Below are 72,089 nucleotides of genomic sequence, written 5' to 3' on the forward strand. Positions count from 1 at the left end.
AGAGGCAAATATATTAGCAAGTGTAATAGAACATTAAGATGAAGTTTTACCTGAATCATATTGCAAAGTGGGGTGTTAGGCAAAATGCAAAGTTTTCAAAATAGGTTAACAGGAAACAGCTTGAAAGAACTTTTCATCTCTCACCTTTTTGGGGACATATAACTAACAGTCCATGATGCTACTCATAATCAAACTCTTTACACATTTTATAATGTATAATGCTTATTTTATTCAATTATTCAATAGACTGCAGTATAATACATGGAAAATTATTATAAAATTAAATTAACATTGAGACATACTATAACAGTGCAAATCTTTTAAAAGAACAAATGTAAACAAACAAGAGATAAGGGAGATCAATAAAACCTAATTGAAAGTTATAAAAAAACAGACTCTAGGACAATTAAGAGTTAGTTTATGGTAAATATGGCATTTTTAACCCTGTGCAAATGGAGAATTAAGGAATAATTGTTTAGATTTGTAAAAAAAAAAAAAGCGATATCTTTACACTATATAAGAAAATACATTTCCAATCAACTAAAAATAAATCAAAAACCAGAAAATAGCTAGGAAAATAGTGAATTATTTATATTTTTCCTTGTCATGAGTCATGACATAGTGTTTAATATTGGTGAAATACTACTGAATAGAATGTTAGATTCAAGAAGACGGGCCTTTTCTATATGTGTCTTTTATTGTCTTCTCCATATCTAGAACAGTTTCTGGCAGGAAATAGAGATTTAGTATATGTTTTCCAAATGCTGGGAAAATACTGAAGAACTCACAAAAGATTGAGAAGTTGAACATTACAATTAAACGCTACACTATGTAACAGAACAAATTAAAAGTCAAATGAGAAAACAAGAAGATAATTTTACATGATGATTAATATAATAAAAATCACTGAAAAATAATTATCATCACATTACAAAAATAGAGGATAGACTTTGAACAAATCATTAAAAACACAAATTACAGTGAATAAACAATTAAAAAGAGGTACTTACATACTATTGATTTTTAATGGTACAACTGTGAGAAACAAATTTTTACTTCTTATATAGCCAAAGATACAAAAATTATTTTCTTAGTACTAATGATGGTATGTAGGAAAAATATATACTTTCAACATTTTTAGGTGAAAGTATAAAATGGTGCAACATTTTGTAGGGGCAACTTGGCAAGGTGTATCAAGCATCTTAAAATTTGTCGTGATTATGTACTATAATTTTTTAGAATTTAAAGAAACAATTCTTATACAAATATTTGGCCATAGAGACTTCTTATTTTGGCATTAGTTAAAACTGTGAAGTGTCAAGGGCAGATTAAGAACCCAAAATAAATAATTGGTTAAATAAATTATATCAACGTGAAGAAAAACTGCAGTAAATGCATGTTGGTGTAAACAGTTACTTGATTACACACACCCACACACAACAACCCTTTCAGATATTTATACATAGAATCAAATTCAATTTTTACCTACATAACCCATGTTTTCAAAGAATCCCATAAAGCTAATATATCTATAGTTAATATATCTATGTATCTATGTATCTATGTATCTATGTATCTATATAGGATGTACTGTTGTCTAATCCTGAGTTTTTCTTCTGTTATCTTGGTTAAAGGTAAACAGAGGAATGCAAAAATGACACAATAACAATAAAATATTTTAATAATTACTCTTTCAATATTTAATAGACAAACCAGACAAAGAGAAATAAGGCTACAGAATACTTACATAATGCCACTAATAATGCTGATTAACACTGATTGAATAGTGCATTTTAACATTTGGCTAACAGACATACAAAACCTAACACCAAAAGATTAGGCAGTGCACATTATTTTCATGCTTTCTATTTTATCAACTTCTGCTCTTTTCTTCATTATCTCCTTTTGCTACTTTCTCAAGGTTATGATGACATATATTCTCTAAATTCTTTTTTTAATTATTGTCCTCTAAATTCTTGAATTGGATGTTTCCTTAATTATTTTTGATAATTTTTTTTTGTTAAAAACTAGAACTTACATATCAATGATAGAATTATAAACTGATATAACCACTTCGGCAAAAAAAATTTGCAATATCAAATAACATTTTAGCTGCACATGTAACAGGACTCAGAACTTCAAATTAATTCTTAGAATTAAGAGAAGCTCACACATGTACACAGGACATTATATATAAGGATGTTTATTACAATTTTATTTTTAATAGGGAAAGATGAAAAAAACTCAAATGCACATCAAATGGAAAATGACTAAATATATTGTAATATTAATAATCTATTAGAATACCACATAGCAGTAGAAAGTATTGAGCTAGATCTTTATGTATAGTTATAGACATGGATAGGGATTAAACAAAACATTAAGTGGGAAAAGCAAGTTGTAGAAAAGATATATAGAGTGATAGGATGTTATGCAGTTTATAAATATATATACACAATTATACATATAATATGCATATAAATATATGTATACTATGTATCATACACTGTGTGTGTGCATATGCATGCATGCATTTGTGTATACATACCTATAAAGTAAAACTATAAAAACATGCTTTGGGATAATGCACACAAAATTAAGGATAGTTGTCACTCCTCTCTCTTTTCTTTATTATTTTATTTATTTATTTTAGAGAGAGAGAGAGAGTGGGTGCACCCAAGAGGGGAGAGGGAGAGGGACAAACAGATTCCCTGCCCAGTGCTGAGCTGGATGCTAGGCTTGATCTCAGGACTCTGAGATCATGACCTGAGTCTAACACTTAACTGACTAAGCCATCTGGGTGCCCCTAGTTGTCACTTCTAAGTAAGGAAAAGTGATTGGTGACACTAGAAGAATGGATTTAATGTGGATCTGTAATACTATATTCTTATTTTGAATGATCTAAATTTAAGAGACAAGAAGTTAAGAATTAACAAAATTGAAAGGAAAAAACATAGGTTTTTGTTCTATTATTCTCTCTGCATGTATTTAGACCCCAAATATTTAACACGTTTTTAAAAAACAAACAAGGGACCACTGAATCCTCTCATATTCTCCTGTGTTCTAACAACCCTCTTGTGTATCCTTGTTATCACCACCATGGCTCATCATTATTGCGTGTTGTCTTCCAAGTTAGACTAAAAACCCCCTGAGTTCAGGAGAAATGTTGAATAAGTTTTGTGTCCTAAAGGAGGCAAAAAATTTCTGGAGAAATGTAAAATAAAAATACTGCTTTCTTAGCAGTTATAATTTGTGTTGTTCAATTACTGAACCATATAGCTCCTTGCACACCAAATGAAAATAACTAATAAAAAGCCACCATAATCATAAAAGGACTGAGACACATGAAAATATTTATTATGGAGCCAAGCACATTTTGCATACAATTTTCACACAGAATTTTTAAACAAAGTCCTCCCTGGTTTTTTTTGTTTGTTTGTTTATTTGTTTTGTTTTGTAAAATTCAGTCTCTCTTGCAGACTTTTCTGTATATTTTAGTAAGGTGCAGACATAAAAACATCTATAAATATAACATCCATTTAGAAATAAAAAACTAGATTTTTCTCTGTGGGGCCTTGGGAGGCCTTTGTAAGTGAGTCTCAAAATGAAAATAAGGAAAAATGCAAGCTGAAGCCATTATGAGAACTGCCCTAACACTTTCCTAGCAATAGGAGACATTTTGGAAAATGTGAAGCATATGGAATAAAAATGTGGTGTCAAAGATTATGAATCAGTTTCTCTTTGTCTCCATTCTTCAATAGTGCCTCCTTACTCAGCCAGGGAACTTAAGGGGTAAACTGTTTAAAGAGAAAAATTCTACTGATTCAAACTAGTCAGTATTCCTCTGGGTATTACTTTTTACTTCTTTCTTCTGATGGATTTTTGGTTTGCCTCTAAAAGAATTTTAATACTTTCTGACAATACCTTTTGTTATTTTTTTTTTAAATTATTAAGCAAAACTCTTTTTTCCCCTTCTTCCTCTTTAATCACTTTTCTCTCTCTCTGAGTTATGTGCTTGATCACTTGATATTTCCTGCTTGGGACTTCCAGAGTTTTAATCTAAATCAAAAGATAGTAGTTATTCAGAAACACAACTTTAAATGAGCTTTGAGTCTTAAGGGAATTTTTTTTTTTTTTAATTCTGTTTTATGAACAATAAAAGGAAATGGTTTTGCAATTTTATGCCTGGAAATATGTCTAATTGAGATTTGCAAACTTTTAAAACATATCTCACCAATGCGAAAACACTTTGATATATATTTTCATATCAATGCTTTCTTATCAGTGCTTATGAGGTGGGTTTATTTTTGAATTTTGAAAATTCACAAAAAATACTCTAGAACCTATGTTTTTCTTTAAACAACTTAAAATATTCATTTTAGGGAATCTTTTTTGCTAAATATGAATGTAAGTTCTGATATATTTATTTTATGTAGTTGAATGTTTTTGAAACAGTTATCATATTTGAGAAATATCAGAAGTCTTAAAAATGTTCCTATCATCTCAGAAAAAAATTTTATGACATCTGTGAGAGTTGTGTAATTCAATAGATTATAATTTTTTTTTAAGTTTTTATTTAAATTCCAGTTAGCTAACATACTGTGTAATAGCTTCAGGTGTACAACTTAGTGATTCAACACTTCCATACAACACAAGGTGCTCATTACAACAAGTGCCCTCCTTAATTCCCATCACCCATTTCACCCAACCCCCACATGCACCTCCCCTCTGGTAACCATCAGTTTGTTCTCTATAGTTACGAGTCTGTTCCTTGGTTTGCTTCTTTCTCTCTTCCCCCCCCCCGCCTTTGCCCATTTGTTCTGTTTCTTAAATTCCATATACGAGTGAAATTATATGATATTTGTCTTTTTGTGACTATTTCTCTTAGCATAATACTCTCTAGCTCCATCCATGTTGCTGCAAATGACACGATTTCATTCTTTTTTTTTTTTTTTGCTGAGTAATATTCCATTATATATATATACCATTTCTTTATCCACTTGGGCTATTTCCATAAGTTGGCTATTGTAGATAATGTTGCTATAAACATCGGGGTGCATGTATCCTTTTGGATTAGTATTTTTGTATTCTTTGGGTAAATTCCTAGCAGTTCAATTGCTGGATTATAGGGTAGTTTTATTTATTTTTTATTTTTTATTTTTTTTTTTTTTAAAGATTTTATTTATCCATCCGACAGAGAGAGACACAGCGAGAGAGGAAACACAAGCAGGGGGAGTGGGAGAGGGAGAAGCAGGCCTCCTGCGGAGCAGGGAGCCCGATGCGGGGCTCGATCCCAGGACCCTGAGATCACGACCCGAGCCGAAGGCAGACGCTTAACGACTGAGCCACCCAGGCGCCCCAGGGTAGTTTTATTTTTGACTTCTTGAGAAACCTCCATACTGTTTTCCAGAGTGGCTGAACCAGTTTTCATTCCTACCAACAGTGCAAGAGGGTTCCCCTTTCTCCACATCCTCACCAGCATTACTCTGATACCAAAACCAGATAAAGATACCACTAAAAAGAGAACTACCACTAAAAAAGAGAACTACTGGCCAATATTCCTATGAACACAGATGCAAAAATTCTCAATAAAATACTAGCAAACCAAATCCAACAATACATTAAAAAAGTCATTCACCACCATCAAGTGGAATTTATTCCTGGGTTGCAAATGTAGTTCAGTATTCACAAATGAATCAACATGATACATCACATTAATAAAAGAAAGGATAAGAACCATATGATCATTGCTGTAGATGCAGAAAAAGCATTTGACATAATACAACATCCATTCATGATAAAAAAACCCTCAACAAAGTAGGTTTAGAGGGAACATACTTCAATATAATAAAGGCCACATATGAAAAACCCACAGCTAATATCATCTTCAATGGGGAAAAACGGAGCTTTTCCTCTATGGTCAGAGAACAAGACAGGGATGTCCACTTTCACCACTGTTATTTAACATAGTACTGGAAGTCCTAGCCTCATCAATTAGACAACAAAAAGAAATAAAAGGCATCCAAATCAGCAAGGAAGAAGTCAAACTTTGACTATTCACAGAGGACCTGATACTCTATGTAGAAAACCTGAAAGACTCCACCTAAAAATTGCTAGAACTGATACACAAATTCAGTATAACCTCAGGATACAAAACCAATGTACAGAAATCTGTTGCATTTCTATATACCAAGAATGAGCAGCCAAAAGAGAAATCAAGGAATCAATTCCACTTACAATTGCACCAAAACCAGTAAGATACCTAGGAATGAACCAAACCAAAGAGGTGAAAGACCTTACTCTGAAAACTATAGAACACTTATGAAATAAATTGAAGATGACACAAAGAAATGGAAAGACATTCCATGCTCATTGTTTGGAAGAACAAATATTATTAAAATGGCCATACTGCCCAAAGCAATCTACACATTTAATGCAATCTCTATCAAAATACCACCAGCATTTTTCACATAGCTAGAACAAACAATCCTAAATTTTGTATGGAACCACAAAAAACCCCAAATAGTCAAAGCAACCTTGAAAAAAAAAAGCAAAGCTGGTGACATCACAATTCTGGACTTCAAGTTATATAATGATTTTCAAATAGGAAATAAGATAATTTCATATTTGAGAATTAAATTTGTTAAAATGTAAATTAGCTTTATTCAAACAATAGCCTTTCAGAAATAATGCAAATTAATTGTATTAGGATGAGACTAATGCAAACTAGTTTAAACACTATTTTCTTGATCATTTATAAATCCAAACATAGGGTAAGCTCCAAGGATAGTATCTACATCAACCAGCATTAACTTTACCTTGGCCAGTTTCTCCAGGATTCTAAAAAAACTATTTTTTCATGTTGCCGTGAAGAAGGTAGAGAAATGTGTCTCCAATACATGTAAAACAATACTTCTCCTCACTCTGATTGCAGGCTAGAGAGTGGGGTGCCTGCCTGAACCTGGGCCAAATACAATCACCAGAGACAGAGGTGGATTTAATGTTAAGATAATGAAGCATTAGGCCCATTAATTGTATGAGCTTTTCCTAAGCCCCAGAGAGAGGCTCTAATATATACATTTATATGTTCATATTTTCTTTTTTTGTAAAATTTACAAAATAAACTATTTTAGTCTCAGTTAAAACTCCTGTGTCTTTGAACTTTGACCTATTCTCCCTTACACTACCCTTTATTTCAGATGATGTTCAAGTTTTAAATATTTGGGGGATTCTGCTAGTGAGGTTTTGAGTTGGTAGTTTACATTGTTTTGGATTAATAGTATATATTTATGTGGTCTGCAGTCATCTTCACTTTTAGTTGTAGCCTTCTAGCTTACTACACATTGTGCTCAGGTTGAATCATAATATGGACATATCTTAAAGTGTCTGGAGCTGGCAGGGTGTGGATAGTGGTAGAAAATAAAAAGATTTGAAATGTAGAAAGTAAGAAACAGCCTACGGATTATCCTTCTAATATCAGAAGAGTAAAATTGTTAGCTGAGGATTCAATTCTCCTCTATAGCTTTTTTAAAATGGAAGATTATTCTTATCTGGAACACATTTCATACTGTAAAATATACAAGTATCAATAAATCATACATTTTTTGTCCTTTTGATGGAATTACATGAAACAGAATTCATCAGAATTTCTCTACTTGTAGGGTACATGCCAGGAGCAAAACTAAAAACAGCAAGTGATTATCAATAATAAAAACAAAGTGTGATTTTAATTTTGCTGGATCAAAGACTAAGCATATTTTTATTCTCTCTATAGAAAATTATACTATAAAATTATTTTCAAGAAGTGGTGATCAAGGACTATGCATTTTGAAAATGAAGGAAAATGTAGAGTCAAGCAGTTCATTAAAATTATATTATTTTTTAGATTTTGCTATGCTTAGAGTATTTTCAGTCAGCCTTAAATTTTTAAATTTGTTAATTTTCTCATTTTTAATAAATATTTAATCATTCATATTTTATATTCATAATTCATATTATTTTTCTTAAAGACAACCCCCAAATTTTATGCTTTCAGAGCCCTCAAAATCTTGATCCACCTGACCAAGGGAATCCTATGCATAGCTTGGCTACACAGGCCAATCAGAATTCCACTTTGGAGTGAAAAATAGGGTAGATTACTAAATACAAGTTGGGTTCTTCTAGGACAAGGGAGATACAGGTTGGGTGGGCCACCAAGAGGTTCCAAGTCAGAAAAAATGATGTAATAGATTAATATAGATTAATATAAAACTTAATTTCAAGTTTTAAAAATATTAGTAAAATATTGAGAAGAATAATCTGTGTGTACGCAATAGCAGAGCAGACCCTGGATTTACTCACTAAATATATGATTCTTTTTTCCTCCAGATAAAAATACTGTGTCGGAATTTATAATTTTATAAAATAATAAATAAAGAGAAGCATTAAATTAGTCATGTATATATTTTGCTTTAAAGAATATTGGGTGCCTGAGTGGCTCAGTCGTTAAGCAGCTGCCTTTGGCTCAGGTCATAATCCCAGGGTCCTGGGATCAAGTCCCACATCGGGCTCCCTGCTCAGCGGGAAGCCTGCTTCTCCCTCTCCTACTCCCCCTGCTTCTGTTCCCTCTCTCGCTGTCTCTCTCTCTGTCAAATAAATAAAAAAAAAAAATCTTAAAAAAAATATATATATCAAAGATGTTTGACAGAGATACCCATTTTCTGTATCAATTTCAAGTCAACAGAAAATATATGGAACACTGAAAATAGAATAATTCACGTGTGTTTAATGACATTAAAATGGTGGGTATAGGAGGATCATAGGCTACTACAAGAATCTGGCTTCAGCAGCAGCTGAGCTGGTACCCTCTTTAGGCCTATGGTGATCAAGAGAGGTTCCTGGAACCCAGAGAGAGAGAGAGTAGAGTGCCATTTGCTGCTGCTAGAGTCTTTTGGGTGACTTTTGGTTCAGGGATTAGCCAGTTTGAGGTCACTTTAAAAGGGAGGGAGTAGCCAGGAAAATAAACACCCTGACCTCACTCTCTTCTTTCCATTTAAACTCCTGCTAGATTTCTCTACTGCCTGAATTCAACTGGAAGTCAGATGAATAAGAAATCATGGAAAAAATCTTTCTCAAAGAAACAAAAATAATATTGCCATTCTGTTTATTAATTATCACTGGATTACTTTTGCATACAGAGTTTTCTTCACCATTATTTCAGATGGGTTAAATTGTTTTAAGGATATTTTTGTCTTCAGGCTTGAAAAAAGTCTAGCAAACAAAGTAAGCCAGTATGAGATGTTTCTGTTCCTAGCTTTGCCATGAAAAAGGATGTAAAAGTTAAATTCAAGTTGGTATAAGGAAAAATGTTTGAATTGCCCTCATGGACTAACCTAACGTCCCTCGCTTTGTGCCACAGCTGAGTCTAGGACCACATAGCACCTTGTTTTTGAAATTTCTGGCAGCTCTGCCATTGTTGAAATGCCTCCATTTCTATTTTCCCTTCCTCCCTTCTCTCTCTACTTTTCTTTCACAAATATTTGAACACTGACCCAGGGATAGTTCTGGGGATATGACTGTAAACAAGACATGAATAATATTTGGTTTCAAAGAGTTTCTATGCAGTGATGATATGAACAAGCAAAGAGGCAGCGTTATAAAATGTGACAAATAGTGTGATATAGGACGTTCAGGTGCTCTACATCACAAATGATGGTGGGCTCCTAACCTAGCTTTGTCTTCCTGGAAGAAGTAATATGCAAGCTGAAGTTTGAGTGATCAGCAATAATAAATGATGATCATCCAGAAAGAAAGCTTAAAAGGTCAGGAAAGCAGTTCCAGGCAAGAATCAGTATGAGCAAAAAGCAGAGGAGTAGGGGAGGAAAGAGAACATGAGCTAATGGAATGATACTTTTAATTTCCTCATTTTATTTTACAGTATCAGAGATAGCTTATTTGATGCTTCTGTTCCTGGAAACAGGTGTGCTGCATCCCTTGAAATCTGTTCCAGGATCTTTTGCACATTTCATTTTCAATAGAAAGAGTATGCCCTTATAAATCTTCAGTCTATAATAAACCAATTCTTGATCTTTGAGGTGACTGATTATGATTTTCCATTTTATAATGCTCAACACTATTAAAAAAGTCAGGGTAAAAGCATCTACTATTAACTTACTTTTCATCTGAACGTGGACACCACTGTTGTTCTATGTCTTTGCTTTAAGCAGGGATGGGGCAACATCTTCAAGTGCTAGCATCTTCCAAGGCTCATGTCTCTAGCAAGTGGTTTTCCTCCTAAGCAGAACTTTATGAGCACTAGCCCACATGGACTGTTATAAAGCAGCTGGATTTAAGGGAAAAGTTTTCCTCAAGGAAAAGACATGTGCAAATGGTATGTACTATTCCTCCAGCTTAGAGGTTATGTAGACAATCTGAAGTTGGAGAGCAGAAAACATGTATACACATAGAGAAACACATTTTTACAGTGACATCTAAGGTGTTTCCTGTGAGATATTCTATGCTCATGCTAACAATGTTTACCTAAAAATCAGTTCTCCAAATTTATTATTTATTTATTATTACCATTATTTTTATTATAACATCAATAGCTTATACTTATTTAGCACTTTCTCTATGTCAGGCATTGTGTCTTCTCATCTAATTTTAAAAAAAACAACAACAGAGACTTCCAGTGAAGATGGTGGAGTAAGAGGATCCTAGCTCACCTCATCCCATGGATACACCTAGATAACACCCTATCAGAGTAAATAACCCAGAAAATGACCTGAAGACTGGCAGAATAGACTCTCCACAGCCAAATGTAGAGAAGAGTCCACATTAAAAGAGGGTAAGAAGGGCAGATATGTGGTCAGGGGCCAAACTGACCTGCAGGACTGTCCACAGGAGGGAGGGATGCAGGGAGCATGGAAAGGGGAGAGGAGGATACCCCACACCAGGCACCCCAGGCATGAGGGAACTGCATTGGGAAGACAAATTCCCATAACATTTGGTTTTGAAAATGAGAGGAGCTTGAATTCGCAAGTTTTTAAAATCAGTGGGACTTAGCACCTGGAACTTTAAAAATCAATGGCTGGGCTCTGGGAGAGCCTGGGAGTGATAGGAAACTGAGTCCTCACCCTTAAAGAGACAGTATAACAAATGGTCCCATTGAGATACAACATAAAAGCAGCAGTTTGAAAAACACCTGGGGAATATGGGGTGGGGAGATTTGTTTACAAATCTCAGATCATGTGCTGGAGGGGCAAGGATCTTTGGGAGACTTCTCCAGGAACAAAAGAGCTGGCAGGCATGATTTCCCTCCCCAGCCTCCCAGTCTAGATATATGGACACCTATGGGAACCAGTACAGCCTGTGAACCTAGCTTGCTAACAGCATGCCCCACCCCAGCATTCTTCTGCAGACATTCCCCCCAGCCTGCCCTCAGCAGCTCTCCAAAGCCCTCCAGGACCCCTCCCACAGCAGACCCGCATAAACTTTGCTAACACTGTGCACCCTGCCCTTAACACTTCCTCAGCAGGAGTTCACCCAAAGTAGTGTCACAAGTGGCAGTGTGCAAGCAGCCTTGACAGGGGTCAGCACCACCCCAAAGTGACTCCTGACTGAGGGAGAGGGGAAGAAAACCAGACATAGCAGTTTGACTGTGGCCCTGACAGTGGGCTGGGGGCAGACATTGGGTCTGTCTATAAGCCCTGCCCACTAATGAAAGCATCTCAGGGGATAACACAGAAGGAGCACCCTGAAGTTTGGTGCAACTGCAGCTCTGGCAAATGCCTGGCCTGACCCAATTCAGGACCAAGGTGGCCCCATTCTGGCCCACTAACAACATAGGGACCAAACTATACACACAACAGGCAAAGAGAACCATTGAAAAAGACTGAACTAAAGGCAAACATGGCTCAGCCACAACAGTAGGGCACATGCAACACACATGAGACACCGTTGAAGCACCAGGTTCTGGTGAATAGGGGACAGTGCACTGCAGGGCACTATAGGACCTTTTCTTTATAAGGCCACTATTTTCAAAAGCAAGAGACATAGCTGACTTTCCTAACACATAGAAACAGACAGAGAATTAATCAAAATGAGGGTGCAGCGGAATATGTTTCAAATGAAAGAACAGGACAAAATCACAGCAAGAGAGTTAAATGAAACAGAGATAACTAATATGCCTGATAGCAAATTTAAAGTAATGGTCATAAAGATATTCAATGGACTTGAGAAAAGGGTGGAGGATATTAGTGAGAACTTCAACAAAGAGATAGAAACTATAAAAAAGAACTCATCAGTGATGAAGAACTCAATAACAAGTTAAAAATACACTAGAGGGAATAAATAGCAGACTAGAGGAAGAAGACAGGGTTAGTGACCTGGAGAAGAGAGTAGTGGAAAGCAATCAAGCTGGACAGGAGAGAGAAAAAAGACTTATAAAAAATGAGAATAGATTAAGAGAACTCAGCAACACCATCAAGCATAAAAACATTCACATTATAGGGATCCTAGAGGGAGAAAAGAGAGAACAGGGAGGCAGAAAATGCATTTGAAGAAATAAAAGCTGAACACTTCCTGAATCTGGGGAAGGAAACAGAAATCCTGATGCAGGAGGTATAGAGAGCCCCTAACAAAATCAACCAAGGAGGTCCACACCAAGACCCATAGTAATGAGAATGGCAAAAAGTCGTGATAAAGAGAGAATTTTAAAAGCAGCAAGAAAAAGAAAACAATAACAAAGGAAACCCTATAAGGCCATCAGCTGCTTTTATAGCAGAAATTTTGTAGGACAGAAGGGAGTGGAATAATATATTCAAAGTGCTGAAGGAAAAACAAAAACAAAAACAAAAACACTACAGTCAAGAACACTGTATCTGGCAAGGCTACCATTCAGAATAACAGAGATAGAGTTTACCAGACAAACAAAAGTTAAAGGAATTCATGATGACTAAACCAGCCCTACAAGAAATGTTAAAGGAGACTCTCTGAGTGGAACAGAAAGACCATGAGGAAGAGCAAGGAAAGTAGGAAACACAAAAGCAGTAAATTAATTCTATAAATCTGATCTATAAAAATCAGTCAAGAGATTCACAAAATAAAAGGGTAAATTATGACACCACATACATAAAAGAGGGGAGGGAGTAAAAATTTAGTGCTTTTAGAATAGGTTAAATCATAAGTGACCATCAACTTAATTAGGCAGCTATATGTATAAGATATTGTATATAAACCTAGTGGTAACCACAAATCAAAAACTGGTAATAGATATGCAAAAAAATAAAGAAAAAGGAATCCAAGTATAACACTGAAGAAAGCCAGCAAACCATGAGAGAAGAGAACAAGAAAGGAACAGAGAAGAAATACAAACACAACCATAAAATAAGAAACAAAATGGCAATACGTATGTACCTAGCAATAATTAATTTGAATGTAAATGGACTAAATGCTCTAATCAAAAGACACACTGTGATGAAATGGATAACAAAGCAAAACTCATCTATATACTGCCTATAAGAGACTCATTTCAGATGTAAAGACAAATGCAGATTGAAAGTGAAGGGACAGAAAAGCATTTATCATGCAAATGGAAGTGAAAAGAAAGTGGAATAGCAATACTCTGATATAAGACAAAATAGACTTTAAGACAAAGGCTGTAACAAGAGAAAGAAGGATACTATATAACCATAAAGGGAATAATCCAATAAGGATATATCAATTGTAAATATTTGTGGACCCAACGTGGAAGCACCCTAATCCATAACACAGCTAATAACAAACATAAATGAAGTAGTCGATAGTAAAACAGTAAAGTAGGGGACTTTAACACCCCACTTAACGCCAATGGATAGATCATTCGAACAGAAAATCAACAAGGAAATATTGGCTTTGAATGACATATTGGGCCAGATGGATCTAACAGATATATTCAGAACATTCCATTCAAAAACAGTGAAATACACATTCTTTTCAAGTGCACATGGAATATTCCCCAGAATAGATCACATAGTAGGCCACAAAACAAGTCTCAACAAATTCAAAAAGATTGATGTCATACCATGCATCTTTTCCAACCACAATGCCATGAAACTAGTAATCAACAAGACAAAATCTGGAAAGAACATAAAAACAGAGGTTAAATAACACATTACTAAACAATAAATGGGTTAATCAAGAAATCAAAGAAGAAATTAAAAAAAAAAACACACAGAGACAAATGAAAATGAAAACACAATGGTCCAAAATCTTTGGGATATAGGGAAAGCTGTTCTAAGAAGGGAAGTTTATGGCAATATAGACCTACCTCAAGAAGTAACAAAAAATCGAAAAACAACAAAACAAAACAAAACAAAAAACTAACATAACCTTATAGCTAAAGGAGCTAGAAAAAGAAGAACAAACAAAACCCCAAAACAATAGAAGGAAGTAAATAATAAAAATTAGAGAAGAAATAAACAAAATAGGAAACTAAAAAAAAAACAAAAAAAACCCCAATGATACCAGGAACTGGTTCTTTGAAAAGATCAACCAAATTGATAAATTTTTAGCCACACTCATCCAAAAAAAAGAAATAGGGCTCAAATAAACAAAATCAGAAATGAAAGAGGAAAAATAACAACTGACACCAGAAAAATACAGAAGATTTTAAGAGAATATTACAAAAAATTATACACCAACAAATAGAACAACCTTGAAGAAATAAATGAATTTCTAGAAACAATTAACCTTGCAAAACTGAAACAGGTAGAAATAGAAAATTTGAACAGACCTTTTGCCAGTAATCAAAAAATTCTCAACAAAAATCTAAGACTAGATGGTTTCACAGGTGAATTCTACCAAACATTTAAAGAAAGGTTAACACCTACTCTTCTCAAAGTATTCAAAAAAATAGAAGAGGAGGAAAAGCTTCCAAATACCTTCTAAGAGGCCAGCCTTACGCTCATACCAAAAACAAAGACACCACTAAAAAAGAGAACTGTAGGCCAATATCTATGATAAATATGAATGCAAAAATCCTTAACAAAATATTAGCAAATTGAATCCAACAATACACTAAAAAAATAATTTACCAGAATCAAGTAGTATTTATTCCTGGGATGCAAGGATGGTCCAATATTCACAAATCATTGTGATACATCACATTAACAGAAGAAAGGATAAAAACCATATGATCATTTCAATAAATGCTGAAAAAGCATTTGATGAAGTGCAACATCCATTCATGATTAAAACCCTCAACCAAGTAGGTTGAGAGTCAACATACCTCAACATAATATATGCCTTATATGAAAAACCCACAGTTAACATTATACTCAATGGGGAAAATGAGAGATTTCCCCCTAAGATCGGGAACAAGACAAGAATGTCCATTCTCACCACTTTTATTCAACATAATACTGGAAGTACTAGCCAGCAATCAGACAAGAAAAAGGAATAAAAGGCATCCAAATTGGTAAGGAAGAAGCAAAACTCTCACTATTTGCAGATGATATGATACTATGTATAGAAAATCCTGAAGACGCCACCAAAAAATCTACTAGAACTGATTAATGAATTCAGTAATGCCACAGCATATAAAATCAATATACAGACATCTGTTGCATTTCTATAAACTGAAAATGTAGTAGCAGAAAGATAATTTAAGAAAACAATCCCATTTACAATTACACCAAAAATAATAAGATACCTAGGAATAAACTTAACCAAAGAGGTGAAAGACCTATACTCTGAAGACCATAAAACACTGATGGAAGAAATTAAACAAAGAAATGGAAAGATATCCCTCCTCATGGATTGGGAGAACAAATATTGTTAGAATGTTCATACTACCCAAAGCAATCTACATATTTAATGAAATCCCTATCAAAATACCAACAGCATTTTTCACAGAACTAGAACAAATAATCCTAAAATTTGTATGGAGCCACAAAAGACCCAGAATAGCCAAAGCAATTTTTAAAAAGAAGAACAAAATAATAAGTATAACAATCCCAGATTTCAAGATATACTACAAAATGTAGTAATCAAAACAGTATGGTATTGGCACAAAAACAGACATATAGATCAATGGAACAGAATAGAGTCCAGAAATAAATCTACACTTTTATGGTCAATTAAACTTTTACAAAGGAGGCAAGAATATCCAATGGGAAAAAGACAGTCTCCTCAACAAATGGTGTGGGGAAAACTGGACAGCTACATGCAAAAGAATGAAATTGGACCACTTTGCTACACCATACACAAAAATAAACTCAAAATGAATTAAAGACTGACATATGAGACCTGACCCCATAAAATTCCTAGAAGAGAGCACAGGCAGTAATGTTTTTAATATCAGCCACAGATATGTCCGCTGAGGCAGGGGAAACAAAAGCAAAAATAAAGATCAAAATAAAAAGCTTCTGCACAGGAAAGGAAACTATCAGTAAAACTAAAAGACAGCTTATTAAGTAGGAGAAGATATTTGCAAATGATATATCTGCTAAGGGGTCAGTATCCAAAATTTATAAAGAACTTACACAACTCAATACTCAATTCAAATAATCCAATTAAAAATGGGCAGTTGACATGAACAGACATTTCTCTGAGGAAGACATACGGATGGCCAACAGACACATGAGAAGATGCTCAACAGCACTGATCATCAGGGAAATGCAAACAAAACTACAATGAGATATCATCTTACACCTGTCGGAATTGCTATAATGGAACACACAATAAACAATAATTATTGGTGAGGATGTGGAGAAATAGGAATCCTTGTGCACTGTTGATGGGAATGCAAACTGGTGCAGCCACTGTGGGAAACAGTATGGAGGTTCCTCAAAAAATAAAATTACCATATGATCCAGTAATCCACTACTGGGTATTTATCCAAAGAATAGAAAAACACTAATTTGAAAAGATACATGCACCACTATGTTTATTGCAGCATTATTTACAATAGCCAAATTATGGAAGCAGCCCAAGTGTCCATTGGTAGATAAATCAATAAAAAAGGTGTGATATATATTTACAATGGAATATTAGTCATTTGAAAAGAATGAAATCTTGCCATTTGCAACAACATGGATGTATGGAGAAAGTATAATGCTAAGAGAAATAAGTCAGTCTGAGAAACACAAATACCCTATGATTTTACTCATAAATGGTATTTAAGAAACAAAACAAATGAACAAAGAAAATAAAAGACAAACCAAGAAACTCTTAACTATAGAGAACAAACTGATGATTACCAGAGTGGAGGTGGGTGGGGGGATGGGTGAACTAGGTGAAGGGGATTGAGTGCACTTATCACGATGAGCACTGAGTAATGTACAGAATTGTTGAATCACTGCATTGTACACCCAAAACTAATATAACACTCTATGATAATTATACTGGAATTAAAAATTTTTAAAAATCACATAAAATTGTAATTTTAATTTTACAGATGTTAAACCTGAGACCCAAGAAGTTAAGTACCATGTCTAAAGTCACAAATCTGGGCTATCAATGAGGCAGCCTGACTTTAGGATCTGTACTCTAACCATGTGCTATATTGCCTCTCAAAGAGGAAACAGCATGAAGTAAGTGAATCTGATGACAATCAAAATTGCAATCATGATGTAGATGAAGAATTTTTAGACTATAATGGCTGGGAGTGGCTTATACGAAATTAAGCATGATGAATAATTAAAATATTAATTTGCGAATACTTTTTTAAAAAGCATTTAAATAAAATATTTAGGCAATGTCAAAAAAAACACAATAATTTGCCTTCTGTGTATATCATTGTAAACTGTCTTTGTGTTTTCTTAATTTGTATCTTCTGTTACATGAAGCACTTAAGTCCTCTGAATATGTGGGGTTTTTGTCCTTCTTATTATCAGTAGTTTTGGGCATTGGTGACTCCACCTTTAGAGTATTCAGGAAGCTTGTGTGGCATCTTAAATATAACCATGTGGTAAATGATTTTTCTGGAATCCACTCATAGGATCAATTTAGAGCTGTGCACACTATAATTTTGAAGTGTTTTCATTCCTGGAAAATGATAATTTTATTTTGGATATTTATGTATGAAATACTTTATGATTGTATGATTCCATTAGTAAATGTACTGCTTCCATCTTGCCAACATTTATCATAAACAAAGATGCCTATCTTTTTGGCATTTTTTACTACTCAATATTTATTATGATTATTGCTATTGATTTTATTAATGCAGTAGCATTCTATTTTTATATAATTTTTGAAACATCCAGAAAATTTAAATTGAAAATATAAGTGAGTAAAATGTACAAATCCTTTTAAGTGTTTCATTTACTAGAGCAATATACATTTACTGAGACCTTTTTATGGGGGGGCAGTAATGCATTTGATGCTTTGTACATAATTAGAATACAGAAAATTAGTTCAGGCGAATGTAGAACTGTGACTTTTATTATTCTTACAGCTTGTTTTCCAAGGCTTTCAGAAATTGCCCTGTCTAAAGCAAATCATTGATCTCTTGTTGATTTTTTGGCACCTAGCTCTGCATCTAAAAGGTTGACTCTCCTCATGTTTAAGAGGATTCCACCTCTTCTGCTCCATATTAAAGCTTAGCTCTTTTCTCCTAATCTCAACCAATTAGTTTTCATATAAGAAAATTCCACATAATACAAGTAGTTAGTGTTTTAATGAATTATCTGCTCCTATACCTTCTATGGTAGCTCTTTATTTTAACACATTCTCTTGGAAATGAGAATACTTTTATCTATAAGAACAAATATATAAATGAGCTATAATAACTAACATCTGAGTGTGGCATAAAAGCTTTGGCTATATGTGTTTCTATAGTATCCTTTTTTATATTAGTATTCATAATTCTATGATTATCACTATCCCTTAATGAAAATATCATATAATCAAGAGCTTTGAGGACCTTGTCAAGCAGGGTTGGAACAAGATTAAAGCATGTGAGGTACTTGCTTGGGCACAAAATTTAAAGGGACACCAAAATATTCAGTAATGAAGATACAAAAATACTCAATGCAGTATTTTTTAAAGTCAATATTAATGCAAGAACATCCATGATGAACAGAATATCAAACTTTTAAATAAGACAGGATCAATATTACTGAATTTTTGTTTTGCCTCAGGCTCCACATGGCACTGGTGTCAAACACTCACTACATGGACTTAATATTCCTAAAATGTAAATATTTAATATTTAAGTATTCATTATCAATTAAAAACCCCAAACTGAACACTAAAAATGACTTAACCTTTCTTCTTGAGCTATTGTATAATTTAAAAAACCCAAAATATCAAAACAGCTGATTGAGCATAGGCATTCACCTTGTAGGGCTGTTAGGGACATTGAAATGGAGAAGATGAATTGTAATGGAAGAGTCTAAGAGGGTTTCAGAGGACAGTGCTTTTTTGAAAGGAGGATGATGGAAATGTATGACAAGTGTTGAAACAGGTGGAGGAAGAAGGTATGCAGGAGCTCTAGGGAATCCCAGAAACTAGAAATTGATTCAGAGTAGCCTGGAGTGAGAACAGGGGCCCAAATCAGGTATCTATGGAACACCTTTGGCTGTTTCCCAACTCTACCATTCTGACCCCAAACATGTGCATAGCAAAACACCATCAGACATTTATTCTAAGACCTAAAAACTCAGGGCACTTCTCCAAGAAAGTGATTCTAGTTTACATGATTATGCTTCTAAATTCTGGCATGCAGGGGGGAGCTCAAAGTCTGATGGACTCTTGCTCAGTAAGAGGAAGCTATTCTTCAACGAACTCTGCATAGAGACGTTCCAGTAGTTAGGGGCCTGGAATCTGGAACCAGGATGCCTGGGGTTCAGTAGGTCTTATGAGAGAGAGTAAAAGGTTTCTCAATGATAAGTGCTCAATTAAATTAATTGTTGTTATTGTTATAAATTCCAACTCAGGGAAGATGTTTAGAGGGAAATAGCCCTAACTGCACAACCATATAGAAAGCACACTACTTTTCTAGAACAAGGTTCAGCAAACCTTTTTTTGTACAAGGTCAGATAGATAGTATTACTGGCTTTGTGTGCCATAATGTCTCTGTTGTAATTACTCAACTCTGTCTATGGCATAAAAGTAGCCATAGGCAAAACATAAATGCGAATGGTTCTGTTTGATTATATTTTTATTACAAAAGTACAACGGGTCAGATTTGGCCATTGGGTAATAGTCTGATGAATCCCCTTGCAAAAAAATGACTGCCTTTTAAATATAAGAGTAAAACAATGGACCACGCGACACCTAGGATGTAGAAGACATTGTGAAGAATCTCCCAGGCATTCCTCCCTCAATGAAGAACTTGTGGTGTCAGATTCTGGGAGCATCGTGGGCAGATGGACTTTAGCTGCCAGTCTCTTCAGTAGTTGCCTCAGCTGCAGAGGGCCTCAGCCCAGTCACAACCTTTCCTGGCGAGACCTACATCCAAGAACTGATTGGTGTGAGAGTTTATGTCTGACCATCTCAGTTCATCTGAGGATATTCTAAAGAATCATTCTGGATTGAGAGTTGTCCATGAGGTCATTGGAGGCCGACATTGAGCCTGCACTGCAAATCAGTTTCTTTCACTGCTCAGCTCTGCTTTCTTCCCCTGTCTTCTTCTGCTGTTGATCCCAAAGGGCACTCCCTAATAAATACTTTGCATGCTAAACTCTATCTCATAATCTGCTTACCCAGGAACCCAACCAATGATTGGAGGAAAACAGGAATTCTGAAAGAGAAAGACCAAGATGAATCCACAGAAAATTGGACCATGCCAGAAAAATAGAGAATTGAGAGAATAGAAGGTAAGAAAAATAAAATAAATAATTAATAAAGCAATGTGCTCAGATTTTAGAAGATATTACAGCCATGAAATTATAAGAGATCTGTTAAAAAGAAAACCGCAGGCCCAAAATGGTTTAGGTTAAGCCTCCAGCCAGTAAACTAAGACTTAATATCGAACCTAACTGCAGTTTCAACTCCTCAGGAATGTAACCTTCAACTAGTCAACATGCAATTTGCTGGTCAATTCTAGGAAATTTACTGATTCACCTTTTCTGTTCCCTTTAGGAGGAAAGCCTTATCTAAACAATGCGTTCCTTGCTAATAAATTTCTTTCTTCCCAATCTTTTTTTTTTTTTAAATGCCCTCTCTGTCTTTAAAAACCTTTTTTGGTTTAGCTCATGGAGCTCCCCTCTACTTTGTGGGGTGGTGCCTGACTCCTGAGTCATTTAATAAAAACAATTAGATCTTCAGATATGCTCAGTTCAGTTTTGTTTTTTAACAGATCTAAAAATAAATAAACTTCGAAGAATAAAGAACATAAAAGAACAGAATATAATAAAATATCTGAGGATATAGGAAAAGTCGGAGAGGACCCATGCAGCAAGATGATGTTTTTTTTCAAGAGGAGTTTTGAAAAAGAAAAGAGAAAATGGAGGGCACTAAGATATTAAAGAAATATTATCATGTATATAACCCAAACCAGCAAACTAAACAGTGGACAGTATTTAATTTTCAGAAACAATTTAAATTTCCTTTTAAGCTTCACTTTGTGGAAAACTTTAATTGGCTATGAGATGGAAAATTCTTGTGGTTTCAATTAGCATTTCCTGATTTCTAATGAGATTGAGAACTTTATCACTGGCCATTTAGAAATCTCTTGTGAATTGTCAGCTCAAGTTGCCTGCCCATTTTTCTTTTACATTACCTGTCTTCTCTTTATTGATATTTATATCTTGGATATAAATTCTTTGTTGGTTATGTGTATTGCAAATAACTTATGTCACTCTGTGGTTTACCCTTTCATTTTTTAGTAGTTTATTTTGATGAAGAATCCAATTTAAAAATCTTTTTCTTCATAGTTCGTGCTTTTTTTGCATGTTATATTCAAGTAATTTGCCTACTCCAAGTCTTGAAAATATTCTTACATTTTCTTCTAGAAGCTTTTTTGTTTTGCTTTTTATATTCTCATCTGGATTTGATGTTGTGTATGGTATGAATTAGAGATTATATGTGTATGTAAATGATCCAGAGCCATTTATTTATTTGTAAGGCTGTTTATTCTCCCTTTGTGCTGCAGTACTAGTTTTGTCATAAATCAAGTGATCGAACACATGTGAGTCTCTTTCTGGACTTTGTATTATGTGCAGTTGAAATATTTACCTATCATTGTGTCTATACCATACTACTTATGTCCTCTGAACTTTCTTTTTCTCAAGATTATCTTGGTTATTTTTAATCCTTGCAATAGGCTTGCAAATTTGCACATATACACACATATACACAAAACTGTAGGAATTTTGATTGATATTCCTTGAAACAATAGGTCAATTTGGAAAGATTTGGCATCTTTACAATTCTGAGACTTTGATCTATAACTATGGTACATCCCTCCATTTATTTAATTTCTCTCAGTAATAATTTACATCTATTCTTTTTCTGCAGGGATACAGCATATCTTTTGTATATTTAATTCTAGGAATTTTATGTTACTTGATCCTATTACAAGTGATACCTTTTTAAAAAATTCATTTTCTAATTTTAATTGCTAATATATTGAACTACATTTTATTTTTCACATTAAACATATATAAAATGACCTTGTTAAATCCACAGTTGTATTAAGATTCTATACATTCTTTTTTTTTTTTTTTAAAGATTTTATTTATTTATTTGACAGAGAGAGACACAGCGAGAGAGGGAACACAAGCAGGGGGAGTGGGAGAGGGAGAAGCAGGCTTCCCGCGGAGCAGGGAGCCCGATGAAGGGCTCGATCCCAGGACTCTGGGATCATGACCCGAGCCGAAGGCAGATGCTAAACGACTGAGCCACCCAGGCACCCCTTCTATACATTCTTCTGTATGTCTGTATACAAAATGATTACTTCTATGACTAATTTTAGTTTTTGTTTTCTTCCTTTATAGTCCTTATACCTTTCTCCACCTTGTCATACTATGCTCAAGTGCTCTTCAGAACAATGCTGAATAGAAGGGGTGGTAAAGATCACCTTTATCTCATTCTCATTCCAGGGGAAAGTTGTTCAGTATTTTACTATTTTGCCATCTGTCATGATGTTAACTGATTTTTGTTTTGTTTTTGTTTTTTTTTTTTGTTTGTTTGGTTGGTTGGTTTTGGTTTGTTTATTTTGTTTTTAGACACTATCAGATTAAGGAAGTTTCTTTATTTCCTAATCTATTATCAAATGACTTCCCTGCATCTGCTGAGATCATATTTTTCTCTATTATTCTTTTCCTATGTTGAATTACGTTGAGTTTTAAATAATAGATGCCCTTGAATATTTAAATGAAATGTTATTTGTTTGTCATATATTATCTTTTGTATACAGTGGTGATTTCATTTGCTTTTCTTTTTTTAATTTAGAATTTTCATGCTATGTACGGGAGAGGAGTATGGTATTTTCATTTCACCTCATTTTCTCTTAGGATTCTATAATAGTTAGGTTGATCTTTGATTTCTATCCTGCTGTTATCAATATTTGTTTTCCTAATATTTGGTCCATTTTTATCCCTTTGCATGCCTAGTGATTTTTGTTTGATTCCAGAGATTGTGAAAATTTTTAGAAAAAACCTGAAGTACTAGATTATATAATATTCTTCCAGGAGAGAAATGCACTTTATAGCAGCAAGAACTGGTTTAATTGTCTTATTCTTACTTTGGTCACATAGCCCTTTTCTAAGCCTAGTCTGTTTACCAGAAACTCTCCTTATCATTGGGCTTTGATCTTTGATTTCTGTCCTGTTGCTCCCATAAAATTGCTAAAATCTTGATAATGCTTTTGCTCAAATTCATATCCTCTCAGCTACAACATCAGGATCATAGACTCCTCGTAGTGCCAAATATATGCTCACTTCTATGAATTTCACATCTCTCTGGGGTCTTGGCCCCTCAAATCTTCACAGACTTGGTAGCTTTCTTACACCTTCAAATTAATATTTTAAATATTTTCCATTTTCTTTAGTTTTTTTCTGTATGTGGCTTGTTTTGAAACAAGCTAGTCCTCCATTTTTGAAAATAAAAATTCAATTGTTATATTCATTGTAGTAAAATTCATAAATGGTTTCCTTAGTACTTTGGTGCTAATTTCAGTTTATTTAAAGGTTAAGAATAATAGTCTCATTTATTTTTGGCTAAAGTCTTAAACATTGACTTTCCATATTGAAGTGTCAACCTATTTGTAATTAATTTTTGTGATTACTGTGAAGTAGAGATCCAAATTTATTTTCTTCCTAAATAAAAACTGATAGTCCCAGTACCACACTATGCTAGTCCATCCCTTCAACATTAATCCAAAGTATTATCTCTGTTCCATATCAAATTAGCATATAAATAACTGTTTTCACAAATTGCTTTGTATTCTCTTGCTCTATTTTTCTATCTTTGAGCCTGTACAACATCCTCTTAATTATATAAGATGAGATATTTGCAGCATACTTGTATCATTATGGGAATCATTCAAAGAAATGAAAATTTAATGATTCAGGAGAGCAGGAAAGTACTTCAAGAGCAATGCCTTTGAATAGAGGCAGCCCCCATTTTGATAGAATGACAGGCTGAATATGTGGGTAAAGGTACAGGTTGCTTGGTAGATTTGGTGGTGAATATATGCTAGGTTGTATTTTCTTAGTAAAATTAAAAGGAAGATCACCAGACATTAGGATGATCAAAGAGGTATGAATATTTGAGAAGACAGAACAAGATATGATATAAAACATTGTGAATAGTGGGAGAGGGTGGGCTTAAGGCAATGCAAGAGGCCTGTTGATTTCTCAAAGCTCATTTAAAATTAGTAATCATGACTTTGGAGGGTGACCAGGCAGCATAGTTGTGAGTTTTCTCTAGCCACTGTCAGATTCTCAGTTGCAGCATAGTGTAGATGGAGGGTTGGATTTAACCAGGGAGGTGGTGGTAGAAATGACAGAAAAGAGAGAAAGCCAGGAATTGGAAACAGGAAGAAAGAATAACCCGAGAGGGCAGCTTTCGGTTTATAGATGTTACAAAATAGTCTGATTGTAAAGGCAGATAAAGGTAAGAATATGATAAACACACGCTAAACTTTTACCCATAGACACACAGCATATGCACAAAATAATTAGAACCTCCAAGAAAAATCAAATCCAACGTAAAACCAAAAAGCAGAAGTTCTAGTTAAGAAAACCATGTTCTACAAATGTAGTAAATTAAGGTTTGTTTCATCACTGTAAACATCAATGGAATGCTACCAATGGGAGTTGCAGTGATCTTTATGCTAAGAGTATACCCCTTATAGTATTGCAGTGTTATGGTACTAGAATACTAACACAACATCTGGCTTTGCAAGAAACAATACCTATATGGTTTTACTCATATACTGTTGTTAATGAGTTTTCAACTTTAAGAATCAAGAGGAAACACAGAAGACTTCATTGTGATTTCTTATTTAAATACACATACTATCTTTATATAAAAGTGATCATTAAATAAGATTCAAGGCAGAAGGCAGGATGAAAGTGTTGAGTGAAGATACAGAAAGCAGAGCCTTCATCAATAAATAGAAACATATTATTTAGTGTTAAAAAAGTAACCATTAGTGTAAGTGGATGTTGTCTAACAATATGCTGGGGCTTTCCTGTCCTGAATTGCTAGAGCTAATTATTAAATTTTGGGGAATTTTTCAACTCCGTTCTCTGGTAGCTTGAAACTAGCCACAGAAGTTAGCGAATGCTACAAATTGGGGTCTGTCTTCACTTCAGTGAATCCATTGTTAAAATATTCTATCACTGATATAACCATGGGACAACTGTAAAGTAGAAGGTGTGGCTTAGATTTAAGTAAATTAAATCTCCCACTTTGAACCCTTATGAGGGAATAATTTGACAGTTTTGAAATTGATAAATCAAGAAGTACAGCCTTAAGCTGTTAGAAAACAGGAAAAGAAATAAAAACAGAAATGTTTAAAAGAAAGTAATTAAGTATTTACAACTAGGATTAAGAAGATTGGAGTGAGAGATTAATATTTTGTTAGGACATTTTCTTTTCTAGAGCCTGTTCTCGGAAGTGCTGCTATTTGTATCATGTGTTAAGGCTTCAAGATTACCTTGTGGAGTTGGAGTGCTGGCTGAGCAGACCCTCAGGGCCAGTGGTCCCAATGAGGTGTGCTCCATGGCATCTGGAGGTGGTGTTCCTACTGACGATGAGCAGGTGACTGGGCTGGAGGGGGAGGTCATGATGGTTGCATGGAAGGGACTGGACTCATACAATATGCTAGCCTCAAAAGTAGTTTCAGGCACCAAGGAAGACCCTAATTTAGTCCCATCTATCACCAACAAGTGAATAGTAGGCTGCATCTGTGAGGAGGATAATAGTGCTGTCATCTGGTTCTGGCTGCACAAAGGCGAGACCCAGCCATGCTCTAGCTGTGGAACCCATTACAAGCTGGTGCCCCACAAGTTGGCCCACTAAGTCTTTGCACTAATTTACTTAAACTGTTACTGTAAAGTTTCTTCTTTTCAATAAGGACTAGCCATTGCATTGGTTCCTTCTCAAAAAAACAAAACAAAACAAAAAACAAAAAAAACCACCCAAAACAAAAAAAGGCATTTTCTGTTCTGTATGCTTATTAACACCACACTGGAATTTCTTTAATAAGTTTAAATATATTTATTGTGTAATTATAGATTTATAAATTAAATTTAAAGCCATTTTCCTAGATCTATGAAGCATTCCATGCATCTGACGTTACATTCTCATTATTACTGCCAGTCATAATTTAGACATCAGAATTGAGAAATGTACATAAATATGAAATATAATTGCAAATGGTGTCTACCTTCACAGTTACCTAAATCATTTCAATGGGTTAAGTGCTTTTAGTTCACTCTATAGCCACTTATCAGGCATAAGCATGTTCCCAACATTCTCTGGGGGATTCTAATCTTCTCTGCTTCCTGTGGAAGTTCCCATTTGTCTTCCTATATGGAAGGTAAGCTTTTGTTTAAGTACTGCTGTCTTGAGGCCAGCAGAACAAAACACAGGCAATGAAGAAATCACAACTTTTGTACAAGTATGTTTCTGTAGGGGGAGAAGCAGATCTTGAAGTTCTAGCTAAAATTTAGTTTAGAATGGTATGAAAACTTTACTGTATCTCCCTTGTGTTCAATCTGGATAATTATTTTACTGCTTCCTTCACAAATTACCTGTCTTCTTCTATTTTTATTTTTATTAATATGAGATTGTAGAACGTGTTTCTTACAGGGCTCTTTCCAGGAAGAAATGCATTTGCATGTTTTTCTCATTTGCAGGTTAATTCCTATGCAACTTTCAGTGTGAACTAGAGGACACAGCAGAGTTTTAAAGAGGGACTCCTGCTGGGGAAACAAAAAAGTTGGTTCAGATAGGAGTCTTGATGTGTCAAAATCATATGAAAAGGGGAAAACATTTTTGTTGTATCTTTTAGAGTTATAAAAATTGTAATTCGCAGTTTTGCTTATGACTATATGTGACTTGGAAGAAATGTTAGTACTTGAAATAGGAATAATTATAGGGAATTTTTTAAAATTTATTTATTTTAGAAAGAGATAGCAGAAGGAGCTGGAGTTCTGTCCTTAACCCTACTTTTGGAATGCAAAATGAAAGACACTGCTTGGAGTGTTGATATAAAGTCTTAGGTCATTGGTGAAAATAATTATATAAAATTAAAAGGTGCTTCTTTCACTGTAAAAAAAAAAAAGAGAGAGAGAGAGAGAGAGAGAAAGATAGCAGAAGGAGAGGGAGAGATCATGACCTGAGCTGAAATCAAGAGTTGGATGCTTAACCGACTGAGCTGCCCAGGCGCCTCTTTAGGGAATATTTTTAAGTGGATTTAAAACTTTGCCTTTTGGGGGAAGAAAACCTTTATATTTAAAACAACTTAAAAATTTGAAAATTACCTATGTGTTCCCCTAAAAAGAAACTTAAGGGTCATAACTGACTTTTCAAATCTGTGTCCTAAGAAAATAATTTCGAATCTGTGTTCACAGTAAACAGAAACCTGTCACATTCAGTAGAAAAAATCAGGTTTTATATTTGGTTGTCAAAACAGATAAGTGGCAACTGTGAGGCAAGATTAAATTTTATCTTTCCTGGGTGTACAATAACATAGCTAAAATTTATAGGATAGGACTAGGGTGGAGGTATTACCTATCAATTCTTAAAGTTTAAAATATGATTGTATAACTGAAACAGAATATTAAAGATAGAGGTTTCTTAATCATAATTTAATCACTTTCCTCCAATTTAGATGTAATAAAATTGACATAAACACACAATTGCAGTGTGTGATTCATTCTCTATTGTGGTACTACAGAAACAGAGGAGAAAAGCAGGTAACTTAGGCTGGGGTGATTTGGGGAAAAAAATCTCAAATGTGCTGGCTCTGGTAGTCACCCAGGAAAAGAATAAAGGAAATGCACTCCAGGTAGAAGAGAAAATACATGAATAGTTATTGAGGGTAGAGAGTCTCTACCATTTATGTAACCAGTAATAGAAATCCAAAAGACAACTGGCTTTGACAATAAAGTCATATTTATGTCACTTAACAAAATGTTACAAAATATAGTGGCCTCCACTTGGTGATAGGAATTAGTCTCTGGCTCTATTCTTTATCTAAGCTTTGTGTGTTGGTTTTTTTCCTCAACTAACAACATCTGGCTACCCACAGCAGCTGGAAAATAAGTTTCTGTGTTGAAGTTTGATAAAAAAAAAAAAATACTTCTCATACAATATTAGAATGCAAATCCATCAGATTAATTGGGCCATGTGTTCAAACCTGGATTTGCCAGGGGAATGTTAAACGAGTTAATTGTATTTAGCTTTGGATCCACTGACATTGGCAAGGGTTTTGGGATTATCATGATTGACCTATACAAATAAGTGTCCCCTTGAATCAAGTGATGGGGTTAGCTCCCCATGAATCAGAGAAATTTAGTGGAAAGGGGTGGATGCCTTGGTACTGCAGGTACCATAGGAAGTTTCTACACCTACACATTGTACTTCCCACCCCCTTTCTCTGTTTTATTTTGTTCTTATGTCACTATTTATAAGAACTTATATATTATTTTTCTGTTTTCTGTCTTCCCACAATGAAATGTGGACTCTATAAAAGCACAGAGTTTTTTTTTTTTTTTTGTCAGTTTTCTAATTGATAAATCTCTAGTTGATAATCAATAAGTATGACTTGAATAAATGAAAGAATAAATACAAGAAAGGAATCTAGGGCTGCTTTCACAATATGCATGACTGTGGATTTTGTGACCTCTAAAGACTGAGGAGTTGGGTTGAAGATCATATAACCAAGGTTGGACATGTCAAGGGTTACCAACTATCCCAGGAAACTAAGCTAAGAAGTTTCCCAGGACACAGACATTTTGGTGATAAAATTGGGACAGTGTCTGGAAAACTGGGATGACTGGTCTCCCTACTATTGAGTTGCTTGAGAGAAACATGTTCAGAGAGTCAACACACTACAGCGTTGTAGAGTTTAAAAGAAAGATCTAGACTGCAAATATGTATTTGTTGAGTCATGAACATTGAAGTATTATGTGATTTTAAGGAGGTAGATGAGTTTTCCTAAGATTATGCAGATGTGGAAGAGACAATTCTGTTTCTGCCTAATGCCCAGAGTATAGGCTTAAAGGTCTACTGTGCATTTTGCTTTGCAGATGAAATGCAAGCTATAGAAGAATGGTCTAAAGATTACATAGGTCTGTCTCAGCTCTTGTTTTAAGGGTAAGAGTTCAATGGGGTGTTTGAAGTTTCTACTCTCTCAAGATCGGCTAGCTAAGAAGGATTCCAGGCAGAAGTCTTGGTATGAAAGGGAATAAAATATGATGGAAGGGATATCTTAGGACACAAGAGAAGTAGTTAAAAAGCAGCTTTGGTTTTTTGAAGAGGTTAGCAAACTTTTTAAGATGAAGAAACTTTAAGTTGCCCTCAGTTCAAAACTCAGAATAAGCCACACAAAAAGCAATGTTTCTTTGCTCTGCTGGCAGCCGACCTAGTTGTAGTTGATTCCCAGGTCTGCAAGTTGCATTGTAGGTTTGCAAATAATGTGAGCATTTAATACTAGAGTTTGAGATATTGGAGTCTATGAAATACTGTCAGTGACATTGTAAGGCCAATGGATATATGGATCTCAATTATACCATAAAACACAGTCCGGGAATCTGCTGGAAGGCATTAGTGTAAACTATTATATTTTTGAAAATTTGTCTTTGTCTACCTTTAAGCATTTCTGAAAATTATCTGATAAATCTTGTATATATTTTGTATAATCCTGTTTGATATTGGACTCTGTTTAAATATATCAGATTTGGCCATTCTCAGATATTTTGTGACCTCTGAAGACGGAGGAGTTGGGTTGAATATATTTTTTCTTCCAGTTTTAGCACTAGAAAGATTCTTTGTTTCAGACTAGAATGTATGAAATTTGGGAGAACAACTTGAAAACCTCAGTGGAATTTTTTTCTGAAGTACAGAAGAAGTAAGGATTGACGCAGAAGAGGCAACGATTATTTGAAGTGCTTTACATCTGTATCTCTCTTCAGAGACTTTTTTTTTCTAACTTGTGTTGTCCAAGTTGGCAGCTACTAGGTACAGGTGGCTATTGAGCATAGCATGTGGGCTGATTCAACTTGAAATGGGTTCTAAGTATAAAATACACACCAAGTTTTAAAGACTTAGTATAAAACAAAGAATATAAAATACCTCATTAATTTTATTTCATATTCATTTAATAAATTTTAAAAATTAGTATAATACATTAATATAAATTTAATTGATATGTTAATTAATACAAAATTATTTAATATTGCAAAATTTATTAAATTTGCTTAAATTTGAAATAATATTTTGCATTGATTGTGTTATAACAGAATATTAAAATATATTTCACAAGATTTTTTTCTTATTTAATATATCTACTAGAAAATGTAAAAATATATGATTTGCATTTGTGGCTCACATTTAATTTCTAGTTGTCCATGTTGTTCTACACTTTATTTCTTAATCTCTCTCAATTCAACTATAAACACAAAATGAGAGAACGTGTGTGTATGTTGGTAGTATGATTAGAGTTATTAACATGTTAGTAATCATGTTGTTTTCCCTCATCCTCCTAAAGCTTTTATCTGACCTTAAATTTAAAATACTAAACACCACTGATATGTCATGCAAGCATTTTTTGTATCTTTATACATGTAAAATGAATATTAAATAGAGAACATTATGAAGTGAAATTGCTATTTCATCTCTAAATGGAGAAAATATTTGTGGAAGTATAGAATAAATCTTAGAACATTTTATCCCTAACCTTTATACATCATTCTCTTGAGAAGAGAAAGCAATTTCAAGCATACATTACACATATTATAAGTATTAGTATTTTTTAAAGTTTTAATGTTTTAGCTGATATTTTATTTTATTTTATCATGATGTGTACTCTTTAATCCCATCACCTATTTCACCCATTCCCCCCCACCAACCTCCCCTCTGGTAACCCTCAGTTTGTTCTCTATATTTAAGAATCTGTTTCTTGGTTTGCCTCTCTCTCTCTTTTTCTTTGCTCATTTGTTTTGCTTCTTAAATTCCACATATGAGTGAGATCATATGGAATTTGTCTTTCCTGACTGACTTGTTTCACTCAGGAATATACTCTCTAGCTCTATCCCTGTTGTTGCAAATGGCAAGATTTCATTCTGGATGAATAATATTCATATATATATATATATATATATATATATATACCATTTCTTCTTTATTGACTCATTTATCAATGGACATTTGGGCTGCTTCCATATCTTGAATACTGTAAATAATGCTGCTATAAACATAGGGATGCATGTATCCCTTTGAATTAGTCTGTTTGTATTTTTTTGGGTAAATACTTAGTAGTGCAATTCCTGGATCCTAGGGTAGTTCTATTTTTAATTTTTTGAGGAAATTCCATACTGTTTTCTACAATGGCTGCACCAATTTACATTCCTACCAACAATGCAAGAGGGTTCCTTTTTCTCCACATCCTCACCAACACTTGTTACTTCTTGTGTTTTTGACACATTTTGACAGGTGTGAGGTGATATCTCACTGTGGTTTTGATTTGCATTTCCCTGATGATGGGTGATGATGAGCATCTTTTAATGTGTCTATTTGCCCTGTATCTGTATGTCCTCTTTGGAGAAATGTCTGTTCATGGCTTCTGTTCATTTTTAATTGGATTATTTGTTTTTTGGGTGCCGAGTTGTGTAAGTTCTTTATATATTTTGAGGACTAACCCTTTATGAATATGTCATTTGCAAATACCTTCTCCCATTCAGTAGGTTGCCTTTTAGTTTTGCCAATTATTTCCTTTGGTGTGCAGAAACTTTTTATTTTGATGAAGTTCCAATAGTTTATTTTTGCTTTTATTTCCCTTGCCTGAGGAGACATATCTAGAAAAATATTGCTATGGCCAACAATAGAGAGATTATTGCCTATGCTCTCTCCAAGGATTTTTATGGTTTCAGGTCTCACATTTAGGTCTTTAATCCATTTTGAGTTTATTTTTGTGTATGGTGAAAGAAAGTGGTCCAGTTTCATTATTTTGCATATGGCTGTCCAGTTTTCCTAACACCATTTGTTGAAGAGACTTTTTCCCATTGTATATTCATTCTTTCTTTGTCCAAGATTGACCATATATTTGTGGGTTTATCTCTGTGTTTTCTGTTACATGCCATTGATCTATGTCTATTTCTATGCCAGTACCATACTGTTTTAATTACTACCACTTTGTAATATAACTTGAAATCTGGAATTGTGATACCTTCAGTTTTGTTTTTCTATTTCAATACGGCTTTGGCTATTCAAGGTCTTTTGTGGTTCCATTCTAAGAGGGAGGTTTATAGCAACTCAGGCCTACCTCCCGAAGCAAGAAAAATCTCAAATAAACAACCTAGCCTACACTTACAGGAGCTAGAAAAAAAGAACAAACAAAACCCAAACCCAGCAAAAGGAAGTAAGTAATAAAGATTAAGGCAGAAATAAGTGATATAGAAACTAAAACAATAGAACATATTAATGAAACCAGGAGCTGCCTCTTTGAAAAGATCAACAAAATTGAAAAACTTCTAGAAAGACTCGTTTAAAAAAAAGAGAGAGGACCGAAATTACTACTGAAAGAGGAGAAATAATGACCAACATCACAGAAAAACAAACAGTTGTAACAGAATATAAAATCCTACATGTCACCAAATTGGACCACTTAGAAGAAATGGATAAATTCCTAGAAACATATAGCCTACCAAAACTGAAGCTGGAAGAAATAGAAAAAAAAAATTTTTTTAAAGATTTTATTTATTTATTTGACAGATAGATAGAGAGCACAAGTAGGCAGAGTGGCAGGCAGAGGGAGAGGGAGAAGCAGGCTCTCCACTGAGCAGGGAGCCGGATGTGGGGCTCGATCCCAGGACCCCAGGATCATGACCTGAGCCGAAGGCAGCCGCTTAACCGACTGAGCCACCCAGGCGCCCCAAGAAATAGAAAATTTGAACAGACCAATCACCAGCAATGAAATGGATTCAGTAATCAAAAAACTCCCAAAAACCAGAAGTCCAGAACCAGACAGCTTCACAGGCAAATTCTACTAAACATTTAAAGAAGAATTGATACCCATTCTTCTTAAACAAGAATTGATGCCCATTCTTCTTAAACTATTCCAAAAAATACAAGAGAAAGGAAAACTTCCAAAACTTCATTTTGTAAGGCCACCATCACCCTGATAAAGACACTAAAGAAAAAGAGAACTACAAGCCACCCTGATAAAGACACTATAGAAAAAGAGAACTACAAGCCAATATCTCTCATGAATATAGATGCAAAAATCCTCAACAAAATATTGGCAAAATGAATCCAACAATACATTAAAAAAATCAGGGGTACCTGGGTGGCTCAGTCAGTTAAGTGTCTGCCTTCAGCTTGGTTATGATCCCAGGTTCCTGGGATCAAGCCCCCAGTTGGGCTCCCTGCTCAGCAGGAAGTCTGCTTCTCCCTCTCCCTCTACCCCAATCCCCTGCTCATGTGCTTTCTCTCTTTCTCACTCTCTCTCTCTCAAATAAATAAATAAAATCTTAAAAAAAAATCATTTACCACAATCAAGTAGGATTTATTCCCCGCATGTAACGGTGGTTTAATATTCACAAAATAATCAATGTGATATGTCACATAAATAAGAGAAAGGATAAAAACCATAGATCATTTCAATAGGTGCAAAACAAACATTTGACAAAGTACAACATCCATTCATGATAAAAACCCTCCGCAAAGTAGGTCTAGAGGGAACGTATCTCAACATAATAAAGGCCATCTATGAAAAACCCACAGCTAACATCATACTCACTGGGGAATAACTGAGAGCTTTTCCCCTAAGGTCAGGAACAAGACAAGGATGTCCACTCTCACCACTTTTATTCAACATAGTGCTGGAAGTCCTGGCCATAGCAATTAGACAACATAAAGAAACAAAAACATCCAAATTGGAAAGGAAAAAGCAAAACTCTCACTATGAGATGACATGATACTATATACAGAAAACCTTAAATACTCCACCAAAAACTACTAGAATTGATACATGAATTCAGTAAAGTTGCAGGATACAAAATCAATGTGCAGAAATCTGCTGCATTTCTATACACTAATAATGAAGTAGCAGAAAGTGAAATTAAGATAATGCTGAAATTCTGTAAAAGGATATCATTACAGTGTTTAAGTTTAAATGTGGTATTTGCTGAATACTATATACAATTCTAAATTAGAAAATATAAATAGAGATTATCTTCAATTTTACAATGATGACAAATATTTATATCATCTTTCCATGAAAGGAATTATTTGAAATGCTTATTTTTTTTTTAATATTTTATTTATTTATTAGAGAGAGAGAGACAGCGAGAGAGGGAACACAAGCAGGGGGAGCGGGAGAGGGAGAAGCAGGCTTCCTGCTGAGCAGGGAGCCCGATGTGGGGCTCGATCCCAGGACCCTGGGACCATGACCTGAGCCGAAGGCAGACGCTTAACAACTGAGCCACCCAGGCACCCCTGAAATGCTTATTAAATGCTTATGTGCCTAGTATTTTTCTAAGTTGAAAATAAACCCATGAATTATTTACTATACATACTCCTTTTTACAGATCAGGCAACTGATACACATAGAGGCTAATTAAGTTGTATGAGATTTCCCAGCTAGTCAGAGAGTAGATTGGGAAAATATTTATTCAAGACTTTTGCCCATTTTAAAATCAGTTGTTTGTTTTTCAATGTTAAGTTGTGTAAGTTCTTTACATAGTTTGAATATTAACCCCTTATTGGATGTATAATTTGTAAATCTTCTGACATTCAGTAGGTTGCCTTTCCGTTTTGTTAATGGTTTCCTTCACTGTGCAAAGGCTTTTTAGTTTGATGTAATCCCATTTGTTTATTTTAGCTTTTGTTGCTCTTGCTTGAGGAGACTCATCCAAAAGAAGTATTACGAAAATTGATGTCAAAGAGTTTACTGTCCATGTTTTCTCCTAGGGGTTTTAAGGTTTCACGTCTTACATTCAGGTCTTTAATCCATTTTGAATTTATTTTTGTATATTCTGTAAGATAGTGGTCTAACTTCATTCTTTTACATGTAACTGTCCAGTTTTCTCAACACCATTTATTGAAAAGACAATTTTTCCCATTGTACATTCTTATCTCCTTTGTCATTTGGCTATTAAGAAAAAGTGTTGCAAGTATGTGGAGAAAGACAACACTTGTGCACTGTTGGTGGGAATATAGATTGGTGAAGCCACTATAGGAAACAGGACAGAGGTTCCTCAAAAAATTAAAAATAGAACTATCATAGGGTCCAACAATTCCAGGTCTTGGTATTTATCTGAAGAAAACAAAACACTCCAATTAAATTATTAAATTTATTAAACCACCCTTACATGCTGGGAATAGAACTAATAATAACACTCCAATTCAAAGAGATTTATGCACTCTTATTGGTGCAGCATTATTTATAATAGGAAAGATATGGAAGCAACCCAAGTGCCTATTGATAGATGAATAAAGATGTTATTTACACACACACACACATACACACACAATGGAGTATTATTCAGCCATAAAAAGGAAATCCTGTCATTTAAAACAACATGAATGGACTAGAGAGTATAATGTTAAGTGAAATAAGACAGAGAAAGACAAATATGGTATAATTTCACTTATATGTGGAATCTAAAAAAACAAAACAAATGAACAAACAGAACAAAATAGAAACAGACTCAGAGACATAGGAAACATACTTGGGAGGAATTGGGGGAGCAGGCAAAATAGGTGAAAGGGAATAAGAGGTACAAACTTCCAGTTTCAAAATAAATAAGCCATGGTGATGTAATGTAGGACATAGGGAATATAGTCAATAATATTGTAATAATTTTGCACAGTGACAGATGGTAACTAGACTTAGCATGGAGATCATTTCCTGAAACTAATAGGATATTGTATTTCAATTATACTTCAATACATTAAAAAAAAAAAAAAAAAAGAATAGATTGAGGATTCAGCCCTGGAATCAAAGTCTTTACCTAATCATCATGATATACTGTCTGTTCTAACAATGATATTTTAATATTTAATATCTAAACAATCTTGACATTGATATAATATAGCTCACTATAATTAATTTAAACCTTACACACACACACACACACACACACACACACAATTTAAAACAGGCTAACATTCATTGAACACTGACCATGTGCTATAGACAATAAGAACTTTACAGTTATCTTGTTAAACCTCACAACAATCCTTATGAGAGTTGTGATTCCCGTTTGAGGATGAGGAAGTTGACAATGTCACACAGGTTGAGAGCACAGGTAGGTCTCAAGCCCTGATCGTTCCTGAGGCCAGAGTCCAGCTCTTTACTTCTCTAAAACGGGAGATATGTTGCATGATAAAATCTCGGATCCTTGGAGACAACCAAAGATAGAGTGGTTATGTGAAGTTAAAGTACAGGACTGGCCGCAAATTTAATATGGAGTAAAGAAAGGACAAATCACTGGATGTAGAAACAGAGAATTAGATGGGAAAAATGAGTGAAAAGGTGCAAATAGGAGATAAGCTACTTAATTTTTTAAAAAACTTAACCACATAAATGGGGGGGGAGACTTGTACTTTTGCTGTCTTTCTGTGGTTTTCACTTGTAGGTTGGTTGAGGCAAACTATCCATAACAACCCTCTTCTAAAAAAAGATCCAGTCCATTTGGCAATTAGTGAGATAGGGACTTCAGAGGTTAGTAGAGCAGGCATTAAAGATACAGATTGTGCAGTACAGGCGGTTATAAAACCACAGATCAGACCTCTTCATCATTTTTGCAGGTGGTCCTCAGGACACTGTGAAGTGAACTCATCACTCTGTAGCGGAGGGTAGACTCAGATTGTAAGCAGGCTCTAGCAGGTGTGTGCTGCTATGTGTTTACATTTATCAAAAGGTTACTAATGGCAGAGAAATGGAACAACTGTTACCTCTGAGGTCCTTGTTGGGTTTAGATCCTGACTACGTTATAACATGGTATCCTTATGGTGAATCTATGAAGTAGGTATTAGTCCCTTTTTACATTTGGGAAACTAAGGCACAACAGATTATGTAACTTGTCAAATATCACATACAGAGCAAATAACTGACAAAGTTTGGCTCAAACACAAGCCTTTTCTATTTCAAAACTCAATTGTTGCAAAGCAGTGGTTCCCCAGGGGAGTAAAATTTAGCAGGAGACTTGTTGATTCTCATGCATATATTCTTTAGTCTTTTAGAAATTCATGGTTTCAAGTTTATGGCTGACTCCATTCTTGATACATAATGGATTAAAAGCTGCTGGCATGGGGCCTCATTTTTAGAAGCATTATCATCATAACCAAAAGGTATTTATTTGGACCTTGTTTCAGAATGATTAACCAATAAAAATGACCAGATGCATCAAAGATGAATAGCATGGTGGCAGACATGGGCCACAGAACTGAATGTTTTGGACTGAGTACTGTTTTGTACTGAGTGTATTTTCTGATAATGCTGTCTTGTCTTTATATTTTGAGTAACTGTTAGGAGGAAAGCTTCTCCAATTCTGGTATGTTTTTCCAGTAGAAATTCATATCAGCCTTGACACTCCTTCCACTCACTCTGTCCCTGGGCCTGGGGGGAAGTGACCTAACAGGCAGTGAATTTAGCAAGAGTGATCTGTGCATGCTTGACTTGGCATTGTCTTTTTCTCTTAGAAAGCCAGGCAGCCTGCAGAAAGCACACTCTCTATTCTTCCCCCGGGGCCCAGACCCCTGAGTGAGGCCACCCCTGCTGTGACTGGAGGATTATCATTGCCTATTTCTGGGCTCTGATGCCAGGTGCATTTCAATCTCTTTAGGATAAACATGAGGGGGCTTATAATGAGTTCCTCAGAGAGATCTATGAGTATAGGATTTAAATGGCCAGGGGCTGTTTTCCTAGGTACTCCAAAGCAGTGAGGCTCTCCCTTTTATTTTGTTAGTCCCAAAGCCTAGCCTGACTATGTAAAATTAGGAGCCCCAACTTCTGTTCTGCACTGGGGTCCAGGAAGAAAACTTTGGAGAGGCCAACCTTAAATTCAAGGGCATAATTAGTGTGGTGTTACAGATCCTGTCTGTACTGAACACAGAATTAAAGACCCTGACCCCTGGAGCACACAGCAGGCTTACTGGCTCTCACAGCATCTGTAAAGAGATTTCAGAAGCATCAGTAGCAGCTCCCGTTCAGAAATCTGCTGAAGGTGATTTTGCAGCTGAAGCGAATGTAAGACAAGGAGAAAGCCTTCCCTAGGAGGCATATATCTTAGGCTTAAATAATTCCCTAACAAGAGACAATCACAGACATTTTTGTGGGGCACACACTAAAAAAATTTTTTTTTCACAAGGTATTTTAAGGGCCAATATTATTAGACAGAGCTAAGCTTCAATGCAGACTAAAAATCATGAAACCATAGCTCACAGGAGGTGATCTGAATAGACTGAATCAAAAGTGTATTTGTGTCTTATTGCCGTTGTAACAAATTACCACACGCCTAGTGGCTTAACACAACACCAATTTATTATCTTACTGTTCTAAAGGTCAGAGACTGAAATGAGTCTTATTGGCTAAAATAAAGGGTTAACACAGTGGCTTTCCCTATGGACTCTCTAAAGCTGAATCTGTTTCTCTGCCTTTTCCAGATTCTAGAGGCTGCCTGCATTTCTTGACTCATAGACCCGTCCCTCATCTTCAGAGCACATCATTCCAACCTTTGCTTTCATTTCATAGCTCTTTTCTACTTTGAACCTCCTGCCTCCCTCCTATATGGACCCTTTTGATTACATTGGGATAGTCCAGGATCATCTCCCCATCTCGAGATTCTTAATCAAATCTCCGAAGTCTCTTTTGCCATATAAGTAATATATTCATAGGCCCAGAGATTAGGATGTGGTCATCTTTGGTGGGGGGGGGGGTGGCGGTGTGTGTGTGTGTGTGTCATTATTTAGCTTACCACAGAACAAAAGGTGTCTCAAATAAGATCTTGTGACTAGTCCTGTCTACAAAGCAACTCTTCAAAAAGAGATGGATATTTTTATGCATTTTGTGATTAGACATTTTCAACTGTCATTTAATCTAGTTGAAGGGATTCTGATATATTAGTGAATATAGCTGGATATAATTTGGGATAAAAAATAGAATAAGAAAACATTTTTCATTCTTGACTAAATGATGGCCTTGGATTTAGTGTGCAATTATGAGTCATTTCTGAAGTTTGAAGGCCAATATCCAAACAGTCAAATGTGGAAACAGGAAGGGCTCCAAAGAAGGAATGACCTCATGGATAATGTAACATGGATTCCCTCTCCCAAAGGGCCTGAGTATACACCATGATGATCCAGGAGCAAGGATTAGTCTAATAGGTTCAGAGAACTAAAAGTTGGGGCATATTAAGAAAGCCTTCTTCCTGAGTTCTGATATTTCCTTCTTTGCTTAAGATAGCTGAATTGTATAATAACATGGTCTCCTCTCTACCCATTTACTCAATCCACCTCCTCTGGGAAGTTGGAGTGATTTTTCTGAATGTATATTGTGGAAGAAAAACTGGGAGGGCTGGTTCAACTTCAACCTTCTAAGTGCTTTGGAAGCTCACCTGCTCACAGAGAGTGGTGGTCTTCATTTTTTTCCAGGGCCAGTTCTCTGCATGTAGTGAGAAGCCTACCTTGGTCTAGCACTGATATAATTTCGTAGGTAAGTCAGCTTAATTCTAGGATTCAATTACTGTACCCATTTGTCTTATTTCCCAATTTCTTAAAGCATCCAGTGAGATTGGAGGATTTTATTTGGTCAGTGTAGAGATTATGGAAATGTTGAACAACAGGAAGGGACATGATCATTGAATTAGCACAGGATTTTCTAAACTATGTTTCATGAAGCATCTCTGTTTTAGCAAACACTTTTTTGAGGTGTTTCTCAGAAAAGCTGTTCTTTATTCAAATATATTGGAAAACATTGCATTAAACAAATACAAATAAGGGTTTTATTTGATTTTACTTCATTTAACCTACAATAGGAATTCTCAATGCCTTTGATATGCTAATATGTATTGTGAATCTCTGAAGCATACGGAGTTTTTGAAATGTATTTTTCCATAGATCATTTTTTGTTTTTCCATAGATAATATTTGTTCCCTTAGGGTTTAAAAAAACTGATCTACAATATTTGGAATCTTGGCTATTAAGTTAAACATGTTTTCCAAATATATTAGATTTTATTTATATTGAAATTAAATTTCTTCAGTGACCTTGCAAAAATCGTATCAACTTTTAATCCCATACTCCAAATAATTTTTTTTTTAAAATTATGGGTATACAGAATAACTATAATAACTAATGAAGACTGCCACTATGGGAAAAATACAGGCTTACACTTTCTGCATTAGTGAAAACACTAAAAACAGTATTTAAAAAACTGTATATTAAGTTTTTAAAATATGATGAAAACTTGGCTCATAAATTACCCAGTACATTTAATCTCACATGTCACAAAACTCCAAATGAGAAAATGCACACTACATTTAACCTCATGAGTTAAAAAACTCCAAATGAGTTTCTGTGCATTGGCAATGACACGAGGAAAAAGTGCTTTGTTGTGCATTTGCTAACCGTGGGATATTACTTCTTGTTTCATAATAAAGTCAGTTGATATAGTCTTTTCTCCTTTGCATTTTGGATTTCTTATAAAAGTGTCAACTTAAGAAGCTACAAAAAGCATATCTTGGATGAAGCTAAAGAAGGAAGCATCAGGGCGCCTGGGTGGCTCAGTTGGTTAAGCGACTGCCTTCGGCTCAGGTCATGATCCTGGAGTCCCGGGATCGAGTCCCGCATTGGGCTCCCTGCTCGGCGGGGAGCCTGCTTCTCCCTCTGACCCTCCCCCCTCTCATGTGCTCCCTCTCTCTCATTCTCTCTGTCTCAAATAAATAAATAAAATCTTTAAAAAAAAAAAAAGAAGGAAGCATCAAAATAGAATAAAGATAATAATAGAACTTAACAAAAAAATTATCAAAAAGACAAGACCGTTAAATAGACAAAAATTATCAAAACCAAAAGCTGGTTCTTTAAAAACCCACTAAAAGCAACAAATTTCATTCAATATTAATCAAAAGAAAGGGAAGTCACAAACAGAATTTTTTTAAAAAAGGGGAAGAGGGGCATGTGGGTGTCTCAGTCAGTTAAGCTTCCAACTCTTGATTTTGGCTAAGGTCATGGTCTCTGGGCCTTGAGATCGAGCTCCATGTGGGGCTTCCAGCTGAGCATGGAGTCTGCTTATGTTTCTCTCTCTCACTCTTAACTATAGGGAACAAACTGAGGGTTGCTGGAGGGAAGGTAGGTAGGGAGATGGGGTAATTGGGTGATGGGCATTAAGGAAGACATGTGATATAATGAGCACTGGGTGTTATATGTAACTGATGAATCACTGAACTCTACCTCTGAAACTAATTATACACTATGTTAATTAATTGAATTTAAATAAAATAAAATTTAAAAAAAAGATTCTCTCCCTCTGCCCCTTTCCCCTGCTCCCACACTCTCTCTCTCAAAATAAAATAAAATAAAATAAAATAAAAAGGAAATAAACTATATGGAAAATAAAACTAAAAATTACAAGTGAATGCAATAAACAATTTTGTGCCACTAAACTTGAAAGATTAGGTGAAGAGATTAATTTCCTTGAAAATATAATCTAAAAGTCCCATTTCAAGAAGAATTAAAAAATGAGCAAAGGCATTCCTGTGTTCAAATTTCCCCTAGACAAAATTCCAAACACAGTTGTTTTTATGGGCAACCTCCTATCAAGAAAGATATGCCCTAAATTTTATAAGCTCTCTAGATAATCAATAAAATGGAAGATTCACAAATTCATTTACTGGGTATGATATAACTTTGAAACAAGAAAGAGATTAAACTGGGAAAGGAAAATTATAGGCTATAAATGCAAAATCCTATATAAAACAAAATCCTATAACACACTGACAAAAGGAATTTAGTAATAGTGCAAAAAAAAAAGACACATGACTAGATTTATTTGTAAGCAACAGAAAACCCATTAATATAAATCTCAACATTAAAGGAAAAAAATGAGGGGCACCTGGGTGGCTCAGTCATTAAGCGTCTGCCTTTGGCTCAGGTCATGATCCCAGGGTCCTGGGATCAAGCCCCACATCGGGTTCCTTGCTCAGCGCGGAGCCTGCTTCTCCCTTTCCCTCTGCCTACCGCTCCCCCTGCTTGTGCTCTCTTTCTCTCTCTCTCTCCATCAAATAAATAAATAAAATATTTTTTAAAAAGGAAAAAAAATCATATAATCAATTTGATTGCAATGATTAGATAGTTGCTAAAAACAGTTGGTAATATTCAAACCTCATTGGTGATTGACAAAATGAGAAAAAACTTTTGTAAACTAAAATGTAACATTTAACATCCTTAACCTATCACTAACTAAATCTCTCTCTCCCCCCAATTATTCTATTTCTATTTTTTAAATTATTTTAATTCAATTAATTAACATATAATGTATTACTGGTTTCAGAGGTGCAGGTCTGTGATTCATCAGTCTTATATAACACCCAGTGCTCATTACATCACATGCTCTCCTTAATGTCCATCACCCAGTTACCCCTTCCCCCAAACCCCCTCCTCTCCAGCAACCCTCAGTTTGTTTCCTATGATTAAGAGTCTCTTACGGTTTGTCTCCCTCTCTGGTTTTATCTTGTTTTATTTTTTCCTCTCTTCCCTGATGATCCTCTGTTTTGTTTCTTAAATTTCACTATCAGTGAGATCATTTAGTAATTGCTTTTCCGACATCATACTTAATGGAAGCATTGATGTTAGGAGTGATTGTTTTAATTTTGTAACACGGCAAAAATTCTTGCCACTACCACTTTTTTCAGCGTAGTACTGGATGTAGTCAATGAAGTAAATCAAGAGAAATAAATAAAATATTATTGACTAAATAATAAATTGATAAATTTAGTCATTGATAAAATGACTAAAAAAGAACTCAGAAATTTAAAGAGGATATACTATCACACTACTACATAATCAAGAAACTCAAAAAGGTTTTATGGATGAAAGATCAATACTTAAATATAAATTATATTTCTTAAATTAGGAGTAAGTTGTTAAAATATGAACTTCTTGGGGTGCCTAGGTGGCTCAGTCGTTAAGCGTCTGCCTTCGGCTCAGGTCATGGTCCCAGGGTCCTGGGATCGAGCCCAGCATCGGGCTCCCTGCTCGGTGGGAAGCCTGCTTCTCCCTCTCCCACTCCCCCTGCTTGTGTTCCCTCTCTCGCTGTGCCTCTCTCTGTCAAATAAATAAATAAAATCTTTAAAAAAAATATGAACTTCTTAAAAGACAAAAAAAAAACTCATAATAGCAAAAAATGTTATCTAGAAATAATTTTTGTAAAACTGGACACACTGGGCAGCAAAAAATTTTAAATTTGTTTCTATATAATTAACAATTTTATGTACCATTTATTGAACAATAAATGATGCCGTTCAGAGATATCCTTATAGTCAATACAAATACAAAACCTCATTTTGAAATGATATACATCAACTTCAGAACAGTAGTTATTTCTAGAGAAGTAACATACAGGATAGAGCTTTAGGTGACAATATAAGTTTATTTTTTCCATTTTCTAAATTTAAATTCAATTAGCCAACATATAATACATCATTAGTTTTTGATGTAATGTTCAATGATTCATTAGTTGCATATAACACCCAGTGCTCATCACATCACGTGCCCTCCTTAATGCCCATCACCAGGTTACCCCATCCCCCCACCCACCTCCCTTTCTGCAACCCTCAGTTTTTTTCTTGGAGCCAGGAGTCTCTCATGGTTTGTCTCCCTCTCTGATTTCTTCCCATTCAGTTTTCCCTCCTTGTCCCTATGATCCTCTGCGTTATTCCTTATATTCCACATATGAGTGAAACCATATGATAATTGTCTTTTTCTGATTGACTTATTTCACTTAGCATAATTCCCTCCAGTTCCATTCATGTTGATGATAATACAAGTTTTAAAAAAAAACTTTTAAAAGAGATCGATTTATTTTTAAAAGGATTTGTTAGAGATATTTTGAAGAGATCTACACTTCCTTATGGCACCAGGAGCAATTGTATCTCACTGTTTTAAATTAGTTTCAAATATCTTTTAAAAGATATTTGAAAGCATCACTTCATCATGTGAAGTGCAGTAGAAGTGAAAGCAGTAAAGCATCACTTCATCATGTGAAGAAAAACAGTGTTTTTCTTTATATTATCATTGGCAAGGCACAACTATGAACTAATTTTTAAAATTTTCTCCATAAATTTAACTAATCACACAGCACAGTCCCCTCAATATCCTTCTAGCCAGAATTAGGCAAGGTGACATTTGTAATTGTGAAACATAAAATAGCTAACTAGTCTAACTTGGGGTCAATTCATTGATCTTGGTGTCCCGGTGATAATATTCAGATCAATATGGACAGTAAAGTTTAGTTTTGTGATAGCCCTTTCCTCTATAACTTAGGTTCCAGAAAATAATATTTTAGAGTATTTTACAAATAATATCAGGCCCCAAATAAAAAACCCTGAGTCCAGATGTTTATGCCCATTTGTGGATACTTCACTCGGTGTTATCTAAATGTGCATCACAATGAGAGAAGTGTACATTTTCTATGAGGCATGATCTCAATTTAATTCTCACATGAACTGCATGAAGTTTATTTTTATTTTACAACTAAAGAATAATCAGTTTAATAAAGGTTAGGTAACTTTCTCAAATGTGCACAGACAGATTTTTAAAAATAGTTCATAAATCGTAGCAGGGAGTTAAGCCAGATTTGTCTGATTCTAAGTTCTGGGGTGGTTCCACTGTATCTTACTAAACACTAAAACACACCAGTGTTAGGTTATAGTGTCTTAGGCTGGATGTCTTAGGTTGGAGGGTCATTATGGAGAACAACTGATGAGTGACAAAGTATATTTCAACTTATGATGGGAAGTTGCCATAGTTTCCTGCTGCTTTATTTCCTGCTCACTGCTTTTGATCCATCAAATTCTGCCGGAGAAACGATTCTGGCCATAAAACCTGAAATGCACTGCTTGGGCTGATACACTCTGACCCGTAACAGGTGGAGGAATTGCAGCACCCTGGAGTCTCTGTCTGCTCAAATGTTGAATTATTTCCTCATGTCATCTTTTAATTTGAATGCAGTCCCAGCTTTGCTTGGCTCTCTTAATTTCTCCAGTTCTAGGTTTCACTTTGCTTTCTTTTTCATCCATTTTCTATGATAGATGTTCTCTCTGATGATAAATTTTGACGGAATATACATTTTTGTAATTGATTTTTCAGAAAATTCAACCTATCTGCCTTCTAAAATTCAACTATCTGCAGTGATGCTTTAAACATCTCAAAAATTCTCAAGATTAAGGAGGTCACTGTAGGTTTCAATATTATTTTTAAAAAGTCAATGTTAACATTTTTTAAAAAATCATGGCTTATTTTGATTTCTATCTGTGGTTTCAGAATTATCTTAGGTTTGATTCATGTAATTACCATTTTAGATTGTGGATTTGGCATTATAAAAATTAAGGACTTATTTTCATAAGATTTTATATATTAATGAAGCTTTATATATAACATTTCTCTCCAAATTTTATAGATTAGATTCTAAACATTAAGAGGTTCTCATATCATATGAAAATGATCAAGACCAAGAATACACCACTATAAATTCTGCTGTCTTCTCTTAATTCTAGAAGATAGTTTGTCATGTTAATGAAATATGCTGTGAAGATGTGCTGTGGGTCTAGTACTTAGGGAAACGATATCTCCTCTTACTGCTTTTTTTTTTTTTTAAAGGAGAAAGGGTAACATTAAAAATAAGCTCTAGATGAATTGTTTTTCTTCTTCTTTTTTTAAAGCATGCCCTAAGAAAAAGTGAAAAGAAAGTGAGATGAAATGAATAAAGTATATATATTTTAAATTTTTTCCTAAAGTAGACTAGGATAATTCGGGCAAGTCATCATATTCAATAGAAGTGATGGGAATCCCTTACTGTGGACTTTCTACTATGTGATTAGCACTCTCATTTAAGCTCATGTAATCTTCACAGCAAACCACATCTTCACAGTTCACTATGATTGTGATCACCATTTTCCAGGAAACTATAGAAGTTGTTGTTTGCCCAAGGCCAGGTTGTTCGCAAATGTGCAGTGAGGATATAGACCCAGTCATCTTGGACTACGAGCCTACACTTGTAATTATGCCATAATGCCATGGTGAGTTTTGGAAAGCCATTTGCTAAACTGGATTAGCATTTTACACATATGGTAAGCACAGTTTTTCAGTTTGTAAGACATGTGAGACAATAGCCAACATGCCAGTCAGAAGCCACGGAGTCTTGGTATATTCATGAAAACCAAGTTAGAAGGTAATTAGGGAGATACACAATCATTTGTCATCTTGACTTAAATATAAAAATAATGAAATGCTTGAATTTGAGTAACATTTACACAATACAAATGAAATTATTATTAAATCAGTATACTTATGGTTTGTAGGTTAACTGGTAGAGAAAGTTATATAAGCAATGCAGTCTTTTTTTTTTTTTTTTAAGATTTTATTTGTTTATTTGAGAGAGAGAGCAGAGCAAGAGAGAGCATGAGCGGGGGTGGTGGGGCAAAGGGAGGAGAAACAGGCTCCCTGCCGAGCAGGGAGCCTGACGTGGGGCTCAATCCCAGGACCCTGGGATTATGACTTGAGTGGAAGGCAGACGCTTAACTGACTAAGCTACCCAGGCGCCCTGCATTCTTCTGAGAAGCATATTTTTTATATTTAAATGTATGTAATGTCTTTTATTAGTGTCATGAAAACATTATTCTAAAAGCTGATACTTTCACCAAACTTATCCCAACTTTTCAAAAAAACAACTTATTTTTAATACGGAAGAAAGATATAAATGACCCAGCATGATTTCTCCTGACTGACAGCTGTGAGTTTACCTTCATCTCAAATCCGGAAATACGACAGATATGACTCAACAGTATGGATGTAATCACCCAGGCATTTAAAGGGTTAGGTTTTCTTATTGTATAGTCAGCCCTTCTTTTTCATTAAGACAGCAACTATGGAAGAAAAAGCAATTTATATTCCAAACTGAAGGAAAATAGAGGTCACAGACCTGTTTGAATGAAAGAAAAGCCTGGAACAAGAAGATAACAATTTTACCTGTAAGTTTCTGAATTATTCCTTAAGGTGGGGAAGTTGAGATATTTAGTCCTAGTTAGGGAGCTAACCAAAGCAGGCTGCTGTTAGTCAGATCCTGAGGCATCCAAGAGAATATGTGTGAGCTGGAAATAATCATGGAGTGAGAAACTGGACAGAAGTGAATGGAAGAAGGCTTGGCTCTATAGTGCATTTGGCCCATAGTGTAGGGGTTGGGTATTTTGACTTAAAAAAAGAAAGGGTCAAAGTACATAGGAAAGTATGCTGGTAAATATGAAGAAGTTACTTATTTCTAAGTAATAAAGTAAAAATAAGTGTAAGGAGGCAATAAGAGTGTTAAAATGAGATTCTAGAATTTAAAATTAGACAGATTTTACAAAATGTATTCAATGAATTCTTGGATTCATCCATGCATGCATCCATCCATTCAACAAAATCCCTTTGTGAAATAGTAAGATGCCAGGGATTCTGCATGAATTAAATAAGATATGGTTCCTATCTTCATTATTAATCTTAGAGTCTGCAGAGGAATAATTTAAACAAATAATCTTATGTAACTAAATAGTTATAACTGAGATACATGCTATAAATGCCAAGGACATGATGCCATGACAAAGAATTAACAGTGCAATTTAATCTATACTGAGGGGTGGATGATGAGTGAATATAGCCCTGAGCAAATGTCACTTAACCTGAAAAAGAAGGAGATAGCCAGAGGATGAAACACAGAAAATGAACTTCCCTGTAAACATCCTGATTAAATGAAGAAGAGAGACAAGATCATTTTGGCTGGAATAATAACAGAGGAAGTAGAGTGACATGAAATGATTTTGAAAAGGTAAGCAGTAGTCAGACCACTTAGGGAATATTAAAACATTTTGGAATTATTGAAGTTTGTTGGCCAAAAAATTTCCAAAAGGAAGACAGACTCCAATCTACATACAAAAAATAACACAGTGTTTCAGGAAAATAAGATTCATAATGTTCAACTTTGTTAAATATTCTAACTAAATTAATAATTATCACAACAGAAAAAACATCTGTAAACTTCCAGGCAGAAAGAAAAGAGTCCCCTCCAATTATAAGTGGAGACAACCAACCTGGCTTTAGACTTCCATCCAAAACATTCAATGCTAGAAGACAAAATAGTAATATGCACAAAGTTCCAAAGCACAGGAGAGATTAACAAGTAATATTAACCCAGTCTCAAGGGCACCTGGGTGGCTCAGTCTTTAAGCGTCTGCCTTCGGCTCAGGTCATGATCCCAGGGTCCTGGGATCGAGCCCCACATCGGGCTCTCTGCTCGGTGGGAAGCCTGCTTCTTCCTCTCCCACTCCCCCTGCCTGTGTTCCCTCTTTCGCTGTCTCTCTCTCTCATAAATAAATAAAATCTTAAAAAAAAAAAAAGTAATTCAAAGATAAAGACAAAATAGATACATTCAAACACCAAGGTAGTTAAGTAATATAGAATCTGTGAGCTCTTAAAAAAAATCCATTGGGTGAGAAAATGTACTCAAGTATTACACTGAAAGACATTTGGGTTGTTTCCAATCTGTTTCTATTACCAGTAATGCTATAAACATAATTTTGCAAGTCCACAAATAAATCTGTAGGATGAATCTTTCAGGGTGGAATTAGGTCCAGCATATTTTGATTTTTAAATTTAATGTCTACATTTTAGCTTCATATAAATTTTAGCATCATAGTGACATTCATTAGTCCAATATATCTTAAAGCTAAATTTCAAATTTGTTTCATATATGATGGAATCTGCTTTCTTATTCCTTAAGTTTGCATTTTTGTCTTGCAGAAGAGCATGGAGTATAATAGTCAAGAGCAGAATTTCTGATTTTGCACCAGCTGATTAACATAAGTGGCAATAAGAGATATTGTTAGTAGGTAAGTCATACATTTAATACATATTACTTCCTAGTCTCTTGAATGTTTTGGTTATAAATGTTTGTTTTTCCTTTTAAATTTAAAAATGAAAAACTCTGCAGTACATATGTACTTGACTTTTAGATTAAGAAATAAATACATCTCCGCAAGAGAAAAACATATTAGAATACTACTACTCTATATTATGTATTAACTAAACTTTATGACAGTACTAATATATGATCATTTTTATTTTATTTTTTTATATTTTTTTATTTTATGTTATGTTAATCACCATACATCATTAGTTTTTGATGTAGTGTTCCATGATTCATTGTTTGCGTATAACACCCAGTGCTCCATTCAGTACGTGCCCTCTTTAATACCCATCACCAGGCTAACCCATCCCCCCACCCCCTCCCCTCTAGAACCCTCGGTTTGTTTCTCAGAGTCCATAGTCTCTCATGGTTCGTCTTCCCCTCTGATTTCCCCCCTTCATTTTTCCCTTCCTACTATCTTTTTTTTTTTAACATATAATGTATTATTTGTTTCAGAGGTACAAGTCTGTGATTCAACAGTCTTACACAATTCACAGTGCTCACCATAGCACATCCCTTCCCAGTGTCCATCACCTAGGCACCCCATCCCTCCCACCCCCCACCACTCCAGCAACCCTCAGTTTGTTTCCTGAGATTAAGAATTCCTCATATCAGTGAGACTATATGATCATTTTTAATCAACAAAATGGCAACTGAATATTGTTCAGTCTGATACATGAACAAGAAGGGTATTTCTGTAACAAGTTTAACTGTTTCTTAACACAGGAATTACTTAATATTCTAAAAATCAGTCTTCAGCTCTAATGTTATCTCTTCTGAGGAGTTTCTCATCTGATGCAAAAAGATTTGTCATTTGCACAAATGGACTTTCATGACATTTTAATATGGTTATACTAATATTTTTTGTTTGTTTTGACAATGTTTTTCTAATTGCAGACATATTTTTATCATTTTACCTTTTAATTATCAGCATTTAGGTTTGTGTTTCTCATACAGCATATATATAAATGAATGCATTGGCACATGCATGGAAGGACATAAGCAAGACAAGCTTTATGTGCTGGTCTACATAACTAATGTTATTAGAAGCTTTCTTGCTCCTAATTTCTGCATCTGATTTATTAACAAATTAAATAATTAGAGTGTCTGTTCTTTGGCTTAAACCAACAAATCATTTTTTGAACAAATGCAAATATAAATAAATCTTTTTTTTCATTAACTGGTATGAATTGATTTTGTTGAGCCTTTGCTAAGAACAGGTTTTAATTTCTATACAAAAGTATTAGTTTGATGGTAAATTTAATAATATTAGAAATAGGAGACTAAGGGATAATAACAAATAATGAAAAATGCCACCTCTTTATTAGATTTGCTTCTGGTAGGCCATGAAGATAGGGATAGACAGATAAGCAAACCAGAGAGCTTTACTAGTGATGTTATACAATAATAAAAATAGCCAGTCCTTCTTGTCTACTATATGATAAGTATGTCCTCAGTTTTATGTATTCCTTTATTTACTCCTAATACAGTCTCATAAGATAACTCATGCCATCGCCTACTCTTATGAATAGGGTAAGTTAGACAGGGAAGTTAGGACATTCCCCCAAAGTCATGGAGACAATTAGTAGATTCACACCCAGACATCTACTCCAGAACTTCTTGATTCACTATTAGGCAGAGCTGCTCTCCTGAGCTAAATATCTCCTGTTTGATCTCTAGAGCTATCTTTATCCTTCTCTGTTCTGACTAAATAGGTGGTTATCAATAGGCTCACTTGCTGTCTAGGGCTTGGCCAATAAGGGACACCAGCAGGAGATGGGAGGGTGAGAAGAGAGTGAGGTCAGTGCTCAAATTAAGGCATAAAGTTTAATTTTAAATGTGAACATTAACTTTTAAAAAATAATAATGTTGAAACCTACAATGATCTCCTAATCTTGACAATTTTGGTATGTTTAAGGTTTTACTGCAGATAACTGAATTTTGGAAGGTATATTTCTCTGAAAATTCAATTACAAAATTGTTCACCATGGTTCTCTCTTCGCACATTACTGTGAGCTGGCTTTTCAAAGACCAGAGTTCCTTTGGGTGACCTCTCCATGTTACCCGCTCCATATTCCAATAACAATTCCCTCCCCTGTCCCTTCAGGTTTAGGGATGGTGAGATCCTCAATGTTACTAGCCTCAGGGGTCCTACGTTGTCCCTTTTTGGTTTCTTTGAACATTGTACACACTCTGTAAATAGTTTTTTTTTATTAGACTCTTACCAAATTATCCAGTTTGGCTGTTCTTCCTCCTTCCTACCAGAAGAATCATGACTGAGAAATCCTTTAATATAATTTTCGATTATATTTTAAGAAAGGTTATGCCATCATGTCAAATGATTATGCTTTTTTTTTGCCAACTATATAGCAAACACATTAATGCTTAGCATAGAGTGAAGTGCTTAGTTAAGTGCTTATTGACAGTCTGTGGAACTTTGAGGCTTTTCATTTAATTAAGATGTTAAAATAATATGTAATTATTTTTAGAGTTTATCACATTATTTCTGTGATGCTGGATGAAAAATATGAATCTTTCAAAAGGCATGCTAGAAGAACCATTCCTCAAAATAAGCATAGTTAATCACTGTGACATCATTTCATAAAGTCTGATTTCCATAAGGGTTGACAGTCAAAATAGGCTATGTAAGACAGGTATTCACATTTTTCCAATAATGAAAGACACTATTATCAGTAATTGCTTTTAGGGAAAGCCTACCTTTACCTCACATTCTGGAAAACTCTGTTATAAATCTATGATGGAGAACTCGTCATTGTGGAAAAAAATAACCGTTCATCTAACAAGTGATTGAAGGAATTAGATATTATTTACTTAGAGATTATTTAATCTCAAACTTGTGCTTTGAAGTCCTGAGAAATAGAATAAGCACACAGTTTTCTGGACTCTAAAATTACTCTTTCCCATGTGTCCCACCACCCTAATGGACAAAATGCCAATGAGTATGCATGCTTCTACAGAACTGCTATAAATGGTATTTTTTAAAAGTTGTATACATTTACATTGTAGACAGTTGCTAAGCTACAATGAGCGATGTTTCCTTAAAGAGAAAGTCCCTTACACCAGTAAGTGGCTACATAACTGCGTAGCCTCCTGACCAATAGAAGCCATGAATGCCACTTCTAGGCCAGGCTGTAGAACCTCCCAGGTGATCTCTATATTTTGCCTATTTTTGCTTGGTGTCTGTCAGCCAAATACAACAGTCTCCCCCCTCCCCTTACTCTCAGTTCTGCTTTTTGTGGTTTCAGTTACCCCCAGTCAACTGCAGTCTGGAAGCAAATGATCCTCCTTCTGATGTATTGTCAGAAAGTCAATAGTAGCCTAATGCTATGTCATAATACCTCTGCCATTCACCTCACTTCATCTCATCATGTAGGCATTTTATCATTGCACATCATCACAAGAAGAAGAAGGGTGAGTACAATACAGTAAGGTATTTTGAGAGAAAGACCACATTCACATAACTTTAATTACAGTATATTATTATATATTGCTGCTAATCTCTTGCTGTACCTAATTTATAAAATAAATTTGATTATAGGTATCAGAAAAACATAGGATCTATAAGGTTTGTTACTAACTGTGGTTTCAGACACGCGCTAGCATCTGGGAACATATCCCCCGCAGAGAGAATGCAGCAAAGAACTCCCAAGACCTAAGGAAAACAAGAACCTTAGATAAAGGATCCTAGGTCATTGAATGGATACATGAAGAAGAGCCACTTACACCAACCAGCTTTGAACTCTGATATGACCAAAAATTTATTATGTTTGGACACTGGGATTTAAGTATTGTTGTATTATATTTAGACTTCCCTGATACAGAAATTTAAGGTAACTTTCTTAACTTGATATAAATGCTCTATAAAATAATAGTAAAAATGAAAACAATAATAAACTTTTAGCAATTATAAAATATTAAAAGTATCCTTATTAAAACTTAATTCAAAATTTTAATAGACCTCAATAATGCATTTAGTTAAGAAAAATAATAATAGATAAAAAAAGCAAGGGCAAAATCAAAATTGTTATTATTGATAAAAATGAAAAATTAATAGAATTACTATAAAGGAAAATTTCTAAGTAATAAGCTCAGTACATATGTATTTCTATACCATAGCAACAAATAGAATGTTTGTTATTTTATAAGTTTTACTGGAACATTTGGTTAACCATGTAGAAAAAATATATAATTTTGGAAAAAATTTTAAAACATAGAAGAATATTTTTACACTCCTAGAGTAGGGATTCTTAATATTCAAAGAATAAAAATCATGAAGAAGGCTTAAAGAAAATAATGAAACATTTGATAATTTTAAAAGCTGAAGCTTCTATTGATCAAAATACACTATAAAGGGCGCCTGGGTGGCTCAGTTGGTTAAGCGACTGCCTTCGGCTCAGGTCATGATCCTGGAGTCCCTGGATCGAGTCCCGCATCGGGCTCCCTGCTCGGCAGGGAGTCTGCTTCTCCCTCTGACCCTCCCCCCTCTCATGTGCTCTCTCTCTCTCATTCTCTCTGTCTCAAATAAATAAATAAAATCTTTAAAAAAAAAATACACTATAAAAATGTGAAAAGGAAAAAAAAATGTGAAAAGGTAAGACATAATCTGGGAACTGGCATTTGTAATGCAAATTACTCAAAATGGAATAGCATACAGAATATATAGAAAACTCCTAATCTTCTAAGCCTAATAATTTAATAAAAAATGAGCAAAAGTCATGAATTGATATTTAACCAGAAAGGAAACATGAATGACCAATAAAAATATGAAAAGATACTCAACCATATTAACACTTAGAGAAATGCAAATTAAAATTGTTATGAAATATTTCATACCCAACACATTTGCAAAAATGTGGTAAGTTTTATGATACTAAATGTCAACAATTATGTGGAACAGCAGGAATGATCATACCCTGTTGTTGGGGAGTGTAAATGGATCCAGCCATTATGAAAAAAACCCTGGCATTATCCAGTAAAGGTTAACACACACACACACACACACGATAACCCTGAAATTTCATTTTTATGTGCAAAGTCTAGAGAACAGGCACTCTTCCATATGAACTTCTGAGACATATACAAGAATATCCATAATGATAGCAGTAGTAGTAGCAAAAAAAACCTGGAAGCAACTTAAAACTTTACCAATAGTAAAATGAATAAAAACATTTTTTTAAGGCTAGTAGAGTGAAGCAGTGGGAGTACAGAAGGAACGAGAAGTCTATAACGGACTGTGATCAATTAATTGTAAACACCACTACACTTGGATCAGCCTAAAACAATATTTTAAAGATATCAAACAGTGGAACATTATAGAGCAGTGAAAATAAAAGAATTACAAATGAACACATCCACACGGCTCTACTTCAAAATTCATATTGAGCAACATGCAAATAATAGAGAAACATAGCTATATATGATTCCATTTATAAATGAGTCCAGCATAAGCAGGAAAAAAGTGCTTTGAGGGGGAATATACATGTTTGTATAAACTACATAGTTTGTGAAATTATAAAGGAATGGCAAAGAGATGATTATCTCAAATTTCAAGAAAGTAGTTTCCTATAAGGTTATTCTGAAATTTTTATTTCATAAATTTATAATTTATGCTTTAATAAAGCAATGCTATGTACTATAAAGTGATACTTATATACTATAAAACACTTCTATATAATTAAGTCTGTTTGGAGGCTTTCACAACTGTTTCATTACCTATTTGTACATTTTTGTACCAGGATCACAGTTATATTTTTGTTTATCTATGATAAATTTTTATATTTTGGTAAAACAAGCCCCTTATCATCATTTGTATTTTACAATATACATTACTTTCTTGTCAGTTATGGTTTAGTAAATTATCTAGAACTAATTTTTTTTAAAAATTTGCAGATTTTAATTAGGGTGGCCAGTATATAAATGCATTAGTTATTTTCATTTCACTTGTTGACATCTTAATTTATATTTATCAGTTGAGTTTAATGTTAAAGTTTCTTGTTAGGTTTATTCATCCAAAGTTGACATTTATTGCTGTCATTAAAAAGTCTTTTTTTTTTTTTTAAGATTTTTTATTTATTTGCGAGAGAGACAGTGAGAGACAGAGAGCATGAGAGGGAGGAGGGTCAGAGGGAGAAGCAGACTCCCCGCTGAGCAGGGAGCCCGATGTGGGACTCGATCCCGGGACTCCAGGATCATGACCCGAGCCGAAGGCAGTCGCTTAACCAACTGAGCCACCCAGGCGCCCGTCGTTAAAAAGTCTTAAAGTCAGATAAATTGTATCTGATTTGTGTTAAATTATTAGAAGACTTGATTAAATTTTTAACATTTTATCAGTCAATTCTTTTGAGTTTGTTAGTAAATGTCGTATCATCTGTTAATATTAATGGTATTTCTTTCCAAGAATCTTCTTGGCTAACACATGAAAAACAATGTTAAATAATGATAAATAAGATTTTTGTTGTTTTGTCCCTGACTTAAATGGACATGTGCTACTTGATTCAGCTATGCATCATATTGCCTTTGATTTACTATAGAACTTTAACATGGTTTTATCATGTTAATAGATGTCTTAATATTAAACAGTCTTCCATTTCTGGAGGAAATAATACTTTTCTCAGTGTATTTAATATATTGCTGCATTCTACTTACTAATAATTTAATGAATAACTTTTTAATCTTTGTACTTGAGATTGCTCAAGTACATTTTTAAACTCACGCTTCCTTTTTTGTCTTTAGTATCAGGGATGTTTTGACTTCATAAAAATAGTTCAACATGGGCTTTGGGATTATCTATTCATTAAGAAATGTCATACATATTAAAAATGTATGAGAAATATGATGGACTGTGTTGAGACTGGCCAGAAAAACAGGTCTATAGGAACTGGGGTAGATCAGCTGTGGAAGAAGGGCTGGGAAGTAGAGGAACAGGAACTGATTAAGGTTCAGTTCTGGGAATGAGATGAACCAGAAATGGCAGTTTACATGATTATCACATAGAGAGGTTTTAGGTTTAGCTGGATGAGAGACAGTACAACAACGAAAGACCAGAAAGCAGGGGAGCACTGTTATGAAAATACGTAACGTCAAAAGTAGATTTGAAGAGTACCAGTTACTCAGAAAATTCCAAAATGAGTAACATATGTAAAGTAACATATGTAACAGTTGACACTTAAAAAAACACTTTATTGAGGTATATTTGACATTAAAAAACTGTAATATATTTAATGTACACAATTTAAATGACTTTGGAGATAAGTATACACCCATTAAACCATCACAAAAATCGATCCCATAAACTTAACTCATTACCTCCAGAAGTTTTCTTCCTCCCTCCCTTCCTTCTTTCCTTCCTTCCCTCCTTCCTTTTTTTTCCTTTCTTTCTTCCTATCATATATTATACTATAGTGTATATATCTTTATATATTTTTATTATTTGTGATAAATCCCCTTGGCAAACTTTTAAGTATATAATACAGTATTGTTGACTACAGGCCCTATGCTCTACGTACTCATCTTATTCACCTATAGATCATCCGTAACTGAGACTTTGACTAATCCCTCCTTCTCCATCCTCTCAGCCCTTAGCAACCACTCTTTCTCTCCCTCCAAATGTGTTTATTAATCAAAAGTGACAAGTATTCTTTAAATCATGTGCAAAATATTTAAAGATTTATGTTTTAAAAATCATTCATTTGGGGAAAAAGACAAAACAAAACACATTTATAATTGTAAATATGTCTTAGGTCCTGCTATAATTTCTAAAATCCAATTATGAGATTATTTTAACCCATTTAAACACATGTAAGTTCCCCCTAGGTGTCTGTTATATCTCACAAGTCATGATGACCATCTTCTCAAGTAGTCTGTGGTCACCTTCACTGTACGCAGTTTTACAGAAGATACGATTTTCATTTTCCTGGAGAGTGCTGCCTCACTGTGGACAGACTAGGAATCACTGAAGTTCGAAAAGTGATTAGTTTGGGCAAATAGGTCTTCATCAAATTTTACATATGAATTTTTCTCACATATAATATGAAGAAATATCCACCCATGTTACAAGAAATGTTGTAAAAGATGGTATTGTTTCCTGGGAGAACTACCTCAAAATAACAAAATATATGCCTTTTCTGAATTACAATACCTCATGGATTTTGCTTCATAAGGTGTTTCTAAGGTGTCAAGGTGGAGGAATAAAAAGATAAATTGTCATACCCATAATCTCTTCTCAAATAATTTAGGACATTTAATCTCTACTACTGAACACTCAGGATGTTATCTACCATTATCACAAACTCATATCTTCACATTCAATTTTGTTTTTTCACATTATCTTGATTGATTTTAAAGCTGCCAGTATTTAAATGTGAATTGTGAAGATGATGAATTAAATTACATGATCACAGCTGATTTCATCAGGGTGATTCTACAAAAAGTTGACACTAGTAAGAAATGGTGATAATAATTCAATAAATGACAATGAGGCCATTACCAATTTCCCTTTTTATTTTAGTACATTTATATCTTCATTCATAGCATTCAAATAATTCTCCTCTGATTGTAAAAGCAAGTCACGGTGGACTGTCTAAGCCACTTTCTCTTTGAACATTAGAAACATGTTATGGAAACATGGCTTTTGGTAGTACCCTTAACCATCCATTCTCCAACATAACTTTGCAACCTTTATTTATACATTGAAAAATTATCTTCATTCTTGTACCCTTCTTATTATCCTTTAGATTTATAGATCACAGAATTCTTTTTCTTAATTTTATTATGTTATGTTAATCACCATACATTACATCATTAGTTTTTGATGTAGTGTTCCATGATTCATTGTTTGCGTATAGCACCCAGTGCTCCATTCAGTACGTGCCCTCTTTAATACCCATCACCAGGCTAACCCATCCCCCCACCCCCTCCCCTCTAGAACCCTCAGTTTGTTTCTCAGAGTCCATAGTCTCTCATGGTTTGTCTCCCCCTCCGATTTACCCCCCCTTCAATTTTTCCTTTCCTACTATCTTCAGATGTTGGCGGGGATGCGGAGAAAGGGGAACCCTCACAGAATTCTTATATAGTGTTGCATAGTGGAAGTAAAGCTGGGCAGGAAATCAGAAAACTAGGACTTTGTCCCATGTGAGCCACTCATTAGTTGCACATGCTCTTGGGTTTCATTTTGATGTGCACTGGAGTCACCTTTCATCAGAGGACATTAGATTAGGCAATTTTCCAAACTCTTTTGAAAATTATCTAAAAGAGAGTTTCTCCAGCAGTTTAGAGTCTGTTCAATTTGATTCAAATCAATTAATTCACATCCGTTCAATTCAATTGTGTCCAAACCCAAGAGCATTCATCACCGCTTTCCATAGGCCCAGTCCTTTGATAAGCACTGGGCTGCCAGAGACCAGCTGTGAGAAGGAGGAACAAGATAAGATTTATAATGACCAGTTCATGACTTCAAAGTCCCCACTTCTCTTCCATTTGAGTTTTATCCCCATCACCCATGTGGATCCTAAAAAAACGCAAAGTCCAGAAAGGCAAACTTTGCACGTTTCCCTCCTCTTTACCAGGTCCCTGATAGCTAACCGTGCCGTCATTCTGTGCTTGGGTCTCCCAAGACACATTCATTCTAGGCAAAGTTCCTTCTTCATGTTCCAACTTTCTTCACTTTCTCTTTTATGTATCAGCCACATTTTCCATTTTCTCTGTGCCTTGTTCTCAAGTAACTTTGCTGTTGGATTTGGATCTAATAAAACTCTAAGTGAATTCTAATTAAGACATAACCTCTTACTGTCTGTTATTTACATTTTGGATGCTACATTCAGTTTGACAGGTTTAGAACCCCAACTCCTGTAATGTAAGGATAGGTTTCCTCCCCCAGTAAAATGTGAATAATCATGCCAACCTACCAGTTTTATTGTGGTAACTAAATTATCAAATGAAGAAATTTGTAAGATGCTCAGAGCTTGACACTAACAATTGCTTAATAAGTAATTAATTAATTGTTATGCTTATAATTACTACTGATATAATATTTCAAGTTAGGCAATTTGAGAGGTTAAGTTTGAGTTCTAGGGAGTTCTAAATACCTCTCAAGGCATGATCCTCAGATGTATTCCTTTGTTACACTGCTCTTTTTCCACATAAAAATGTATTTCAACTCTGTGTATTACCACGTTTCAACTCTAGCCCCATGAGAGACTAATCTAAGCAAAAAAACCCAAACAAACAAACAAACAAAAACCATGATAGAGTAAGTCTGGGAAAACACTGTGTTCAATAGCCTCATCTTGAAGGATGGGTTTCCATTAGCATTTTAAAGACACTTAAAAAAGCTTTAGTAAAGAAACTATATAAATGTTATTATACAACGACTCTTAATAATGTGTTACATCAAATAATGTTTGGGAAAGGCTGGTATACAAATTATATAAAGGCCACTATGAATCATAATCTCTTATTGAGACCGTTAAATGAACAAACATATTATTATTATAGAGATTGTAGTCTTATATAACAGAAGTCTGTATTTCTTTTATAAATTTAGGCAATGTTTATTTTGAAATATTAACTTATCAAGAGACTCACTGTTTAGGATTATAGTGATTTGGGATATAATTAAATAGCTCCTATGATTTTATGGTAAAATATTTTAAATAAGTCTATATGTAATAAAATAGTAAAAATATTACTTAGTAGAGATTACTTGAGTGTGTGATATTTTGTAAGCAAGAAATAGCAATCCAATTCGATCTAGTCTTACCCACTGCTGGAATACTTGTGTAACTTGGGAATCAAGGAAGAGTAAACACTAAGATTTAAGAACAGCAGGGAGAATGCTGGACCCAGGAATAACTGAAGTTATTGGCTTTCATGACAAGGTGTTATTTTTTTCCTGTTTCTTTTAAGACTAGTTTTATTTCATTGCAGTGTGTGGAGTCTTGGTCTCTGGGCCAGAATATGCCACCTCACTGAGAGCTCTTGAGTTCCACAGTTTAAATTTTAGCCAAGAAAAGAGACTCTCACAAATTCAGTTCTTGAAACCTTGGGAAAGGCCTTCAAGGTTAAGGTTTGGTAGGGTGTCCACCACTAGGCTAGAAGTCAGAGAACAAGTTTACCCTGCATTAATGTGTTTATGCCCACAAAACTCACCATAAACAGTGCCCAAAAGAGAAGGGTTGATGGCCAGAGAATTCATAGATGTTCACCATACCAGTATTAGGTATCATTATTCACTGCGAAATGGGAATGAACTTTTTATTTTTTTTTTAAGATTTATTTATTTGAGAGAGAGAGAGAGGGAGAGAGCAAACGAGCAGGGGGAGGGGCAGAGGGAAAGGGAGAGAGAGAATCTCAAGGGGACTTCCTGCTGAGGGCAGAGCCTAATGTGAGGCTCTATCTCAACACCCATGAGATCATGACCTGAGCCAAAATCATGAGTTGGATGCTCAACAAACTGAGCCACCCAGGGGCACCTGAACTTTAAAAAAAAAAAATTTTTAAGGCCACTATCACCTAGGTATTCTCTCCATGAAAATTTAGATTGCTTTACTGACTCTGCTGATCTTTTTTTTTTTTTTTTTTTTTGATTGGTCAAAATCCAGAGCCTTTCCATAATTTCTCTGAGTTCCTGGTAGTTTATGCACTCCTGCTTCTCTCTACCTCTGTCTTTGGGCTCTCTTATCCATCTATTCTTGTCAGAAAGCCCAGACTCTTCACTTCTTGGGAAGAGGATGGGGTCCACTGACACAAAGCTGTGTGTGTGTTGGCAGGGGTTGGGGATTGAGTTTTTACAAAAAACTTATAGTGCAACTGGAAGGAAAGGCTCAGCTGCTGAGTATAAGCACACTGGTCCTATATTCATACTCCTAATTATATTCCCCCCTTCAGTCATTTATAAGAAACCCTCTTCTGTACACCTGCAGAGCATCCTATCTGCGTTCACTAACGTTTCCCCTGCCCTACCTGTACGGTCTCATTTTCTATGACAAGTATTTATTCCTTTATTTTCCCAAAGTCAATTTATTTTTTCCAGAAAGGAATTCTGATTACTCAAGTGTTCTCATTATCTTTATACCCTTGTAGCCTTCTTTTTAAACAGTTTCTGATGTGTTGCTTTAGCAATCTTGGTTCTAAGCTGAGCTTTCCAATTCATTTGATGTATTAGTTATATACATATTTATTAAACATCTTCTGTGAGAAAGGTTCCATGAGAGTTGTTATGAAGGTAGTGGAGGTGGGTAAAGTGGAGCTTTAGTAGACTGCATTGTTAGTACCAAGAGTTGGTACAATAATAATACCAGTTGTATTACAGATGGCACTTACATAGCCTTACCATTAGTTAGACACTGCTCTGAGTTCTTTATATATATTAATTATCCTAATTGCTACAATCACCCTCTGAAGTAGCTACTATTATTATCTCTATTTCATAAATATAGGAACTGAAAAACAGAGAAGTTAAATAATTTGTTCAGGTCACACAGCTCATAAGTGGGATTTTTTTTTTTTTTTAAAGACTTTATTTCAGAGAGCGAGAGAGAGAAAGCAAGCATGAATATGGGGAGGAGGAGAGGGAGAAGCAGACTCCCTGCTGAGCAGCGAGCCTGATGTGGGGCTCAATCCCAGAATGCTGGGATTATACCTGAGCCAAAGGCAGACACTTAACCAACTGAGCCACCCAGGCACCCCATATAAGTGGGATTTAAATTAGGTAATCCACTTCCAAGTCTAATCTTTAAGCAATATAAATTAGCATAAATATAAGAAGATGCAGAACAATGTTAATCACTGGAGTCCTTAGATGATAAAGGCAGGTGACCTAGTAGGTCTGCTCAATGCAAACGAAGATGCTATCCCAGGAGGCAGGGCTGCATTTCTTAGGATAGTTGCTGTGGTGGAGATCATATGTCAAGACTAGGATTTGGGAAAGGGGCACAGAGCATGGTGGGTAGATGAAAACGATGAAGGACCCTGAGTGGTGTAAGATACGTTCTTTCCCACAGTTCTTCAGTACTTCACTACAGGTATAAAAGACACATCTTTAAAAGAATGGTTAGTAATTTCTTGTGGAAAGTGGCCATAGTTAGCAGAATGGCTGATTTGAGACCAAAGGATAGAACTCACTTGTATTAAGTGAGGGCACAGAGGAAACCATGATGAAATAAATTTAGGAACTCAGATATTTTAGGTACTTGAATATATATAAAGCAAAATGTGGAATATATACATCAAAATAAGGGCAAAATGTTCCTATGTATATGTTAAAAACTGAGAATTTTGTTCAAGAATTCATGCCTGATAATCTTATGAAGAAGTTTGTACATCACATCTAAAAGGAGCAGGTAAATGCACAACTGCTTTACTGTGGAACCTCACTCGAAAGCCTTAGACTTTATGAAGGATCAGAGAATCCCCTTGGATTCATGCTGTTCATGAAACTAATTGGAAATGAGGGGGGGAAACAGACAACAGATGGAGGAGTCTGTTTGCATTTGGGAAGCTGTATTTGCCATGGATACTACTGAGTGTTCAGAAGTGAAATCTGAGTAAGTAGGGATAGTGGCTGGGGCACTAAGCAGATCCTTCCTTTTTAGTCGGAGGTCTCCCTAAGATAAGCCATGGCTCTGAGGAGAGACCCTGATTTTCCTCTGCTTGGTGAGGCTCAGACATAAATCAAACATGTGTGATCGCCGGGAAGATTCAAGTAAGAGCTGGTTACGCAGCTGCAGCATGATTTATGAGGTACGATGGAACTCATAGGAAGGAGTGGCATCACTCTAAGGTCAAAAAAGACTTCATAGAAGAAGTGGTATTTCACTTGAGTTAAAAAAAAAAAATGGGTATGATTTCAACAGACAGGTATGTAGAATTTTTCCATTCAAGGGAACAACCAGAAATTAAATGAGAAGGAAGGTAAATTAGTAGTGGTATAGAGAACAGTAAAGTGTGAGTTTAGCTAAAACATGGGCTACAAGTCAGGAAGGAAGCAGGTGAGTAATAAAAAGGAAAAGGTATGTCCAGGTGATATTATAGAGAATTTAAATGTCAGGGTATTAAATGATGTTGGTATCTTACTAATTATGTAATGAAGTAGTAACTAAACATTTTGAACAGGAGAATAGCATGACTGCACTGTAATAAACTATCTCAAGTTTAGCTTGCTCCTAAAATGGTTCATTAAATGCTGAAAGTAATAGTTACAAAATATTTGAAGAACTCACACCATGGCTTAGGAATTAGCTGACTAAGGGTATTTTTTAAATCCTCTTATTTGGTTGAATAAAAGATTTATTCTTTTAGAGCAGAAAGTTGAAGTATCAAAAGGCTATAAACACACACACAGAGAGACAGATACACACACACACATATATAATACTTTCATAATAATCTCATTCACCCTCTTGTAATTAATCTTTTTATTTGCTTAATTATCAGATATCTTTAATTGGGATCATTAATTCTGTGTTTTGAAAATTGTATATGTTTTCCTTCATGAGTTTATGATTCATAATTCAAGTTGCCAGCAATCTAATACTTTCCCTCATAAGAACAAAGGAACTTTGTTACACATAGACACTTATATAATAGAACAAATGTATCAGCCTATAAAATCTTATTTGATTATTTTTGGTATATTTTTTATTATCTCATAAGATACATATAGCATAAAATACCTATAGTAAGATACCTAGTTTATTATGACATAAACTACCAGTAGTACTTATACTTACAAGACATGAAGTATACATCTTGGTGAAATTTTTTGCAAAGAGAATAGAGCTCTGTAACTACCACCCAGATCAAGATGCGGACATTACCAGAATCCCAAATGCTTCCTTGTTTCTCTCCCTAGTCATTAACCTTGTCCTTCAAATGTAACCATTATTCTCATTTGATCATCATAGATTTTTTTCTTTCTGTTTTTGAGCTTTATGTATAGATGGGATCATATAGTATGTGTTTTCTGTTTGGTATATTCCATGCAACATGAGTCTATAAATTGCATCCAAGTTGTTGCATGTAGCAAAGGTTCATTTTGTTCCTTTTTGTTCTTTCTTTCTTTTCTGTATGATATGGTACCATATGAATATGATACCTTTAATTGTCCTTGATATTATTTCCAGATTTTTATTATTATGCATAAAGCTGCTAAGAACAGTCTTATATGTGTCACTTCATGCATAGATGCACTCATTTGTGTTTGGCATTGCAGGGAATGGAATTATTAGAACATAGAGTATGCATATGTTCAGCCTTAGTTTAACCTGATTCTTTTTATCTCTCCTGTCCAGGGGTGATTAAAGGGTGCATTTGTTATTCTGGTAGAACAAAAATGACTATTGTGGTTGCTGAGCTAACATCACTGGAACTGCTGTATTTACTACTTCTTTTTAGGACACTATAGAAATTTCATCTATACATAGGGAAGTGAAGCCAGCAAATTATAATGATTTCATTGAAATCATGTATAAAGGAAGAGATTTGGAACTATAACTTAGAATATGTGAACCCTCAGGTTAACATAAAATTCAACTTAAAAAATTGAGTCAAAAGGCAAAATATTCTTGTGGAATGAGCATGGTTTAAGAGTCAGAGGAACTAGCCAGATTTCCAGATTTGTCACTTAATGTCAAGAACTCTGAAGGGTCTGAGATTTTACATTCTTTGCAAGATAACAATTGCCTTCCCAAGTTGCATGGATAGAAGTACTCTGGTAGAAGTCAGAGACAAAGGACAGTTTATTACTCACAGAAACACTATTACCCAAAGTGTAAGCACATATGGGCTAGTTTCCCAAGCCTTGATCCCCAGAGAGTGACATATAGGGCAAGATGATACCTGCACACACAGTTAGTTGCATTTCCCTGAGCTTAGGGAACCCAGTATTTCATAGTGAGCAATAAGCATGCCCTCTCTTTGCTCCAAATAGATACAATATCTATATATTCCATGGCTGTGGAAAACCTTCCTTTCATTCCAAATAGATATACTATTTCTATCTTTAAAACTGTCATTCTACAAATGTCCTAGAAAAAATAATTTTTGGGAAAGGTCAGGCAGTGACTTGCTAACAAGATAGGCAAATGAATAGACATAAGGGAGAATTGCCTCCCAACGCTTCCCACCCTTTGTTTTTAATACCATCTTGGCTTTTGACAAATTTTGCACGCATATACTACTTGTTGGACACTGCACTGATTCATCCTACTGGCAGAAGTTATGACAAATTCTGTTCAATTTATCTTCTATAGCATTTACAATAAATAGGACACCAAGCAGCTGAATGAAGCCAACTTACAGAATTGACCTTACTTGTGCTGCCCAGGATCCTGGACCCAACCAGGTCCAAACTGGTATACCAACCAGCCTGGTCTAGGGTTGCCATTATGAGAAAGAAATAAGAATTATTTCCAGAAATAAGGTAGGATCCCAAAGTTTCAAATAGGTCTACATATCATCCCATCTCTTTTCTCTTACTAATTAATTAGCCAGCAGCCCAGATAAGATAATCTCTTTCCCGGGAACAGTCACGTTCAATGATCAGCTACCTTACTAAAGAGTGTGGACCAAGAAGTGATAAGCACAGCAAGAGTAAGACTGTTTTGTGTCTGCTTTGAGGAGGCTGTTCCAATGCTCAACAGTATTAGATCCTTATGATATTAGGGAGTATGGAAGGTCCACTGAATACCTTAAATATCATCCCACTGTTGCATAGAGTTTGCAATAAACGGAACATCTTTGTGAGTCTGCAAAAGTTTATAAAAGCTAAAAACATGACACAGATTAGTTTTAAGAACTACAATGGTATGGCCAGAGTCAGTTGTTCCCATTGGAACAGGAGCATCCTAATTTGAAAAAGCATCAGCAGTGGTTTGGATACTTGAGTATCCTGGGAGGAGGTCAAAGGTCAACATAGGGAATCTTGTTAGAGTGGGTGAGGGGTGACACATCATACAATGTAATCTTTCTCACCACCAGAAAAAGGGATCAACTTTTGGCAGGAGTCATAAATCCAGCATACAGTGACAAACTCTGCTCGGAAATGGAGTACTTTACTTTGTGCCCAGGCTATGATGGTGGATGTGTTGCCCATCATGGTGGCAATCTGGCTAGTGCAGACACATTTAGCAGCTTCATTTCAATTGGTTCCATCAGAGGCTGGGCTACATGAATGATCTATATGGTTCATTCAGAATCAGTAATTTGTTTTATGGTTTCCAGCCTGATAGAAATTGTGTTTAATCTTTCAATAATTTTTCTTTTTTTTTTAAGATTTTTATTTATTTAGGGGTGCCTGGGTGGCTCAGTTGTTAAGCGTCTGCCTTCAGCTCGGGTCATGATCCCAGGGTCCTGGGATCGAGCCCCGCATCAGGCTCCCTGCTCAGCGGGGAGCCTGCTTCTCCCTCTCCCACTCCCCCTGCTTGTGTTACCTCTCTCGCTCTGTCTCTCTCTGTCAAATAAATAAAATCTTTAAAAAAAAAAAAAAAAGGATTGGTAGATAACTGTCTCCCTACACCCAGAGATTGTAAAATTTAAGAAAGTTTTCACACATTACAACCTCCTTCTACAGAAAATGGGGATGTAAAATTTGGAGCAGATGTCTACACAATTCCTATCATAGTATTTGTTCAATAAGTTGAGAAGAAAAATTGTGCAGAAAAGAGAAAGTTGCATGGATACATACAATAATACAATGTCTATGTCGATTAAATATAACTTTCAGTTAGAATTCAATATTGCTATTTAAGCAACAGACCAATTATTCTTAGCAATGTGAATTTATTGTATCATTCATGACTTAGCACTGGTTGTAAAAACATCTTTCTTTTAAGTACCAAATTTTAAGACCTATCTCTTAAATTATAACACATATTGGCCTGCTCGTATGTATTCTTTAGTTTAAATGTATATACACACATATCAATAAAACCAGATAGCATTCAAGATGAATAAAAATAGAAAATCAGGTCTATGTTTTCTAAGTTCACTGGTGTGCTGGGAAATATATGTGCCTCTGTGCTTCCTTATCTTTATTAAAATTAGCATGCTGCTTAGAAAAATTTTGCAGATTCTTTTTTTAACTGTTAAGCTGTTTTCACTTCCTCATATTAGTTTATGTAATTTATTCACGCATGCATTCTCATCAAGCATGCCAATGCATCACTTTTTAACCATTTCTGGATGCCGTCCACTCTATCAGAAACTTGAAAGTATCATAAAGAAATATAAGAAATAATTTTCACTGACCAGATATTAGCAACATAATTATGGAGATCAATCCATGGTGGTACAAGTAAAAATGCTAAGTGTAAAATGATGTTAAAGAGAGGAAGAATGAGTTAATGTGAGCCAGAGAGGTTAGCGAATGCGACAAAGAGAAGGTAAAGTTTAAAGAAAACTAAAATGTATAAGACAGAAAAGTGGAATTTGCAGAGCATTCAAAGGAAAACCTACTAGCTCAAAGGGTATATCACTTGAAAAGTTCTGTGATCTCTGAAGAGAATAGCATGGCTTTAGGAAAGCCGCTGCCATAACACTGGCCTAGCTAATACACCCTTGGATCACAGGTAAAACCTCATGGTTGATCCAGATACGAATTTTGGAAGAATGTAGAACATATATTTAATAAATATTTCCTTATAAAATTACTCTCAGGTATGGCAGCAATTACCATCTAATATTTGTGTTCCCCTCCCATTAAATAGTTTTGCTCTAGGACATGGCTTCTTCTCTCTCAGCTGTTACACCACACCTTTACATCTAAGTGGGGACATGTGATTAGTTCCTGCCAATGGAAGGTGAGGGTTGGTGATGTGTGTTATTTCAGACCATCTAGATATGGGTAAGATGTAAGGATGCCTGTACGTGTTTCCCATAGTCTCTTTCCTCATCCATTAGCTGAACAGATATCAAACCCCTAGAAAAATGCAGAGGCACAAGGCAGAACCCTGGGTTCCTGAATGATCACGTGAGAAAGAAATATATACTATTAGTTTAAGCCACTGAGATTCTGGAGTTTATCTTTAGAGCAGCTAGTTAATACATCAGTATATTTGTCTCAGTATACCAGGCAACGAAATTTGAATCACAGTAATATCAAAGCACCATATTTTTATGCTACCTTAGAAAGACAGCAACTAAAATTTGACTTAATACAATTTAAAAATGTAAAATTCTTTTTTAATATTCCAATCCTTGAAAGTCAATGTTCTAAAGCAATAGAACAACCTTTTCAGAAATAACTTTAGGTATAGAGGCAAAAAAAAAAAAAAAAAAAAAAAAAAAAAAATCATGTAGCTTAGGAAAGCCAAATACTAGCCTTAGGATCTGAAGAATGGTGTGCTGAAATTGTAAGGGTAGACAATGCAAGGGGAACTTTGCCAAAAATGTTTATTTCAAACTCTACTGCAAGGTGATTTAGGATGCATTTCCTTTTTATAGCCTCATTCTAGGCAATGTCCAGTGTCTTTTAGCAGACAATTTAGCTGCTTCAGTAGATTTTATTGCTTCTTTCTAAATCTGTCAGGTTGTCCTTTGCCTATAGCATCAACTAGAATGGATGGCAAGAGAATTGCCTCCAGTTGTGATTGCTGTTTCCCTATGATACCCGAGCCCTCAGTGTTAAAGTTTTTCCCAAGTGCTGTATCAACACTGAGATTCAAAGATTGCTGTGTTTTGTCATTATTTGGCTAGGGTATCATACCCTGCGCTCATCATTTCAGGCAGCTGATCCTTTGTCATAGTGTCCTTGTGTCCTAAACACTGAGTGTATTATTTATATTACTAACAAACAGAGCTGATTTTAAAATGTGGCACTCTGCTTTACTTTACTCTCTCTCCTTTTGCCACTTAACTAGTGATAGGTACAACTTTTTAGTATCTGAAAAGGTGTGAGTATTTTTAGCTTAATCTAGCACATTCAATATAGACTTGTAAATTTAAAATCTGCAATATTTTCTTCAATTTGGAAATGTAATAATGCATGTATTTAAGGCTGAATATATGTTTTCATTAGATCCAAAATTAAATACATCCCAAATTACCGTGTACGTATAAAGAGCAAGTTTTAAAAAGTATGATTTTTTTTTTATGGGTATCTTATAAATAATGACCACTTATTGATTAAGGAAAACAATCTAGGCTTGGCTAAACTAAATTAATCCTAGGTGGCCTATGTAAAACTGTTGAAAGACATTATATTCTTTCTATAAACTCTTCTTAAATTGCAAACACATATGTAGGATTTTACAAGCATTTTATTTGTGTGTGTGTGTGTGTAGTATGTACCTTTTTAATAAAAGATTTGAAGAAACTTCAAAGAAGACCTATTTAACAAAACAACTAAATGGAAATACAAAGAGAAATTAAGATCAAAGAAAAATAAGCAAGTATTCTAATTGTGGCTAATTCTAAAGTTATAGGGATAAGAGTCTAATTTGTGTCTGGGCTCCCACAAAGCCAAGCCAAACTTAGCCATGCTATGACAGAGCACCAGTATGAAAATCAGGAGCTCATATTCCACTTCCAGGTCTACGGGGCAGAAAATTTGGGCAAATCACATGACTTCTCTAAGCCTCAGTTTCCTCACATGGAAAATTATGGGTTAAAACTAGGTCACTTCTAAGGTATCTTCTAGATAGAAAATTGGTTACTGTGTTTGCTAACAGAAGGTCATAGATCTTTCTTAGAAATAAATTGATGCTAGTTCAGGAATTTGCTCTTTGTTTCTCTAGCATTTAGGCTTATGACCCTGCTCTTCTCCCTGCCACCATATAATGGTGCATAAGTCTCAGAACATTGAAACTCATTATGTAAAGCAGTATTTTATTTTAACTGCTGTCTCTTCTGTGAATATAGCATATTTGAATGAACTTAAGAAAAACAAACTTCATTGAATTGGCAATAAAGGAAAATGAGGAATAACCCTACATGTGTTTAAGTAAAAACATGAAGATTGTTATGTATATAAAAGGAGATCTCATTTAACTAGTCCTCATCAATCAGAAATGGAAGACCTTTGGAGGATATTTTTTTCCCTTTGTACTACCTTTGTAGAAAAAGACTACTTGACCAAAATAACTTTTAAAAATGCAATATGTATTTCTTAAAACAATGTATGGAGAAAATATTTTTTGACATCTTAGAAACTGCTTTTTTACTTATAAATAAATGATACCAAATACAAATGTCACCAAACTTATAAATAGGCTTTTCCTAAAGTGCTGCTTAAATAGAAACAAAGTAATGGTTTCCACATCCCTAGATATTTCATCAAACTTCTGTTTTACCTTGTTTTTTTAATTATTTTTTAAAGATTTATTTATTTAGTGAGAGAGAGAGTGCATGCAGGAAATGGGGGCAGAGGGGGAGAGAGCAGACTCCCCACTGAGCACAGAGCCTGACATGAGGGTTTGAGACGTTGCTGGACGCCAGGACCCTGAGATCACGACCCAAGCTGAAATCAAGAGTCAGACACCCAACCGACTGAGCCACCCAGGCTCCCCCACTTCATTTTTTTAAAAAAAGCCACTTTGATAGAGTTTGACCTTCATGAATATTTAGTCTAACTACCACTCCATCTCCAATTGTAGTAGCCTCCTTTTATTTATATGTGCTTCTTTCTACAGGTGGCTCTATCATCACTATTTAGTGGCCGTTTTTCCATTAGTACCTGTTTCTTCCTGTGTTCTCTGAAAAAGGTGAATGAACAGTTTTTAATACCATGACAATACTGTTTGACTATGTTGTGGAGCTTTCTGCTTTCACACCAATAAGTAACCACCAATCTATCACCACTTATTCTTGAGCCTCTTAACTCTAATTGATGAACATATTTAATTGTGGTTTAAATGTCTTTGCTAGAGAGTAAATATGCTGAATTATATTTTTGGTAGCATTGATAATTTCAACAATTATCATCAAAGCAATATTGGATGTATTAGGTGTTAAATTGTAGGGAGACTTGCATTTTTAAGGAGTTTATCTGTTTGGAAAGTTTTGGTTATGTGTAATAGAAAATCTAATTAATAGCAGCTGGAAAACGTGAGGAATTTATACAATTTGATAATATTTTTAAAAGTTAGACAAAGCACTTGCTTTCGTTTCTACTCCTCCCTGTAATATATTTACTCACCAACATTTATACTGTCCATCTTTTCTACTGTACACATTCTTATGGGTTTGTAGAAGTCATGTGTTATGGTTTTAATTTGCATTTGTCTGATAACTCATGTAGTTTATCTCCTTTACCTATGCTTATTGGTAATTT

At 34.9% G+C, this 72,089-nt stretch overlaps 1 long non-coding RNA gene across 1 annotated transcript; it reads left to right on the forward strand.

The window, feature by feature from the left end:
• The first annotated feature begins 20,699 nt into the window (after nucleotides 1-20,699).
• Nucleotides 20,700-53,514, forward strand: LOC144378970 (uncharacterized). Its single transcript, XR_013440922.1, has 3 exons — nucleotides 20,700-20,783; nucleotides 49,639-49,727; nucleotides 53,415-53,514. It is a non-coding gene; the product is annotated as an uncharacterized LOC144378970 (long non-coding RNA).
• The last annotated feature ends 18,575 nt before the right edge of the window (nucleotides 53,515-72,089 follow it).

Source organism: Halichoerus grypus, chromosome 9, assembly GCF_964656455.1.
Source record: "Halichoerus grypus chromosome 9, mHalGry1.hap1.1, whole genome shotgun sequence".
Taxonomy (NCBI): domain Eukaryota; kingdom Metazoa; phylum Chordata; class Mammalia; order Carnivora; family Phocidae; genus Halichoerus; species Halichoerus grypus.